Genomic DNA, 72,089 nt, shown 5'->3' with positions numbered 1-72,089 from the left:
CACTTGAGGTTCTTTGTCTCCCTTGTTCTTGCTCGATCTCACGTGTAATAACGCTTCAAAGGTATTAATACTTATTCTTTATGTGTTATGCATTGATCTTGGTTATTAGATGCTTATGAATATGATTCATGAAATTCCGCTTAGAGTATCTAAGTCCCTATAGTCTGCTGGGTTGTAGACAAAGCTTCTACGGCATGCTGCCGTTGATAGCCTTGGTCGAGCCTTCGTGGATGCGTTGCTTCTGCTTAATGGAACGGTTAATTATGACATTTTGAGTAATCCTAGAGAGGTTGATGCCCCTAAACTCATGAAGAAATTGGCAGATATATATTTTATATAGTATTTTACCCCCATCCCTTGGTCATAATTAGTAGTGTTTTTGGCTCTTTAGAGCCACTTTTATTACTAACTGGTGTTTTCTAGTGTTTTCGTAGATTTGGTTGACTTTTACAGGGATTTATGCTTTTGGAGTATTTTCCCGGGATATTTTAGAGCAACTACGGAAGCTAGAAGGACGCGACCACTTTTGGAGCCCAGGATCGGTGAGAGCCAGTGATTAAGGGCTCGGTAATTGGGATCCCAAGGCGTTTGGACCAAGTATTCGAGACCCGAGAGGAAACCCAGATTGGGACGAGAAATCTAGCCCAATCGAAGTCCAAGCCTCAAGAGGAGCAAAGACCCGATCGGGCAACCTCTAGCCCGATCGGGCGCGGCAAACCATAGGGCTGCATGCTAAGGCGCGCCCGATCGTGCGAGCATCTAGCACGATCGGGCGATGCTTCTTGGGAAGAACGCGAAGAAAAAGGCGCGCCCGATCGGGCGGCCCTTCGCCCGATCAGGCGCGCGTTTCTGGAAGACCTGATTTAGTTTAGTTTTAATTCTTGTTTTAGAAAACATTTAAATACGATTTTGTACGGAATTATTAGATTACCTTCTTTCTTAGACTTTCTCTCTCTACTTAGTATTTTTCTCTCTAAAATTCTCTCAAAACTTTTGTTCTTAATTCTTCCTTTAATTCCAGATTTATTTTTGGTAACAATTTCTTCCCCTTTAATTTCAGTTATTTTATTTGCTTCCTTGATTATGCTTTTATTTATTTATTTGATTAGTTTAGTCATGAGGATTTGTGAGTAGTTTAATTTCTAGGGTTTATGGGGATCTAATAAAAATAAGAAGGGGTAATTTATTGTTGTTAATTATCAATGCTAGATTAATTTCCTATTGATTGATTTAATGCTCTGTGACTAGATTAGGCCTATCTTTTATGCATGAGTTTGACAACATTGATTCGAGATTCGACAGATGAGAATAATGTTTAGGTCTAGTTTCAATAGGCAGATTAATTTATAAATGGTTAAGTCGAGATTCGAGAGATGAGATTTAATACTGGTAAATTAATTGTGTGATTGTAATACGTAGCGAAAGCCCTTTACAATCTGGTTAATTGATGCATTGATGATTGACTATTATTGATTATTGGTATTGCATGATAATTTCTTATTGAATTGTTTTAATGTTTTACAATTGCGGCTTGTAAAAGTGTAGCAATATTAAATTGATGAATCGAGCAGATGTTAATTTGATATTAAAGGCTATTTTCAATAAGAACTTAGATCTAGTAAATTGCGAAAGCCTGTTAGATCTATGGTGATTAATAAATTGCGAGAGCCTGTTAATCGTGTTATTTATGCAATGTTAATGATTGATTACTATGTTTTACCCTGGAGTATTATTTATTGGTGAACCTATACCCTAGATCCTTTCATATATTGTTTTCTCTCTATTCTCAATCTTAGTAGTTTAGTTACTTATTCGAATATAAATATTGGTTACTAGATAATTTAGATTATATTAATTAATTAGGAGTAAAAAGACTCGTTTCCCTGTGAAGATCGACCCTACTTCCCTATCTACTTTAGTTAGAGGACTTAGGAATTATTTTTGATTAGGGGATACGACTTTACCCTGTCAAAATTTGGCGTCGTTGCCGGGGAAACGGTTTTATTTTTATTTCTGATTGTTTTTTGTAGTCTAGATTATTTCTCTTTTGTCTCAGAGAGCGTTAGTTCTCTGAGACAAATCTCATATTTGCTTCTAGTTTTTGTTTATGCCCAGGTGTTCCAGATCAGGTTACATCCCATTCGATCCTGAGATCAAACGTTCCTTCCATAGACAGAAAAATCTCTACAAGCAAATCCTGGCGGATTCTGGTGATAAAAACAATAATCACCGCGATCCTCCAACTGATTCCAGCGATTTAGAGGCATCATCAGACGCAGAATCAGAGATGACGGCTCCAAAGAAGCTTAGTGATTATTCACAACCAAAGCTTAAGGATTTTCCACATCTCACCCCTACTCCGGCTCTTGATGGGGTTCAATTTGAAATTAAACCTCAATTTATAACGATGATAGAGAGGAAGCAATTCAGTGGAGCCAAGGGTGAAGACCCGAATCTTCACATTGCCGACTATTGTCAATATTGCAACACCATCAGGCAAGCCGGGGTCACTCAAGACCAAATCAGGGAGATTCTCTTTCCCTTCTCTTTAACTGGAAAGGCTAAATTGTGGTTTAATGGCTTAAATAGAACTACACTTGGTATAACTGACTGGGAAACTCTTGTTTTGAATTTCTATAACAAGTATTACCCTGCAGAGAGAACAGCCGTACTACGGAGTGCGATCTAGAACTTTGCCCAAGAAGCCGATAAATCCTTATATGAGGCTTGGGAGAGGTTCAAAGATTTACAAAGAGATTGCCCCCACCATAATTTAGCGCAATGGCAGTTAATCCAAGCCTTTTATAATGGCCATGGAAATTATTCACGAATAATTTTAGACTCTGCAGCTAGTGGGAGATTTATGAATCTTGATGTTGATGATGCATGTCAGGTTATTGAAGACATGGCGATACACAATTCTCAGTATGGGAACCCTAGAGGATCTGCTAACAAGGGGAAGCATAGTGTCAACTCTGTATCCTTTTTGCAAGCTCAACTAACCTCTATTTGCCAAAAATTAGATAACCTGAGCACTGCTAATGTAGCCAATGTTTCTGCGATTAATAATAATTCTAATGAGGCTTTCTGTGAAAATTGTGGTATTGTAGGTCATTGGGAGTAGGATTGCAGGAGTTCCGTGGAGCAAGTTAATGCCTTCAACCCATACTCCAACACTTACAATCCTGGGTATCGGAATCATCCATACCTTCCCTACCGGAGAACTAATGTTCAAAATCCACCACCACAAGAACCACAGGCGCCACAGCAACAGAAGCAGAAATATTATCATCCCAATGCTAGCCAGAAGAACCAGCCACAACAACCCTCCCCATCTTCTGACCCTTCCTCTGGTGGAAATTAGAGCAATGTTGGCCAATATGCAAAAGCACATGGAGAGCAGAGATGCGACAATTGATCAAATTCTAGCGCATAATAAAATTGTAGATAATCAAATTGCGCAACTCTCCGCTACTCTACAAGCCCGCCAACAGGGAGCCTTGCCGGCACAGCCTACTAGGCCTACGGATCAAGCATTTGCAATTACTATACGGAGTGGTTCAAACTATGAAGGGCCCTCTATGCCCAGAGTTGATGAACCTATTTTATCAAATAATGCTAATCTTGATTCCATTAAACCAAACAATGTAGTTGATAGCCCTGCAGGGCTAAAGGATACAACTAACATATCTAATTCTACATTGCAGGGTACAACTCCAGAGAAGGTAGCTACTCCAGACAAGAATAAGAATGCTCCAAAGCCAATTATCAAACTTCCTTTCCCCAATCGTCAATTGAAGACAAACTTGGATAAGCAGTTTGGTAAGTTCTTGGAAGTGGTTAAAGATTTGAAGGTAACAGTTCCCTTTACTGAATTGATCACACAAATCCCCTCGTATGCAAAATTTATGAAATAAATATTGATGAGAAAAAGGTCTATTAGTGAGGTAGAGACAGTAGCTTTCATTGCAGAGTTTAGTGTCGTACTTCAAAATAAGTCTCCACATAAATTAAAAGATCCGGGTAGTTTTTCCATCCCTTGTCATATTGGCAATCTCTTGATTGATAATGCATTATGTGATTTGGGTGCTAGTGTTAGCGTCATGCCATTATCTGTGTGTTCTAAGTTGAATATGGGTAAATTAAAAGCCACCAATAAAACTCTACAAATGGCCGACCGTTCTTTCAAATACCCCTTAGGTGTTTTACAGGATGTCCCCGTTAGAGTAGGTAAATTTTATATACCTGTAGAATTTGTTGTTCTTGACATGGCTGAGGATATGCAAACCCCAATTATTTTGGGTAGACCATTCCTTAACACTGCAGGAGCAGTCATAGATGTACGAAGTGGTAAGTTAACACTATCAGTAGGGGATGATAAAGTTATTTTTAATTTGAATAATGCCCCTAAAAGCTCCATGACTGAGGAGAAATGTTTCAGTGTTAATGTGGTTGTAAATTATTCTAATAAGCCCCAAGCTCTTGAAAAAGATCCCTTGGAGGCGGTATCTTGTGTTGCATCCTTTTCAGATGAGATAGACAAATGGCAGAAGGAAATCGATGCAATAGAAAGAGCACTCTACAATGTTGGTCTTGGTTTTGAGGATGAAAAGGTGGAACCGTTAAAGCAAGTTGTGCGAATCGAGCCTACGGTAAGTGTTCCGCCAGATCGAGTTGCAAGTGTTGAACGCAATGACAATTTGAAGCAATACTCGATCGAAGAAGGATTTTTAGTGCGTAGCATTGAAGATCCCCAAATCCAAGTCAAAGAGGATCCACCAGATAAGGTGGTTTGGCGTCCCACAAGGTATGTCAGAAAGCTGAATCGCAGCCTGAACACCGCTAGACCGGGTGAGAAACCACCCGATCAAGCGTTAGGCCAAGGGTCCTAGATATTGTACTTGGTAAGAAGGTCGTGCGGGACCTAGATAAACCAGCACTTTGCGGGAGGCAACTCGTATTTCTTGCTTTCTGTACTTTTTTTTTTTCCTTTTCCTTAATTTTTATTTTGAGAGGCGAGGAGAGTGAAATTTTACCGTTTATAAGTGCTTTTGAACAGGTATAGGTTTAAGAGGTCGAAAGACTTAGAAAAATTTGAAGACGAAGAAAAGCTAAGGAAATCTGACCGAGCACGGGCCTGATCGGGCGGAGCTCGCCCGATCGGGCGCGAAAGCAAGGCAAATTCCAGCCTAAATTCAGCCCGATCGGGCGTGGCTGCCCGATCGGGCGCGCAAGGTGAGCTGGATAGTCGAGCGAACTTCGCCCAATCGAGCGAGTCTGCCCGATCGGGCGCGTAAAGAGAGTCAGAAACTCGAGGAATTTCGCCCGATCGGGCGAGGGTGCCCGATCGGGCGCAAATCGAGTGGAGGAAAAGATATGTCGGGCGAGCCATAGTGCGAATTTTTCGTTCGTGTTCGCGCCCGATTGGGCGGAGCTCGCCCGATCGGGCGCGCCACTTAAATTCTGGAATTCAAATGATCCGCCCGATCGGGCGAGGCTCGCCCGATCAGGCGCGCCTATTTTTGGTCGTCCCTTATAATTTTCTTCTTCTTTCTTTCCTCATTTTCTTCTTACTTCATCTTCTCCTCCATTACTTTCTCTCTCTAAAACCTCCATTTTTACACCTTCAAACTCACTTCTTTTTCAATATCTCCTCAAATTCATCCATCAAAACCTCAAAATTTTTACATATTATTAATCCTCACATCTTCCTCCACATTTCCCACCTATTTTCTCCCACTTTCTCTCATACTTCCTTCAAACCCCTAGAGAGAGAAAGCTCCAAGCATCAACTTTTTCCTTATATAATGGCCTCAAAACGTTCAAGGACCCAAAGGGGTGAGATTTCGAGGGCACCACAACCAACAGTCAACCTGGATCTTCAAATTCCGAGATGGGAGGAGGTTGTCATTACCTCGGAGGAGCAACGGGTTAGGATGCTAAACCTCATCGATCGCCAGGTAATCTCTACCCGTTTTATTCATCATCCCACACTAGTTAGGTTAGGCCTAGATAAATATTTGGAAAAATTGTTCAAAGGTATAGGCATGAGTGGTTTCTTTCAAATGTGCCATGATACATATGACTATTTAACATTGGAATTTATTTCAAGTTTTAATGTTATTAAAATGAATGCGCTAATTATTCATGTGCAATTCCGATTATTAAACAACGATGTGAGACTAACTCTTAAAGAATTTGGAAAGTTGTTTGATTTAAAATCTGATAAACCGATTGAACCCTCTCAAGACCACACCGCCGTGGTCTATAAGAGGCTAACAGGGGAGGATTTAGTTAACCTCCAGCATGCCAAAGGGACGTGGATTCAACATCCCGTCCAAAAACTTTGGCAAAGATTTGCCGGCCTCACTATTTTTGGGAGGCATGAACCGGCAAATGTTAGGAGAGATGAATTGGAAAATTTGGCATCCTATGTAATTTGTACCGCCGAAAAACTGAACATACCCCATAGGATAGCCAATCACTTCCAAAGGGCGGCCAACGCGGCCGAGGCTAGTAGGTCTAGGGCACCTATTTATTTTGGGGGGTTAGTGGCCCACATCGCTAGGAAACACCTAGGTTGGAATCCGAATGGGCATAGGAAAGTTGTAGGATCAAACCTCATGGACCTACCCTATTTAGGGAGTTTGAACTGGGTGCAACCTGTAGGGAGTGATACTTGGTGGATAGTCCACCGACAATCGGGTAGGAGGGACCAAGACTTTACCTTACCCAACCCCGCCTTGACCAAATTTGAGAAGGGGAAGCCTTCTTATACTTTCGAGATTAATGGTCAAGGTGATAATCAACCACCTCACCCTTCACCACAACCCCACCAATCCCCCCTAGACCATTCCCCCACTCACCATTCACCACACTACCAACCACCTCCACCCTTCACCTATGGCATACCCACTTCCTCGGTCGACTACAACGTCGACCCCAATGCCCCTTATGACTTTTCGGCTTTTAGGAGCCAATTAGACCGCATCGAGACGGGGCAAGGGAGAGTTGAGGGTATGATGCAAAACCTAGATTCTAGGTTAAGCACCTTAGATGGGCGGGTTGGTTACATAGAGAGGAACCTCGGGAGGGGCCTTTATCCCATGTATGATGATTATGCCCGTCGGGGGGCTATTCCTCCCGATTGGTTCAAATACCCCCAAGGAGGGTATTCTCACCCCGGTGAGAATGGTACTTATATGGACTACTCTTCGGTCCACGGATATGGGGGTGATGCTCCTTTTGGGGGTATGGGTGGGAATGTGGACCCTAACTACTTTGCAGGTGGTTCGGGTTATGGTGGTGCTGGTCCAAGCCAAGGTGGTGCCGGTTCGAGTCATAGAGGAGGACATGAGAGGATGGATGATGATGAGGACTAGCTATGCTGGGCTAGTTTCCGAGCCAATGAGGACATTGTCTGATTCTCGCTTGGGGGAGATTTTGGTTTGGTATATTTCTTTTTCTCTTTTCTTTTATTTTTGGTTAGATTTCTTGCTTTATACGTTAGTTTTATTGCTTTCTTATATATATAAAAATACAAAAAAATTAAAAAAATAAACAATCCAAAAATACGTTCCAATGAATTATAAATTATGCTTCCCTGTGCCCCTTACTTGAGAAAATTGTTTTGATTCTTGGTATTTGATGATAGGCATTGTGGATTAGTTGATCATGATTTGATGTTTGATTGCCCTGAAACCTTTACATGCGTCAATTTTGTCCAACTACTTGTGAATATAGTGCTTGACTAGTTGATTTTGTTAGGAAATGTGTGATAGTTCCATAATTCTATGTATGTCAATGAATTTGAGTATTGATTTGCAACTATGAGTAATGTTTCATGACTTATTATTATGCACATGAGGAGGACGAAGGCGTTCATTCTTTTAGGTAGCCATCAGAGTATTTAGATACATTTGTTCCCTTCTTGTTACCCATGTTGTTGCTTGTGCCCTTTTATTGTTTATATTAGCCACATTACAAGCCTATTTGAGCCCCATTGGTTACTAGTCCCAAGCTTGGCTTGGGGGAGCTATTAGTTGGTGAGGTGAGGGAGTTGTGGTGTGCACATTATTTGCACAATGTGGGAATAAAAGAAGAGTGTTTGTTCTTTGATTTTTGATTGGAAAATATTGATATGTTGTGTTTCAAAGTTGAAATTTCCAATATAAGTTAAAAAGAAAAAAAGAGCAAAAGAAAAAATTAATGCTCAAATGCTCCATTGGAAGGTTGTTCTAAAGAAAAAAAAAAAGAAAAAAACTCAAGTTTGAAGAAAAAAAAAGAAAAAAAGAATGAGTTCAAAGTTTGTTTTTCACTCAAAGTTCTACATTATCATATTTTTATGAGTGATTGTTGTGAGTGTTGGGATTGTTTATGATGATTAAAGTTGTATTTGGTGGTTTTTGTTGGAGTTGGTTATGTTAATGGAGATGTATGATCATCATTATTTTGATCATGGGTTTATTAGGTTTTGGCTCCCTTAATGCATAGCTTTTCTCTCACATGATCCCAAATATATCCTACCTTTACCCTAGCCTTACATTACAAGTTTAAAAGACCTTCCGACCTTGTGCATAGAAGTTATGTAAATGTGAAAGTGTTGTTTATCAATGCAAGTTATGACTTGGCATACTTCGAGTCGACTAGTAGGATGAGCGTTCATTGTTTTATACACGCGAGAGTGTGAGTTGGGAGGGCATTGTTCACATAAAGGGGTTGGATAGAGAGTGATCGAGTACATCTTTTACTCGCCACAAAAATGAGAGTTGAGTGTGTAAGCACTAGTCTTGAATTCTATATGCTCTTGTGGTTTGCTCTATTTGACAATTGTTAGGGAAGAAAGGTAATTGGATGGATTTGATTAATTGACTCTGAAGCATGTTTATTTGATTTACTCTGAATCGTTTGTGCTTGATTTTTACTCTTTGGGGTGAAGCATATTTATTGATTCATTGATGAGATCTTTGCTTAGGGACCAGCAAAGGTTTGGCTTGGGGGAGTTTGATGTGTCTATTTTATATAGTATTTTACCCCCGTCCCTTGGTCATAATTAGTAGTGTTTTTGGCTCTTTAGAGCCACTTTTATTACTAATTGGTGTTTTCTAGTGTTTTCGTAGATTTGGTTGACTTTTGCAGGGATTTATGCTTTTGGAGTATTTTCTCGGGATATTTTAGAGCAACTACGGAAGCTAGAAGGACGCGACCACTTTTGGAGCCCAGGATCGGTGAGAGCCGGTGATTAAGGGCTCGGTAAATTGGGATCCTGAGGCGTTTGGACCAAGTATTCGAGACCCGAGAGGAAACCCAGATTGGGCCGAGAAATCTAGCCCAATCAAAGTCCAAGCCTCAAGAGGAGCAAAGACCCGATCGGGAAACCTCTAGCCCGATCGGGCGCGGCAAACCATAAGGCTGCATGCTAAGGCGCGCCCTATCGTGCGAGCATCTAGCACGATCGGGCGATGCTGCTTGGGAAGAACACGAAGAAAAAGGCGTGCCCGATCGGGCGGCCCTTCGCCCGATCGGGCGCGCGTTTCTGGAAGACCTGATTTAGTTTAGTTTTAATTCTTGTTTTAGAAAACGTTTAAATACGATTTTGTACGGAATTATTAGATTACCTTCTTTCTTAGACTTTCTCTCTCTACTTAGTATTTTTCTCTCTAAAATTCTCTCAAAACTTTTGTTCTTAATTCTTCCTTTAATTCCAGATTTATTTTTGGTAACAATTTCTTCCCCTTTAATTTCAGTTATTTTATTTGCTTCCTTGATTATGCTTTTATTTATTTATTTGATTAGTTTAGTCATGAGGATTTGTGAGTAGTTTAATTTCTAGGGTTTATGGGGATCTAATAAATAATAAGAAGGGGTAATTTATTGTTGTTAATTATCAATGCTAGATTAATTTCCTATTGATTGATTTAATGCTCTGTGACTAGATTAGGCCTATCTTTTATGCATGAGTTTGACAACATTGATTCGAGATTCGACAGATGAGAATAATGTTTAGGTCTAGTTTCAATAGGCAGATTAATTTATAAATGGTTAAGTCGAGATTCGAGAGATGAGATTTAATACCGGTAAATTAATTGTGTGATTGTAATACGTAGCGAAAGCCCTTTACAATCTGGTTAATTGATGCATTGATGATTGACTATTATTGATTATTGGTATTGCATGATAATTTCTTATTGAATTGTTTTAATGTTTTACAATTGCGGCTTGTAAAAGTGTAGCAATATTAAATTGATGAATCGAGCAGATGTTAATTTGATATTAAAGGCTATTTTCAATAAGAACTTAGATCTAGTAAATTGCGAAATCCTGTTAGATCTATGGTGATTAATAAATTGCGAGAGCCTGTTAATCGTGTTATTTATGCAATGTTAATGATTGATTACTATGTTTTACCCTAGAGTATTATTTATTGCTGAACCTATACTCTAGATCCTTTCATATATTGTTTTCTCTCTATTCTCAATCTTAGTAGTTTAGTTACTTATTCGAATATAAATATTGGTTACTAGATAATTTAGATTATATTAATTAATTAGGAGTAAAAAGACTTGTTTCCCTGTGGAGATCGACCCTACTTCCCTATCTACTTTAGTTAGAGGACTTAGGAATTATTTTTGATTAGGGGATACGACTTTACCCAGTCAAAATTTCACAAAGGTTATCACGTCTGAGCATTGTGGAAATCGCAGCCAGGAGATCACACCTCTGCTTGGCTTCGAAAAGTTCCTATTTTAGGGTTGGTTCAGACAATGAATGCAAAGACTTTCCGATGTGTGTTGTGTTACCGCTTGGGTGTTCCTTTATTTGTTGTTTTGATGTCGTGCATTACATGTTCAAGGGTTTTCACTAGGGATATTTTTGGTGATCACACAGTGTCGTGTGTTGGTATGGTTGGTATTAAACATCGACATAATGTTGTTCAGGATACTTTTGTTGATGTTTGTTATTGATCAGGGATTTCAGCTAGAAAGAAAGTTGACATAGGGTTGTTTGGAGGGAATGACGGAACCCTTAAACCTGCAGATGCGTTACATTATTCCTGGGATCGTGGTCGTAATATATGTTTTGATTTGATAAGGTCTTCTCCTTTAAAATATTCGAGGCTGCCTGGCTTTGAGCGTAGGCGCACTGTGGTTGATGCAGCTTATTGGAAGCAAGTCAAGTATGAATTTAGTTGTCGAGTAATTGGATATGGATTCCTTCCCTTCTCCTTTAATGATGATAATAATAATAATAATAATAATAATAATAATAATAATAATAATAATAATAATAATAATAATAATAATAATAATAATAATAATTATTATTATTATTATTATTATTATTATTATTATTATTATTATTATTATTATTATTATTGGGGGCCCAAATTTTATCTCGTGATATTTGTGTTGACTTCACAGGGTCTTTTCTTTTGACACAAACAGGGCTAGCTGACTTTGGTCCTGGACGAGTTGTGGTTGATGCTTGCGGCTCGTCGAAAGTGGGTTAAGTACGAAACTCGTTGTCGGGTGAATGGATATGGTTTCATTCCCTTCTCCTTTTCTTCTTCTTGGGGAATTAGAAAAGAAGACTATTGCGTTGTTGAAACGAGTTCAGATGTTATCGATGACGCAAGACATTGGGGCTCATGCGGCTGCTCATATCTTCACTAGGGTAGGCTTTGGTATAGCTTGAGGAGTGGGAGCCCATATTGTATCTCGTGTTCCCACTAATTTAATGTAGGTTGATTGACTTTTGATATTGAGATAATAATAATAATAATAATAATAATAATAATAATAATAATAATAATAATAATAATAATAATAATAATAATAATAATAGTAATAGTAATAGTAATAGTAATAATAGTAATAATAATAATAATAATAATAATAATAATAATAATAATGAAATCTGCTATGCTTTGTTGAAATCTACTCTACTGAAATCTGAATCTCAAAAGAACAAGACCTTAGTAGTATTATTAATATTATACTACTATTAATTAGTTATTATTAATATTATTATTATTATTATTATTAATCGTAGCTATAATAATAATAATAATAATAACTATACTCTGCTCTGCCCAGAATCTCAAAAGAACAAGACCTTAGTAGTATTATTTAATAGTAAAATAATATCACTGGATATATTAATGAAAAATATAGAGCAGTACCAATTACACTAGAAAGTTGCAATAATACTTGAAAAATTACCAGTGTTACTCAACAAGATCCCAGTGAAACAACAACAATAACAAAACCTTACTCCCTAATTCATTTGGGTTGATTAACATGAATCATAATAAGAAAACGTTTGATTAAAAAAAAGACATGAAAAGATAATTAGTTGAATGAGTTTGATAAAAAGGTGAGTAGAGTTAGAAAAAAAATACTACATTTGTTTCGGATTATTTGCAACAAATTGACATATAATGTGAGTACAGTATAAATTATCTAATCATTTTTTTTCGACAATAGCAAAATCCTAAATTAATTGTAAACTAAAATACACATTAGAACATTAGGGGTAGAACCATATAACTAAATTATCTAATCATTGTAAATAATATAAAGCGGACATAATATTTTTTTGTGAATAATTTAATATAAATACAGTTAATAAGTATTAGTGGACTCCATTACATTAACAAATGCATCATTTTCGGTTGATACATATTATGTAGGTGTAGTTAATTTAGAAGGAGAATCGTCGGATTAAACACCTTAATGTAAAAAATGCCTTATTAAAATAAATTTAACACATATAGGTTTTACAGAAAATAAATAAAATTTGTAAGGCTTTTGAATAATGATTAGTTATATTCCAAAAGGCTTATGAAAAATTTCACTAAAATTCACTAAATTATGACTCATATCCTCAAAAAAAATTATATGACATATTTATAGTACACTGTTAAGATTCTTATTAGATTATCAGCCTGTTCACTTCACCTTATAAAATAATATTAAGGAAAAATAATTTCAGTTTAGTAAAAATAATTTCAACTTAGCAAAAATAGTTCAGTAACATTCAGTAACTACAAAAAGAAAAATAATAAAATATCAGTAAAAATATTTTCAGTTCAGCAAAAATTATTTAAGTATAGTAAAAATAATTTCAGTTTAGTAAAAATAATTTCAATTCAGCAAAATTAATTTTAGTTTAGTAACAATAATTTCATTTCAGTAAGAATAAGGTGAAGTGAATGGGGGCTTAGTTGAACTAAATATGTGCTTATTCATGAAAGTGTAGTTTTGCTCTAATCATATTACCATTGAAAATATAAATAAATAATACATAGTTACATATTAAAGGAATTATGTTTGAGCAATTACTAGACATATAATAAATCAATATTATAGAGATAATTAGTTCATTCTTTTGGGCCACCATTGTTTGTTACTAGATATGATAAATGATCATTGGGTTGGTCAAACAGCCCAAAATCCAATAGAATAGATCCTATGAGGTCACATACAAGGGTATTAGATTGAACAAGTATGAAGTCCATTAATGGGCCTCATGAGGTACTAAGAAGTCATGTGAACAGAAAGGATATAGTAGATTGGATTAAATTAGTAGTCTGGGCTTCACATGGACTCTAGTTATGTATGGGATATATAAATGGAAAAATTGCTTGGAATAATCCCACCTTTGGCACGTCTGTTAAAAATAATCCCACCTTTGATATTAATCCACTAAAAGTTGTCCCAACCGGTCAAATTACTTGTTAGAATAAGTTGCTTGACACGTGTCGGCCTGTGATTTGTCAAAAAATAAAAATAAAATAAAATAAATTTTAAAATAATTTAATTTTTTATAAAAGAAAAATAAATAAAATCAATAATTATATAAAAACCACCACCAGCCCATGCCTTCCCTGCCGCCCCTGACACCCCTATACCGTGGCTCTGGTCGCCCAGACCCCAATACCAGTGCTGGAGTTGGAGGCGCGCTCGAATCCCCTCCCTTGAACCACCTCTCACCCTACTCCTTCCCCTGAACCACCTCCCTCCCTACCCCTTCCCCTAAACCACCCTCGAACCCCTCCCCATCTCCCCTGCTCCTCCAATCCCCTCCTGCCCTGCCCCTCCTGCCCTGCCTGCCTCCCTCCCCATCATCGGCGCGCCAAGAACTCCATCCCCAAAGCCGGAACCGGCGCCGTGCCGAACATCCCCTATTGTTCCTCCTTCCCCCTGAATCACACAACCCCTTTTCCCCGAATAATAAAAACTCCGATTAAGTCTGGGTTTTAATTGAATTGGAGAGGAGAAAAGGGTTGAAGAAGAAAAGGTTTTAGTACCCAGAAGAAAAGAGGATTAAGAAAGGCCATTTGAGAAGATACCCATTTCAATGAGTGAAGATTGGAGATTGAAAAACAGTCGTCATTGAAGCTAAGTGTGTGAGCTCTAAACTGATTGCTTGGAAATTGACATAGAATCTAAGATGGGGATGTTCAATTTTTTTGTTATGGCTCTATTGTGTTCAATTATGAGCTAGGACTTGGTTTCTCTAGGCCCGTAGAGGGAGGTTGTAGGCGTGCCGGCGCCGCCCCCGGGGGCTTGGGAGGTCGGGCTGGTAGGAGAGGGTAACGGGTGGCTGGACTTTTTTTTTGAAAAAAAAAACATTTTATATTATAAATTTAATAGTTTAGACAAATTTTAGGATAACACGTGTACTTTAAACCAAAAAAAAAATTACCTTTTCAACAGGTAACTAGGCACTTGGATCCAATGGGAGTAGATTGGAGGTAAAGGTGAGATTATTAAACAATAATCCAAAGGTGGGATTATTCAGGGCAATTTTTCCTATATAAATAAAGTCCTTGTCTAGCTAGGTTTCAAGAAGAAGTCACAATTAATCATATTGTGGATTGTGAAGTAAGACAACCAAACTCCCTAACCCTAATTTCTCTCTCTCCTCTCTTTCCTTCTCCATATTCGTATGATACAGACGCCGGCAAGGTGGTGGCCGGTGGTGATGTGGTGGTTTGTGGCTCACTCATCCCTCACTCTTCGTAAAAGGTAGAATGTAGATATTAATCACAACTAACTAGCATTAGTGGACGTTTGATAAATTTTTCCCTGTAAACCAAGTAGAGGAATTACGTTTAGGGTTCTAGTTCTCCTATTGATCTTGTTTAATCACACGTGAAATCATGCTTCAAAGGTACAATTAAATGTTCTTTATGTGTTGTGCATAGATCTTGGTTATTAGATGCTTATGAATATGATTCATGTAATTACACTTAGAGTATCTAAAGTCCTACAATTGTATTAGTTAGCCAAATTCATGTACACATATTGATCTTAATTCTTTGCTATCCATAAATTTTAATTCAATTAAAAGGAAGAATAATTTAATTATGGGTCAATTATTATTTTAAATGGTGATTTAACATATGTAATCCTTAAAAGTGCTTAATTTTGCTTAAATTTAGCCTAACAAGGACCGAATTTTATCCCTTTAGGGTTAAAAATTTTAACCCCCTAAACCATAATTTCAAAAGTTTTGAAACCCTAACCCTAATATTTTGATTTTGTGTTCTGGTTTTTGAATTATTTTGATTGTTTTATGTTTCATGAATTAAATTTTATTTATTTCATGTATAAATTATGAATTTTGCGTGATCAATTCTTTAATTTAAATGTTAAATTATATAGGGAATTAATTTCATGAAGAGCCCTGATTTTGAGATTGAATTGATTTAATTTTAAAATTAATTGGACCAATTTAATTTATTTATAACAAGTGTTGTTTGATTAAATTAAAAGTTAAAAAAAATGTTTATAGGGTTGTTTTGGGTGGCTGCCGACGGTGGTGGTCCAAGAGGGGGGGTGGGGGAGAGTAGCAAGTTCGATCAGCAAAGGTAGCAATATATAGCAGCACCGTGCAACAATTGCGCAGCACTACTGCTGTTGTTGTGCGTCGTTGCACAATAGCGTACACCTCACTGTGTACGACCACCATGCTTCGGCTAGCCACACCACGATGGCTAGCGCATTTTTTCCAAAAAAAAATTATTTTATCTAAAATTAAGATTTTTTTTAAAAAATAGATTTTATTTTTGAAAGATAATTGTCAAAATTAAAGTTGTTAATTTTGATAAGATTTGAGAATATTTGATCAGAAGATTCTACATGGATAATAATCGATTAAATAATCATATTATCCCATAATTATTTTAGGATATAATTGAATAAAATTATGTAATTGGCTAAGTAATTAGGTTAGAAGCTCATAAATTACTTAGGATAATCATGGAGAATAAATATGATTTATCTTCCAAGATTAAAATAAGATTTGATTCTATCTCATACCTAAATTAAAATATATGATATTTTAAAATTGGTTATAAATAATATATGATATTATCTAATTACAGTTTTTAAAATATGAGTTATTTAGGTACGATGTTTCCTTAATTTTAAACATTCGATGTTTAGTTTAGGAAATCATGTTAAGTGGAGTTCCCTCTAGGTTTTCTCCTTGGGGGGGGGGGATTTATTTCCTATAGAGTTTCTCCCTTGGGAGGGTTTTTCTAGCCTCTATTGCTAGATTTTCTCTACTTTTTTTTGAAGGTTTTCCTTTAATCTTCTCCTTCTCTCTCTTTCTCTTCCATCTCTTTTTTTCTGGTCTCAATTGGAAATTTGTAGGGGCTTCCACCGGTGTTTTTACCGGTGGTAAGCCTCAAAAAACTTTTTAATTGCTTTGAATAAAGGATCATATCTATATGGTGGTGTTTATTCTATTAGCTTTAATTTATTTGTTTCTTCGTCTGCAAAAGATTGAAGATTTAGAGTTTCACAATCTCTAAAAGTATCTAGAAGGTCATATGAGTTTTTCACCCAAACAACTATTCATCCGTGTATTTCAAGCCGAATTAGTGCTAACTCGCTGATTGTATTGCTTCGGATGAAGATTTTTATAAAGGCGATCGTTGATCGAATCTGCGATGTAACTAGTTCTAAGGTGAATTGTACTTGTGTTGGAATTTTAGTTTTTCTAGGAATTGTTTGTAAGTACCGTTTGACTATCTTTCATTAATGAAATCCTTTTTTCTTGTGAAAAAAAAAACATGTTAAGTGATGTATTATATGGCAATTTCATAATGTATAATATTATTTTTTTTTCTATATATATAGTCTAGTATGACTAAGAGATTCTAAATACGATCTGCACATTGTGATGTATTTTTGTAATCTAAATACGGCCTGCGTACTGTTAAGTATTTTTGTAATTTTATTTTATTTTATTCAAGTAGTAAATAGAATAGAATAGTATTACAAGTTGTAGTTAATCCAATAAGTTAATTGAGTAAAGGCCAAGGAGAAAGATGGATGAGATCCATGAAGGTTCAAGTGGGAGCATTTTGCTTTATTAGTTTTCTCAGGATTAAGGGGCCATACTATGTCATGTTTTATTTATGCATTAGTAGATTATGCATGTTATATTTTATTGATGCTTGTGGTGATGCGCTAAAGTTCACTAAATTAATCAAAACATAATGAATCTAGGACCCGGTAATATTAAGGTTGATTTTCCAATTAAAAACGCAACAATCCTTCGATAATTAATGATAGGTCATGCCAAAGTTGGGTATCATTTTTATATCTTAGGTTACTTGCGGAAAATCAAGTTTTACAATTTTAATTGGTGATACTCAACAAGGTTACCTAAAGAGTTTATAATCTTAAAGCAAAAGGGTAATAATTAAACATGTGATGGTTAATTATTCAATCAAGAGTTACAAGGGTTGTAATCAATAAAGAGTTTACTCACCTTGAAAATAAAATGGGTTGATGGTAGCGCCAATGTCTGGTCAATTGTTATTGAAATAAAGGGTTTTGGAATCACTAAATTCAAATTAGGATCATTTAAGATTGAATAAAGTGTTTTAAAGTTACCTAATTAATTCACTTATGGTGATTTATTTTTATTAAAATAATTATTAAACTTTGCCTTTTTTTTTGTAGATGAACAATTTTAACGACAACACTAACTTGCTAACCAAATTGAAAATAAGGCTAAATCTCAGAAATATCAAGGATTGGAAAATGAGCTAAGAAATGTTCTGAAGAGCCACAAGATCGAAGCTCGATTGTACATTCCTATTGAAAGCAGATTCATAGTGGGTTTAACTCCTGAAAGGTATGCAAAAGTTATTTCAAATGCAGAGAAATTTAGGTTCCTCATGTTAGCCTTTATTCCAACTTGTTGGAAGAGAAGGCTTAAGAATTATTGTAGGGAATATTTCAAGCATTATCCCTAGCTCGAACCCCACTATGATCATACACTTTAGTATGGTGGCGTCCAAAGGGAAAGAAGATAGAGCAAAAGAGTTGCCAACAAGTTTTAGGAACTTGTAAACCGTTCACGAGGTGAAGGTTACACCCCTTAACGATCTAGGAGATCGTCAACTCCAATAGATCTGGAACCATGACTGGTAGCTTGGGGATGAAGGTACAAATCCAAACTAAAAGAGATTGAACCTTCCCTAATAATAGGCCTATACTTTATTCTAATCATATTCATGTGCGCTTTCTGACTAACATGCACTCATTAGGTTTACCCTAAAACTGTTTATCTATGTTGGTTGAATTTAATGCACAAATAAATCTATTATTGGTGATCACTTGAATTATAATCAAATTAACCCTAAACAAGATTATTAATTATCTTATTAAGCGTGATTACAAGTACCAATTCCCTTTAAACATGCATAAAAGGTGTGATCAAGCAATAACAATAAATATCAAGCAGCATAATATTAACAAATTATATAAGTTATGCGTCGATTAACAAATAAATGAAATAATTCGTAAATTAACATAAAACAATTCGTAAATTAACTAATTACGTGAAACAATTCGCTAATTAACAAATTACGTGAAACAATTCGCTAATTAAAAAATTACGTTAAATTATATAATTCAACACAACGATAATCATAATCATAATTATAATAAAAATAATAATGTTAAAGCATAATAATAGCAAGATCCTAGGCATAATACTAACAAGATTAATAACAAACCCTATCATGTCACTAAACATCAAAGATCAAATATACAACCCTTACATGATACTAACATGCATATTAGGAAAGAATATAGGAAGCATCGCAGAAATTATAATTGTCATATTTGATATTAGAAATTATAGTTATTAACCTAAACATGATATTAGTAAGATCAAAACGCCCTAACATGACATTAGGAATTATAATAACAACCTGACATGATTTATATATTATAGTATCAATAAATCAATTATATCACTTACTTGGATGCCTCGTACCTCTTTCTAATAACAAAATACATGCGTTAGTAACTTCAAGGTAAATAATAAACAAAACTATTAAATTAAATAATTGAAATAAATGAAAGAGAGATTTAGGACCAAACCCTCAGAAATTAAAACCTTTCACGTCCAGGGCGAAGGCAACTTCGAACTTGGCAAGGTGCTTCTAGATCTTGTGAATGCGGAATTTTGTATGCAAAAGGGTTGGTTTAGAAAAGAGAGAGAATAAGCCTTAGCTTATAGAGAGGAGAGAATTAGAAAACTAGAAAGTTGATGATTGAAAACAGAATTTAAAGAGGCTATTTATAGAGAAAATCAGCCGGTTGGATAAAAAAACGAATAAGAGTTTCAATGAGAATAAAACATGATTAGCGCCAGACGCTGGACATTAGCGCCAGGCGCTGAAGGTTAGCGCTAGGCGCCAACCCTTAGCGCTAGGTGCTAATGCTTGTCGTCAGGCGCTAATAATTAGTTTCACGCGTTAATTTTATCATATCTTTTGATCCGGAAGTCCAAATAAGTCATATAATATGTCCTTGGAAAGCCCTTGAAGTTTACTTTCCAACCCAATTAGAATCCGATTGAAATCTTTTATAGACAAAAATATATGGCCTAAATAGTGGAAGGGTGTCAGTTTTGCATAGAGTTTCCTATCTCATTCATATCTTTTTCGTTATAGCTCGGATTTAATATTATAGTATATCATTGGAAAGATAATTTCAATATCTATCCAACCATATAAAATTTGGATAAAGATTATAAGGCACAAAAATAAAATCTGAATATATTCCACTTCGTACAAAACAAGGATTCTAAAAAGGAGTAGTTTTATTCAATTTCAAACTCTTTGAAATATAATTATCAATCCTAACTCCATTAGGATTTAAAAGAACTTTCTAGAATATTCTAGAAGACTATAATCAATCCTAATAGTTTTAGGAATGATAATTAATAATAGGCGCTCCTCTAGATCATTGGGCCGTAGGTAAAAACCAAACTGGGCCTAGTTTAGTATTTTGGCCATAACTTCCTCATTATTCATCGGAATTGGGCTTATAATATATCGTTGGAAAGGTCTTTTCAAACCCCATCCAACTAAACTATTATTTGACCCTTATCATAGACCAAAATAAACTGGAATGCACGTTTTCATAAATAAGGTAAGAAAAGAAATATTTTCAAAAACAGAAAAAAGAGATATTTTAATAAAAACATCCTCATCACTAGACTTTTCACAGTTTCGCTTTGTTCGATAATCAAATGACATGAAAGGTATTCATCACTTGGTTTGGTTTTGGGGAGACACATATGGATGTCTACAATTATGAACCAACCATATTGTGCGAATCTCTACATGCTATCCATAGAAGTGGCATTGGTGCATTAGGAAGTGGAGGAGTCATTGACAAGAATGTCAAGGAAATCGTTGAATCAATTCCTGAAGTATATTACTACTGGATTGACATTGTAGGTATGAGACTTACAATATTCTTTGTAAGATAATGGCTAAGAAACTCATACCTAATCAGTCAATTAAGACCCATGTCAAGGAACTAATTGAGTTACTTAATTGGATGGATATCTAAGGGAGACCGGTTGATGATGATTCTGCTCATGACACAATTCTGTTTTCACTCCATGTTAGATTTGATCTCGTCAAGATAATTAATGATGATGAAGGCTCTGTAGTCACGCTTGTTAATTTATTGATCAACCACACAGAGGAATACTTAAAGAAATAAGGTAGCCAATGTTTCTATTGTGGTAGGTGGTCTTACCACTAACCAAAATGTCCTCACAACATGCCTCTTGAAAACAAAAGTTAGGGAGTTATCTAGTATATTTGTTATTGAAATCAACCTTACTCCTTCCACTTGGGTATTCAATACTGATTGTGGTGCTCACATTGTTAATAATATGCAGGGCTGAAGAGAGAGTAGGAAGTTAGCAAAAGGGCGGAGGTAACGTTTTGAGTAGAAAATGGAGAAAAAGTTGCTGCACTTGCTTTTGAAAGATATCACTTAAAGCTTCCATATGGTCTTATTTTGGTGCTTAATTGTTATTATATCCCAACAATTACCAAGTACATTATTTAATTTCCAATGTTAGATACTGGAAATTTTTCTTTAGAAATAAGAGACAAGAGTAGTTTTATTTCTAAAGATAATATGTTATATGTTAATGAAAAATTGATTAATGGTTTGTATGTTATAGACTATACAACCAATGTTTAAAACATCGATTAGAAAAGGTGAAAACAGATTAATCAAACCAAACCTACTTATGGCATTGTAGGTTAGGTCATATAAACCAATCGCACATCCAGAAATTACAAAAGGATGGACTCCTAACCTCATTTAATTATGAATCATTTGAAAATTGTGAGTCATGCTTGTTAGGTAAGATGACCAAATCACTTTTTACAAGATAAGGTTAAAAACTAGTGACCTTTAAGGCCTCATACATACAGATGTATGTGGGCCAATGAGTTCAAAAGCTAGAGGTGGATTTAACTACTTCATTACTTTTACTAATGATTTAAGTATGGCTATATCTACTTAATGAAGCACAAGTCAGACTCCTTTGAAAAGTTCAAGGAATTCCATATGAAGTACAAAACAAGCTTGGGACGACAATTAAATCACTACGATCTTATCGTGGTGGTGAATATTTGACTCAAGAGTTTGATGATCATTTGAGGGATTGTGGAATACTTTCACAATTAACTCCTCTAGGAACACCACAATTAAATGATGTGTTAGAACGGAGGAATCGAACTTTGCTTGACATGGTTCAATCCATGATGAGCTTTACTGATATGCAAATAACGTTTTGGGGATATGCATTAAAAACAGCTGCGAACATACCAAACAGAAGCCCGTCTAAAGCAGTTAAGAAGACACCATATGAGTAATGGCTGGAAAGATTTTAAAATTGTCTTATCTCAATATTTGGGTATGTGAAGCCTATGTAAAAAGTTTACAAGGCCTTAAACTAGGCCCTAAGTCAGACAAATGTTGCTTCCTGGCTTATCCCAAGGAGACAAAAGGATATTACATATACAATCGCGTAGATAACAAAATGTTTGTTGCTCGCGATGGTGTCTTTTTAGTAAGGGAATTTCTTTCTACAAAGCCAAGTGGGGGTAAAGTGGTTCTCAAAAAGATTTGAGACGAGCAAAAAATGTATGTGGATAACACCACATCAAAGGCGAGGGAGCATGAGTCAGCTAAATTGACAAATCATGCGTCAGAGCAAGCTAATTCAACTAGTTACTTGAATCCTTGCAAAAATCTTCAAAGAGTTGAAGAGAATATTTCTATTGTTGTTCCTACCCCAAGTAAGTCTAGGAGAATCAGAAACAAACAATTTGTTGATGTTTGCTAACTGAGGATTCTGAAATCTTCTTATTGGAGAATGAGGAATCCACAACCTACAAGCAAGCCTTGGCAAGCCCCAACTCAAAAAAATGGCTTGAGGCTATGAAATTCAAAATGGAATCCACGCTTGAAAATGATGTTTAGGCCTTACTAGATTTACCTAATGGGGTTAAACTTGTTTGTTGCAAATGGGACTACAAGATCAAGATAGACAAAGATGGAAATGTGTAGTCATTGTTTGAAGTGCGCCTACATTAAGCATGTGTGAATATGCTTGGCACTCATAGGAAGTAGGAATTGACATAATACGATTAGGGACAAATAAATTAGGGAGGCACCAACAAGTTTGTTAGGAACTTGTAAACCGTTCACGGATCATAAAAGGCAACCACAAATAAAGGGACAATGATAGGCAACAACGATTGACCCGTGAAGGTTACACCCCATTCATAATCCATGAGATTTCTAACTCCATATGGTTCAGAACAACGAAAGGAGGATCAGGGATGATGGTACAAAGTGAGTCATGGAGTCACATTTGCCCGTATTGGCCTATACTCGATTCTTATAGTGAAAAGTAATTCCTCAAAGGCATACAAACAAAATATTCAATTCGCTCCAAACTATTATTATGATAAATTGGTTGAATATTAATGCAACATGTATTATTAAAATATTGTGATCACTTGATTTAATAACAAGATTAAAAAGGAACCTAAACCAGTTGTCCAAATTATCTTATTAGGCATGATTTTCAATTACATATTCCCTTTAACATGCAATATGGTGATCATAATAACAATAGAATTAACATTAATATTGGAAGCAATTTAACAATAATCCAACAATATAAAATCGTTAGAAAAATAATAGAATTAAAAAGAACATGATTCCTTACTTTGACTTTGCTTGCTTGCAACTATAAAACAATAAACAAGTTAGTAACTTCAAGGAAATAAATAAAACAATAATTAAAATTAAATTAAATAGAGTTGATTTGGGGCCAAACCCTCAAACAATTCTACCTTTCATGCCATTGTTTAAGGATAGAACCTCGGGTAAAATACTGACTCCTTAGAGTGCTTAAAGGAAGTATATTTGAAGAATAGGATAAGCAAGTGTTTAGGCTAGAGCATAGAAGAGTGAAGAGAGAATTTATTGATGCCCCGAACTTCAAAAATGTGGGGGTATTTATAGGGAAAATGAGTAGAGGGAACACAAGGAACCTTAAAAAGATAAAACCCTAAATTTGGTTGCCGCGACACGGCAAAATATGTTGTCACACTGGACATTATACCGCGTCGCGGGAAATATCTGCCCTAAAAGGTTAAAACTTGTTCATGTTTTACATAGAGAAAACATGGAAGATCCCCGTGTCACGGCATGTGAACCGTGACACGGTAAACTATGTTGCGACGCGGAAAATTCCACCATGGCGCGGCACATGATGTCGTGACACGGTGGACTTTTTTTCATTTTAATGTCCAGATTCATTTTAACCCTAATTACGCTAAACATTTTTAAGTGTCGTTTCGTAATTTCGAGCTATTTATGATTATTATTCATTAATTGGGCTAAATTAATAAAATTGGATTAAAAAAGGTTCGGGCCAAAATAAAAATTGGACTATGCTTTGACTAAACATTAGGAATGATTTGTTGACTATTTTGTAAACTGAGTTTGATCGAATATGGATTTTAAGCGCTCCCGTGATTAAAAACTCAACCCGACCAATAATGGCGGTGAAAGATTGTTCATCATCGGGTTTGGTTTCGGGGAGACATTTATAGGTTCTACAAAATGCCTACATCTAAAAAGCAAGGCTGGTTGCAAACTTGCAACATGGTTTAGAAAAATTCATGGTATTAACTATGATGAAACCTTTTCCCCAATAACAATGCGTTAGTCCATTTGGATTATTCTAGTGATTACTACATTTTTTATTACGAAATTTGGCATATGGATGTCAAAAACTGCCTTCTTGATTGGTTTCTTGACGGAGGACGTGTATATGTCACAACCTGAGGGTTTTGAAGATCCAGATAATCCTGGAAAGGTATGCAAACTTGAGAAATCCATTTATGGATGAAGCAAGCATCAAGGAGTTGGAACATTCATTTTAATGAGGCTATTAAACAGATTGGTTTCCTCAAGAGCGAAGAAGAACCTTTTGTATACAAGAAGTCTAGTGGGAGCATCCCAGTTTTCTTAGTCTTATATGTAGATGACATACTGCTCAAGGGGAAGACATACCAATGCTAGAGTCAATCAAGGAATGGTTGAAGGGTAGTTTATCCATGAAAGACTTGGGTGTGTACATTTTGGGAATCAAGATCCATCGAGACAGGTCTCGAAGGATGATTGGACTAAATCAAGAGACTTATATTGATAAGGATCTTGATAGGTTTGAAATGAAAGAATCCAGAGAGGATTTCTTCCCATGTGTCATGATATTACGTTTAGTAAAACTCAGTTCCCTCAAAATCTAGATGAGTTGAGGCGTATGTCCTTATGCATCTGCAATAAGGTCTATTATGTATAACATGATATGTACAAGGCTAGACGTTGCATATACTCTAAGCATGAATACAAGGTTTCAGGAAAATCCAAGGGAAGCACCTTGGATGGTTGCCAAGAACATCCTTAAGTACTTGAGAAGAGCTAAAGGAATATTCTAGTTTATGGTGGCAAAAATGAGTTGGTTGTAAAGGGATATACGGATGCAAGCTTCCAAAAAGACAGAAATAATTTTCAATCCCAGTCAGATTAAATTTTTTGTCTGAATAGAAGAGCAATGAATTGGAAGAGTTCAAAGCAAATAAATGATAGAATCTGAGTATATATTTGGCAGCGATAAAAGCAGCTAAGGAAGCAGTTTGGATTAAGAAGTTCCTTACTGAGTTGGGCATTATACCTAGTGCTTAAGAAGGAATTGAGTTGTTTTGTGACAATAATGGCACCATTTCTCAATTAAAGGAGCTAAGGTCATATTTCAAATCAAATATGTTGAGAGGAAGTATCACCTCATTCGAGAGGTCTTTGGTAGGCGAGGTGTCAAGATGTGAAAAGTTCATACAGATGAGAATATCGTTGATCTGCTTGCTAAACCCCTTCCACAGCCCAAGCATGGATCTCATGCTAGGGGAACTAGATTGAAGCAAGTGATGTAATTTAAGTTGTATTTGTTTTGAGAAAAATTATTAAATATATAATACATTTGCTTGCAAAATTATGTTTAATCAGAAATTTATTTCTCCTATTTATTTATGTTTTTTCATGTTAAATAAAATGTCCAAACTAATTATAAATTGATGTCATCATCAGTTGGTGACTAGGTGAATGAAACCCCATAGGTGAACTAAATTCATACATTATTTAGTTCCTAGTTTGAAATCGTTAAATTGGACATAAATTTTTTAATAAATGGAGTAGCATGTAAGATTGATTGGTTAGCGTTGTTTCATGGGCTATAGGGGCATAGAGATGCTCGGTCAATCACATGGTTATGCATGAGTGATGTATGATCGAACTATTGACCTACTTTGAAGTTCAAGTATAGAGCTTATGTATATATTAGTGGATTCTTTTGACATGAGTGGAACATTGATTTCATTCTATGATTGATTAAAAGTGGTACACCCAAACGTCATTCCGTAAAAGAGGACTATAAAAGGTGTTTCCTAGTTACTTTAAAAGTTGAATAGGAGCTTTGGTTGCCACAAGATTAGATTGAGCCTACCTATTTAATTAGGGATGTGTCTTGGCCCTTTGAAGAGGGAGAATTAGAAAATGCATGGCCATGCTCAAATGGATTACATAGTAATATTTTGTTTTGTAATTCTAACTCGGTTTTCAAGAAAAGATTTGTAGACTATTATAATCATGAAATGAGATGCAATCATATTATCAAAATTGACACCCATTGAATTAAGGAATTTAAATATTGCACACTTGTCTCAGAGAAGTGGGAGATTGAAGGATTTATGTCTTTTTCAAGTGCAAATACTAAATATATTAAGGATCATTATTATGGAGATAATTAGTTCATTTTTTTGGTTTGTCATTGTCTATTGCTAGATATGATAAATGATCTTTGGGTTAGTCAAACAGTCCAAAGCTCAATAGAATGGATCCTAAGAGGTCACACACAAGGGTATTGGATTGAACAAGTATGAAGCCTATTAATGGGCCCCATGACGAGGTAATGACAAGCCATGAGAGTAGGAAGGCTAGAATAGATTGATTGGATTAGGAGTTTGGGTTTCACATGGACTCTAATTATGTATGGTAGATATAAACAAAGTCCTTGCCCGAGTATCAAGGAAAAGTCACAACTAATCATACACTGAATTGTGAAGCAAGGCAACCAAACTCCCTAACCCTAATCTCTCTCTCTTTCACGCTCGCCCTCTATTGTCTCCTCCTCCCTGTTCGTACAATACGGAGGCCGGTGGCCGGTGGTGATTTTGTGGTTCGTGGCTCACTCATTCCTCACTCTCCGTAGAAGGTTGATTGTAGATCTCAACCACAACTAGCTAGCATTAGTGGAGATTCAAATTGTGCCCGTGGACCAAGTAGAGGAATCACGTTTGGGGTTCTAGTTCTCCTATTGTTCTTCGATCACACGTGGAATCACGCTTTAAAGGTGCAATGATATGTTCTTTATGTATTGTGCATATATATTTTGGTTATTAGATACTTATAAAGTCCTACACATATTAATGCACCTTTATATATGATTAATGTAAAAAAATATGTAGAAAAAATGTATACATTTGTTATATCAATTTTTACTAAATACAGAGTTATTAAATTTTTTATGGTTAATTAATTTTTATTTTTTTGGAAAATAAACATTCTATGTTTAATAGGATAAATGTATGCGCACTCTTATCAAATTTTTAAGTAACAAAGATAATCTGTACTTTTTCTTGAAAAAAATTAAGGAAAATTCTGTTTGGTAACATTTATCTTTTCCTATTTCTCTTTAGTAAAATGCAAAAAAAGTTATTATCTTTGGTTATATTCATAATAACATTAATAATAATTTGATTAAATCTTAACCATGTTTAAGTTTTTTTGTATAAAAAATAACTAAATTTAATTTTAAAATAATTTTATCAGAAATTATTCACCATTTCCAGGCTCTCAACTCCCCGCCAGCTAGCCACCCTCCTTACCCATTAGTCGTCTACCCCTCATTAGCAACACCTTTCCCGCATCCCTTTCATGTCCTTCGACATCAACGTATCCCCTTTCCTCCAGGATCCACCACCGCAATCCCACCACCATATCTCTACCTAGACATCGTCGAACGCAAACTCGAAACCAACCCTTAATTTGCCTAGACATCTTTAAATATATATGTTGTCAACAAAAATTAATATATAATGAATAAAATAATTGCAGGGAATTAAGTACTATATTAAGTAATTTCACGAATCTAATATATTCGTTCGCACCTAACTAAGATCAAGATGCATAACATTAAAGAATCACATAATAATACCTTTGAAGCATGAATTCCACGATGCGATTAGCTATGAAACATGAAGAAATTAGAGCCCCAAGAGTTGCTCCTCTACTCGGCACATGAGTTTCAATTGAATGTCCGCCAAGAATAGATTAAAAATCACCATGATCACCACCTTCCACATCTCGACACCCACCACATCAACCACCACACACGCATGTACGGAGGTCGAGGGAAGTAGAGAGAGAAAGAAGGGTAGACTTTGTGTTTACTAATTAGGGTTTGTTAAATGATTAACCTCAATGTAAACCCTAGACACCTAATCTATCTATAATCATGTGATAATTAGATTAGGAAGCAAGCCCGAATTCCCCTAACCACTCCTTTTTGTCGGCCTGCGAGCTAAAAGGAGGGTTCATCATGGGCCTTTCTCCTTATGATCAATTTCGACCTTATAATGTGACCTTATAGAATATATTCTCATGGGTTTTGAACTATTTTTCTAGCCCAAATATCGTTAATATGTACCTCTATTTTTTATATAACGACGACCCAAAATAACAAATTTAATCATCTCCATAATTCAATCCATTATATACATAGTAATTACACTTGACAAAGACTCATTTCCTTCAATAATATCCTTTTATTGTTACTAAAAATATTGTTTAAAATTAAATTTTGGTGGAAAACTATACCAAGAAGTGATGCGTTTTATTTCGACCTGTGTTTTAGTATTATGTTACAGAATATGATATAATTGTTAACTTTATTAATATTTAGAAAATTAGTTCCTTTTAGTAACTTTGTGAGTGACACTTTATGGTATTCACTGCCAGTGAGTATTACTTTTAGGTATTCTCTATCGGTCTCAAGCCTGGATAAAGGACGAGAGTTGTGGTAGGTTTATGGTGCCCATCTTAAAACTTAGTCACGTCTTATGGGCATGAATCAAAATTTGGATATCGTGGGGGCGTTCTCTACTCAGTGACGTGCTACATGTCACGGGCCTGGGTGTAGTAATAAATATTCAAGAGTTGCTATGGCGTTGCCTAGAAGTGACATGCCATCCTGGCGCCCTGGATTGTGTCAAGTATGCGAGGGTTCCTACATGACGGACGAATGTGGGTACAGAAGTTAGTCCATGGAAATGGTAAAGGTATAGTAAGATGTGGTTTGGGGCTTGGAATATAATGTTGGATATATGATTAGGAGTTGGTTAAATTTGTAAAGGTTATGGAGAGGAGGAGAACTGAGATAATATGCCTACAAGAGACTAACGCATTTCGTTTTATTCTTTTATCCCCTTAATGTTTTCTTTTACTAAAGCTTTCTCAAACCTTTATGTTTTTTTACTTAAAATAAAGTTTTAACCACTCCTTTAAAACTTTCTTTAATTTTATTTTTTGTTCTAATTTAAAACTCCCTTTATTTATTTTGGATGCTCTTTCATTTGCTCATTTACTCACCTTTTTCATACTCTTTCAAAGGATTATCTTATTATGTCTCTTTCTTTATATTGAACAGTTCTTTATGACGATTCATAAGGCTTTGTTATTGTTTTTTTTAAAAAAAATATTTAAAAAATATATTAATAATACACCATACATCAACAAGCTTCCAAAACAAGTAGCAACAAAAAACTGAGCTAAAACAAACTATGCAACACTTGTACTATTCATACATCAATTTCTTGAACCAATCTACATTTCGCTTACTAGTTTTAGCACGCATGACAAAATCAATTCTCCGCATGCTTAATATCAAACAAAATCTACTTGATAACCGTAATACCCCCAAATTACTCTCTACTATTAACAATAAAAATAAAACTTTAGGGAGTAACTTGAGGGTATTACTGCCACGTGATTACGTAACACTTAACAGAGATTTACAGCAGAATAAAGTACTTATCATTTATTATTAATAATAATAGTATCTCAAAACATTTTCTGAATAACAAACTACTTATACTAAGTTCCAATTATTAAATTAAACTAGGGGATTATCGTCCATTGTCCCCAATGTAGTATTTAGTTCACATCGTTCAATCACCATCACCTAACTATTTACCATTAATTAATGATAAGTAGGGCCAAGCTAAAACAAAACAAATACGTTTTAGCCAAGATGCTAAGTACACACAAATGTTAGACATGTAAAATCAATTGAGTTATTCAAACATGCTTTCAAATAATGCAACTTCCATGAACCAAAATTTATTCGATCACTTATTAGTAGAAATTCCCACTTTCGAAAATATGTTCAAGAATCAACTTTCCGAAATCAACTTTCATTTAAAAAGATATTTTTAACCTAAGCGTGCACACCCCCAAACCTAGTAACTCCTTTACATAGTCTATACTTGAAGAAAGACTAGATCATATAAAGTTCATAGTCTTAGCATTCATCTCTGCATAGTGGGAGTAAAAAAAACTGATAAACATCTTTGATAAATCAACCTTCCGATTCTCATGTGTGGGATGATTAAACTGATAACATTTCCTTTTTAAACAGTTTGATAAAAATGTAAGTTTACAAACACGCTTATAAAGCGGGTTTAAATATTTAAGCTCAAACAATCATTTTTATTGAAACATGCTTATAGAATTTATTTTTATAAACATAGTTAAACAACATTCATTGTTTAACCTTCAAACTTAATTCAAACATATTTCATCATTGAAATCATAAACTCATTTGCATATAAAATCACATAGTTAAAGATCTTGCCACGAATCCGTGCCTTGATCGTTTCACACAAATACGGCAATCCTAATTAATAATATAACAACAACAACAACAACAACAACAACAATAATAATAATAATAATAATAATAATATTGGATATGGGTTCATTCCCTTCTCCTTTTCTTCGTTTGGTGAATTAGAGAAGGAGGTTGTTGCGTTGCTTAAGCGAATTCAAAGGTTCTCGACGACGCAAGACATTGGAGCACGTGCTGCAGCTCATATTTTTACTGGGGTACGCTTTGTTATAGCTAGAGGAGTGGAGGCCCAGATTGTATCTCGGTTTCCCACTAATTTATTGTAGGTTGTATGACTTTTTGTTTTTGAGATAATAATAATAATAATAATAATAATAATAATAATAATAATAATAATAATAATAATAATAATAATAATAATAATAATAATTATTATTATTATTATTATTATTATTATTATTATTATTAATAATAATAATAATAATAATAGGAGTTTTTGTAAAAAAAAAACTACTTTTTAAACTCCAGATTTTGCGAAAATCTACCCTAAAAACAAAATGTTGTAATTAACTACCTTATAAAATATAAAACGTTGTAATTGACTACCTTCTACCGGAATGACACATTTGACTTTTATTTTCCGAAGTTGAACATGTCACATGAGGGTCATGTGACCCTTTAATGACTAAATTCCCCTCTTTTCCCTAAATTTTCCTACTTTACACCAATTCAGCTCATATAATTATCAAAGGGGTTGCAAATAAACAATAGAAAATATAAGTAATTGTATTGTTAAGGAAAAGAGTTGGTATAAAGCGGGAAAATTTGGGAGAAAGGGGGGAATTAAGTCATTAAAGAGTCATGTGACCCTCACATGACATGGTCAACACCGGAAATTAAAAATCAAATGTGTTATTCTGGTGAGAGGTAGTCAATTACAACATTTTATACTTTATAAGGTAGTTAATTACAACACTTTATACTTTATAAAGTAGTTAATTACAACATTTTGTTTTTAGGGTAGTGATAGGCGTGTCGCGTACCTAACAAAAATAAACCTAACTATACCACTACTATGTAGACAGGCAAGCAAGGGTCGGATCCCAAGAGACTATGGTTCAACTAATTAATTAAACTCAAGTAACTACTAAGCAAGTAACCAATCAATAGTGAACTAATTTAATTCTAAACAAAATAAACTAGAATAATCAAGATGAAATAAATCAATTAATAAAAAACATCCAGAGTTAAGTATCACTACTAGCATGAATAATGCAAAGATAAATCTCTACCCCAATTAATCAGAATAATAATACTCAAAGGAAGGACGTGCCCATGAAAATACCAATAAACCTCTTCTGAGTATTTATGGCTTCTCTAAAATCTAATCAAACCTATTTCCATGGTATCATGCAATTTAGAGACATTAAATTCAACATCCATACTGTAGGGAATAATTAAAGCCTTAATCCCACTAGCTTGAACCCCAGTGTGATCATACACTAAAGTACGGTGGCGTCCAAAAGGGAAGAAGATAGAGCAAAAGAGTCGCCAACAAGTTTTTTTAGGAACTTGTAAACCGTTCATAGGATGAAGGTTACACCCCTTAACGATCCAAGAGATCGTCAACTCCATAAGGTCTAGAACCAAATAAGGGTTCGGGGATGATGGTACAAATCCAACCTAAAAGAGATTGAATCTGCCCTAATAATAAGCCTCTACTTTATTCTGATCGTATTCATGTGCGCTTCCTGATTAATATGCAATCAATAGGTTAACCCTAAACCTGTTTATCTATGTTGGTTGAATATTAATAATGCACAAATAAATCTATTATTGGTGATCACTTGAATTTATAACCAAATTAACCCTAAACAAGATTATTAATTATCTTATTAAGCGTGATTACAAGTACAAATTCCCTTTAAACATGCAATAAAGGTGATCAAGCAATAACAATAAATATCAAGCAACATAATAAATAATCATAAATAATAATCATCATAATAATAATAATATTAATCATAATAATTATAGCAATAATAAAAATTATGATCATAATCAAAACAAATATAAAATAATCATAAATCATGTTAAAAGCACAATAGAAATAGCAAGATCCTAGGCATGATACTAAAAAGATTAATAACAAACCCTAGCATGTCACTAAGCAATAAAAATCAAAGCTTTAACCCTAACATGATACTAACAATAATAAACATTAGGAAGAACATAGGATGCATCGTAGGAATCATATTTAATATTAAAACTACCCTAGACATGATACTAGGAATATCATAATAACAATGTAAACATGATTTCTACATCATAATATCAATAAAAACCAATAAATTACTTACTTTGATGCCTCGTACCTCTTTCTAATAACAAAATACACGCGTTAGTAACTTAAAGGAAAATAATAATCAAACAATTAAATTAAATAATTGAAAGAAAGATTTGGGACCAAACCCTCAGAAATTAAACCTTTCACGTCTAGGGCGAAGGCAAATTCAAATATGGCTAGGTGTATCTAAATCTTGCGAATGCGGAATTTTGTATGTAAAAAGCCAGGCGCCAATGGCTAGCACCAGCCGCCAATGGCTGGCACCAGGCGCCAGGCCTGGTTCCAGGTGCCAATGCCTGGAGTCAGGCGCCAAGCCTGTTTTTAACGCATTTTTGTTTTTATCATATCTTTTGATCCGGAAGTCTAAATAAGGCATATAATATGTCTTTAGAAAGATCCTAAAGTCTACTTTCTAAACCAATTAGAATTAGATTAAAATATTTTTTAGATAAAACGATATGGCCAAAATAGTGGAAAGGTGTTAGTTTTGGATAAAGTTTCATGTCTCATTCATATCTTTTTCGTTATAACTCGGATTTAATATTATAATATATCATTGGAAAGATAATTTCAAGATATATCCAACCATGTAAAATTTGGATAAATATTATGAGGCACGAAAATAAAATCTGAATATATTCCACTTCGTACAAAACAAGGATTCTTAAAAGGAGTAGTTTTATTCAATTTCAAACTCTTTAAAACATAATTATCAATCCTAACTCCATTAGGATTTAAAAGAACCTCCTAGAGTATTCTAAAAGACTATAATCAATCCTAATAGCTTTAGGAATAATAATTAATAATAGGCCCTCCTCTAGATCATTGGGCCGCATATAAAAAACCAAATCGGGCCCAGTTTAGTATTTTGGCCATAACTTCCTCGGTATTCATCGGAATTGGGCTTATAATATATCGTTGGAAAGGTCTTTTCAAACCCCATCCAATTACACCATTATTGGATCCTTATCATGGACCAACCAAACTGGATTGACTATTTTTTTAAAATAAGTTTTCAAAAACAGAGAGAACAGAAAAGAAATTAAAACTATCCGCAACGCTAGACTTTCCACACTTTCACTTCATTCGATTATGATTCGACGTGAAAGGTACTCATCACTGGGTTTGGTTTTGGGGAGACACAAATGGGTGTCTACAGAAGCCCCCACTTTGACTGAGTTTGGATAAACGCAAGTTTCGAAAACAAAAGTCAAAGTATCGATAGGGACGGAGAATGATTCAGAACGTTCTGCGATCCTAAATCATTCTTGTAACGCCGATACCTGCAAACTAACGTTAGTTTAACAGATAAAAGAGTTCAGAAACGCGTATCTTGCACCGTCGAGCACACGTCTCTGAAAGTAACCGATTGTTTTGATGACCTCCTGCAAGCTAGAGAATGCCATCCCGCTTGAAAACCGCTACGCCCATAACTGCTTCCAATATAGAATATTGCTTCACCTGAAACGATCCTCCTCCGCATTGATAATATTCCACATCCAAGGAAATACTATCGAAGATTATTTCTCTTGAAACAATCCTCAGTTGTTTGTGACAACTCTCCACAATCTAGGGAACACCACCTTGCTGTTTCGATGTTCCCTCGTCTCTGAACAAAGAGCTTCTTTTTTATATGTTCAATTTCCACTGTGATAGTCTTCGAAAAGATCACTGCTTTTTAATTTTTAATGCTGCTATGCCAGTACGTCAGCGCTTTGCTGCTTGTGAACCAATATGTTGGTGCTTTTGTTGTGATGACAATCCTCTTTTCTTTGGGAATAGTTTCCAACACAACTCTTGTATGATGTATGACAATCCGATTTAGGGAAAGTTGTCAATGCTTCGTAACAATCCATCCTTGGAAATGTTGCCACGATGAAGCGACAATTCGTACCTCGGAAAATTTGCCAAAATCCAATCTTTGGAAAAGTTGCCAATGCTTCGTAACAATCTTTCATAAGAACTTTGCTACGATCGACAATCCACATCTTGGAATATAACTCTTGAAAGCAATCCACCTTGGAAATTTGCCAACGCTATGCGACAATCCTTTTAGGAAAATATTGCCACAATTGACAATCCGCGTCTTGGAACATTTGCAAAAAAGAGTCGACTGACAATCCACTTCGGGAAAATTTGCCACTTGCTGAAATGAATGACAATCCACGTTGAGGAACTTATGCTGAAATTTATGATGAGTAGAGACCTATGACAATCCTTTGGGAAATTTTTCCATAGGGAACTAGGTGTATGACAATCTATTCTCGGAAAACTTGCCAGCAATCTATGAATGTATGACAATCCGAACTTGGAAAAACTTGCCAAACAAAGAAGGAGCACGACAATCCACGCTTGGAAACTTTGCCAGAGATTACAATCCGATCTTGGAAAAATTGTCGTTGCAGAAGATGCAGGACAATCCATTTTTGGAAATATAGTCAGTTGGGGAAAAATTTGTCGTTTTAATAAGAATGCTCGACAATCCATATTTGGAAATATTTTCGTTTAAGTGCTTGCTTTTGGACCGATTGTAATGAGCCAGTGTTTTAGGCGCTTAAGCTAAGTGAGACGATCTTTTGTCAGGTCAATCACTTACTACAATTGTAATCGAGCCGACTACTAATCATTTCAAATTGCTTATAGGGGCTAACTGGCGTACCAAGGAACCCGAAATTGTTGCATGAGGTCGAAATCACCTTTCTGAGAGGCTTCGAGCTCTGTCGTTGCTGAGATATTTCTGGCGCCAGGAATTGGAGTAGGGTCCTCCCTATTCTGCTACACCTGTATTTATTTTGACTATAGAACTTTGCCAATTTTTTAACCATGTTAGGGGTTGACCTAAGGTTTAATGTTGCTTGACTTATCGACTTGACACGACTCAAGGTATAAACTTGACTCTCTGTGATTGACTGACTCGAGGTTGACTCGACTCGATGTGACTTGTGTGTGCGTTGTGTTGACTCAATGTGACTCAAAAATGCAAAAAAGAAAAAAAATTCCGTCATTTTTGTGGAGGGTACCGACTTTCTCCCAAAAAAGAAAGACGCGAAAAAGAATCGAAGTTTTGAAGGTGCATGTTAAATGAGCTTAGTCAAATGTTGTTTGATACTATCTCTCAAGGTGCAAGGATTAATCCATCCTATGCTTTCTCAATTGTTGACTCAATGATGAAAGTATTTAGGTAGCTTAGGCACGGAGGCTAAGCACTTCATACTTCTATGTAATGACAATTATGATTGATGAGTGATGTTGATATGACAAAGCATGCTTCAACGTTGTGATTTCATGACAAAGGGTTCCTAGGGGAAGTATTTGGTCATGTATCTGTGCGGTGTGGGAAAGTGACACTAAATTAGGCCGCAAGGGCTAAGTGTGTGGAAAGATATTATTTGTTAAAAGAGTCAAATGGTGGTGACTCTTAGGCTAGGTAATCTAATGATGTAGGGATCAAGCCCCCAAGTCTAGCTCTAAATGAATAGGGATGAGCATAGGAAATCCCTTGATATGATCATGGTGTAAGTGTATGAATGTGAATATGAATGCATGTTTATTACGGCCGCACCTCGATGTGAGGTTGCCTACGTATCCGTTAGGAATCAGGCCGAACGTAGCTCTAGTCGAACCTCGCACAAGTGTGTATACCTCAAAAAGGTCTTTTTAAGGGTTGTAACGTGGTTAGGCTAAAGGTTTAAAGAAGAAGGGGATAAAGGCTCGAGACCCTAGATAAGCCCCCAAGGTGTGCAACCTTGCTTCTGAATCTTTTTATTTTTGTGCTTGAGTTTCTACTCTTTTTTTAGCTCTCTTTTATCTTTTGCTTTAGCATCTATTTTATTTTTATAAGTGTGGGAAATCCCGATCATGCGGTCTATCACTCACTTGGCATTCATGTTTCTCAGGCACGGTACCGAGCACTCGATAAGAGACGCAATATGAGACGTGCTCATATCAAAGACATTGGAACACTTGCCCTTTTGTACACTTTTATTTATTTTTTACTTATTTTTTTTGCTATTTTAATCTTTTGAATTCACTCAAGCCTTTGAGATTGCATAAGTTCACACCATCCCATCCCAAGGTTAGGTAGATGTAGGTTGAAAAAGAGAGGTCTATCGTTAGACGAGGCTCAAAGTGGTTTATGAAGAAAGGATTGTATATTTGAAAGGTGAAAGGAGATATGATGTGGCTACAAAGGGGTGCCTTAAATCATTGGTATACCTTATGCTTAATTCGACATGGTTTTTTTTTTTTTTTAAATGGTGCAATGCAATGCGATGATCATATGCAAGGAAATAAATGCTCATTTTATTAAAAGGGAAAAATAAATAGAGAATCTACAAAAGTAATCTTAAGGGAAAAGAAAGGTGCCTATGCTAGACTTATTGGGGAGAGGGTAAAATAAAAAGAAATAGAAAAAAGAGGTCACGAAATCTTGTCGTTGAAGCTCGCCTCTGTCTTGTGTTGTTTGCTCCGACATCATCCAGTCTTCTCGCTAGCTAGAGGCGATGGGATCTTATTTGCCTCTATGAGATCTTGAACGAGGTTTTGAAACCTGTAGCATTCATCAGTAGTATGACCGCGCCCTCGATGGTACTTGCAATAGGAGTTTGGATTCCATCTCGAAGATCGATTTTCTGGTGTTGGATCCTCGGTAGGGCCAATAGGTTTGATTAATCCTCGATCATAGATCGAAAGCAGCATCGTACGTCATTCCAATGGGTGTGAACTCTCGCCTGGTTTCCTTTTAGATCTTTGATTGTCCATGGCTAAGACATCATTATGGTCAAAGGTACTAACATTATTACTAGAGTGGGCGTTTTCGGAAGAAGAAGGATTTTCGTTCTTCTTTCCTTTCCAGCCACCGTGGTTACTATTGTTAGTAGCTTTTTGCTTTGCGAGGTCGTCTTCGATTTCAATTCCGATGTCATAAACGGCCTTGAAAGTATTCGAGTTGTGTTGATATTTTAAGTGCTTTGAATACTTTTCTTGAAGATTCTTGATAAACATCCTCACAGACTCCTTTTCGGTGGGGACCTCAATCATCTTGGAGGAAGTTTCCCTCCACTTATTAAAGAAAGAAGTAAAACCTTCATTCTCTTTTTGTCTTAGCATCTCAAGTTGTCTATGGTCGGTTTCAACTTGAATATTGCACTTGTACCTATCAACGAAAGCGTTTACTATCGATTCCCAGGTAGAGGTTTTCTCCTTGTCAAGGGAGAAGAACCATTGTTGGCAAAAGGTTTCAAGAGATAGTGGGAACAGAGAGGGGAAAACCTTCTTATCGATACCCTTAATGTTCATTATAGTTTCAAAAGCTCTTAGATGAAAGTAAGGGTTATCTGTTGCCTTGAATTTAGGGATGTCAGTGGCGTTGAACTTATGTGGAAGAAGTTCCATGTCCAGTGAGACCCCTTGTGAACTCATGCCCTGAAATTTATAGTCACTAGGTAGCTTGCTTAGACTCTCTTGCATGAGATCCATCTGTTGTTGCTTCAAGGGATCATCGACCTTAAGTGTGAGGAGCTTCAGTGTTTCATTCATGTTAACCAATTGGTTCCTAAGCTCATTGACTTCTTCTTGAGTTTCCATTATCTTTTTAGCCTTCCTCTTTTGACGAATTGGTTTATCAAAAAGTGAGACTTGAACAAAGAGGTCGTCCTTGATTAATCGCCCTTCTCTCCTCGACCAAGTACTGTGGAAAAGGAAATTGGGGATATTTATTGTTAATTATTTGACTCAAACTTTATTCAACATGCAATGGATGGAGGATGTGAAGAAAGATTGGAATAGAATGTGAAAAAAGAAAAATATGATGGAGGTGGAGGGATATGAAGAATTAGGAATAGAATGTACCCCCCAACTCAAATGACGGAAAAAAACCGACTCATGCATGAACCTAAGACATGGTCATGGTGATGTGTATTCAAAGTGTGTGCTAAGACTAGTGATTGTAGGTGACATGTTAAGACTCTTGTCATGACCATGTGGCTAGACTATGTGACTAGACTCAAGCAAAGACTAAGTTAAGACTTCACGTATATGCATTAAACTGGACAGACTGTGGTATTTTAGTCATAACTTTTAATCTTTGACTCTGATTGGGATGAAACCAACGCCAAATTTAAGAAAAAACTCGGGGCTACAGATCCATAGGTTTTACGACTCGTATTTCTTCCTACAACTCCGGCTATGACCAAAACAAGTTGACATTTGTGCAGTATACGGGAATAAAAATCCGGGTTGACTTAAAGGAACTATGACTCGATTTTAGGTATATTTATTAGCTCAAATTAATTAATTAAACAAAGTCCTTTAGTCATTAATCAGTTTATTTAGTCTTAACACAAGTCAAACAAACGGTTAGGAAAAATACATAGAGTATGCACAACCAATAATGCACAATTAGTCAAGTAGGCACAATATGATGCAATGAGTTTGCAACCTAACCATGGCTCTAGTTCTCTAAAGTTCGGGATATGGTTTAGTCAATAGAGGGTCCATGGTTAATTGTCCGAATGCACCGCGCGGAAGCCTAACCGTGAAGGGTTGTCGCGAGTGGATAGGACACCGCGAGTTTAGAAAAACTCGCTTCCATGGTTTGGTGAATTCAACATCTCGGATGTACCCTTTGTTGCACGGAGCGTTCAATCGGGTAGATGGAGCATGAATTCCCAGAGGGTTATGTCCATATGTAGAAAACATATGGGTTTCAGAAAAGTGAGGAAAAAATTCAATCAGGAAGTAGGATCGAGCAAACAATACGAAAAGCCGGTCGAAATTAGAACGCATATTTCTGGCTCGGTATTGGGGGAAATTGGCGCCAGCAAACAGAGACTGGCGCCAGCTTTTAACTGTAGCGCCTGGCGCCAATACTGGTGTCTGGCGCTACAACTAAAATGATGGCGCCAAGCTCTGGCCCCTGACGCTACTTCCCACATGCCTCAGCAGCTTTCTGTGCTCGATAAAATTTTCCAGTTTCGCGCGGTGTTATTTCTGTCCTAGTTGTGAAAGATATTTCTCAAATTTCCTACGTGTAAAATCCTATGTTTTTAACTCATTACGGATGGTCTTTCCAATGAGATCTTTTTTATGCATATGACAATAATGTTAATCAAAATTACGCACATGAAATACTTAGAACTTTTGGAGTCTCATCCACTCATTCTAAATCATTGCCGAAACAAATTCAAGAATTAAAATAGAAATCCTCCCCAGTGGAGTCGCCAAAAAATTGTAGGGAATAATTCATGCCTTAATTCCACTAGCTTAAACCCCACTGTGATCATACACTAAAGTACCGGTCCAAAAGGGAAGAAGATAGAGAAAAAGAGTCGCCAACAAGTTTTTTTAGGAACTTGTAAACCGTTCATAGGATGAAGGTTACACCCCTTAACGATCCAAGAGATCGTCAACTCCATAAGGTCTAGAACCAAATAAGGGTTCGGGGATGATGGTACAAATCCAACCTAAAAGAGATTGAATCTGCCCTAATAATAAGCCTCTACTTTATTCTGATCGTATTCATGTGCACTTCCTGATTAACATGCAATCAATAGGTTAACCCTAAACCTGTTTATCTATGTTGGTTGAATATTAATAATGCACAAATAAATCTATTATTGGCGATCACTTGAATTTATAACCAAATTAACCCTAAACAAGATTATTAATTATCTTATTAAGCGTGATTACAAGTACAAATTCCCTTTAAACATGCAATAAAGGTGATCAAGCAATAACAAAAAATATCAAGCAACATAATAAATAATCATAAATAATAATCATCATAATAATAATAATATTAATCATAATAATTATAGCAATCAGCCAAAAAGATAAAATTAACAAAATAGAGTCTGGCGCACGCAAAACGAGGTTGGCGCCAGGCATTGGCCATTGGCGCCAGGCGCCAATGGCTAGCACCAGGCGCCAGGTCTGGTTCCAGGCGCCAATGCCTGGAGTCAAGCGCTTAGCTTGTTTTTAACGCGTTTTTGTTTTTATCATATCTTTTGATCCAGAAGTCTAAATAAGGCATATAATATGTCGTTGGAAAGATCTTAAAGTCTACTTTCCAAAACAATTAAAATCAGATTAAAATATTTTTTAGATAAAAATATATGGCCAAAATAGTGGAAAGATGTTAGTTTTGGATAAAGTTTCATGTCTCATTCATATCTTTTTCGTTATAACTCGGATTTAATATTATAATATATCATTGGAAAGATAATTTCAAGATATATCTAACCATGTAAAATTTGGATAAATATTATGAGGCACGAAAATAAAATCTGAATACATTCCACTTCGTACAAAACAAGGATTCTTAAAAGGAGTAGTTTTATTCAATTTCAAACTCTTTAAAACATAATTATCAATCCTAACTCTATTAGGATTTAAAAGAACCTCCTAGAGTATTCTAAAAGACTATAATCAATCCTAATAGATTTATGAATAATAATTAATAATAGGCCCTCCTCTAAATCATTGGGCCGCATATAAAAAACCAAATCGGGCCCAGTTTAGTATTTTGGCCATAACTTCCTCGTTATTCATCGGAATTGGGCTTATAATATATCGTTGGAAAGGTCTTTTCAAACCCCATCCAATTACACCATTATTGGATCCTTATCATGGACCAACCAAACTGTATTGACTATTTTTTAAAAATAAGTTTTCAAAAACAGAGAGAAAAGAAAAGAAATTAAAACTATCCGCAACGCTAGACTTTCCACACTTTCACTTCATTCAATTATGATTCGACGCGAAAGGTACTCATCACTGGTTTTGGTTTTGGGGAGACACAAATGGGTGTCTACACATACAATCCTAGCAATCCATCCTACCTATTTCCATGGAGAATTTCATGCCCTTGTTGAATTTAATCAAACCATCTAATCTCAACTTCCATTGATAAATAAGATACTTGGTTCAATCAATATCAAATTACGTCTAACCTAACATTGATAAATTAGCACAATTCAATAAGCAAAGCAATTAATCTAATTAAATAATGAATTGGGGGAAATCATGCATTACTCATAACTAGGGTTCAACCTAACCCTAGAATATAAATCTACTCACTCGTGATTAAATTAACAAAATAATCAAAAGACATACTAATATAGGAAAGAAGAAATACTTGAATTAATGGAATTGAAGATGAAATCTTGAACAAAGTAAATGTAAAATTGAAGGGAATTGTAGAATTCTTCAACTCAATTGAACGAATCCAAAAACAAGACCTCTAATATGCCTAGCCAAAGCCTATTTATATCCCTAGGAATAAGTAAAGAAGTTTCCTAAAATAGGTCTTCCAAAACGCCTCAAACTTGGCTTTGATGCTTCGTCAGGTGATAGCCACGGGTTACCCAAAGCTGCTGGGACTTTGCCATGGCCAACCCGTGGTGTATACTGATCTTGGTAGTCTTCTCTTGGGCATAAAAGGAGGAGCCACGACCAGGCCAAAGCTTAATGCAACAAGCCACGACCAGGCCAAGGCTAGGCAATTTCTACACAATACTCCTTCAAAAGCAACTTCAAGCTTGGAATGTGACCATATGATGTTGGGCTCGTAATCTCCTACACGCTCCTAGCTCACTTAGCTTGCAAAGGTGCTTTTTTACGCGTAAATCCTACAAAATAAAGAAAGAGAGCACGAGGAGAGCAACGTCGAAATATAAAGAAATATAGATCTAAAAGATTAAATATATAGAGAAAATATGATAGAAACACTCAAATATAACATATAACAATGAGTATATAAATGTGTTATCAAATTCCATCCCACACACGTCAAACAGCTCGACCTCGAGTATGTTATTGAGTGGCATCTCGTGCTTCCTTGAAATATTACCAGTCCGTTGACAACGATCACAAACCCTTACATATGAGTACACGTCCTTGAACAAAGTGGGCCAGTAGAAACCACATTGTAAAATCTTCGCGGCTGTTTTTGTAGGAACTGCATGTCCACCACAAGGTAAGTCATGGCAATGAGAAATAATTTTGTTTACCTCACCTTCCGGAACACATCTTCTTATCATTGCATCCGCACATAGCTCATAGAGGAATGGATCGTCCCAAAAATGTCGCCTTGCCTCATAAAAGAATTTCTTCTTTTGTTGAGATGAGTAACCATGGGGCAATGTACCTGCGGAAAAATAATTAGCTAAGTCAGCATACCAAGGTGATTCAATTTGAGAAAGTGCTAATAAATGTTCATCAGGGAAAGAATCATCAATGGGGAGGTCATCTCCATCCCCCTTATCGAGAAGGAGGCGAGAAAGGTGGTCTGCTACGACATTCTCAGTCCCTTTCGTGTCCCTTATCTCGATGCCATAATCTTGCAACAAAAGGACCCATCGAATCAACCGCGGCTTGGCGTGACTCTTAGTCATCAAATATTTTAATGCAGCGTGATCTGTGTGAATTATCACCTTCGAACCAACAAGGTATGAGTGAAACTTCTCTATTGCATAAATTACTGCTAGCATCTCTTTTTCAGTTGTGGCATAATTCATTTGAGCAGAATCAAGTGTTTTACTAGAGTAATAAATAGCGTGAAGTTTTCTATCCTTCCGTTGCCCCAAGACGGCCCCTATTGCATAGTCACTAGCATCACACATAATCTCAAATGGTAGGGTCCAATCCGAGGGTTGCATAATGGGAGAGGAGATCAATGCTTCCTTCAACCTGTTAAAAGCCTCAAGACAAGCATCAGTAAATACAAATGTGGCATCCTTGGCCAAAAGCTCAGTTAGAGGTCTAGCGATTTTCGATAAATCTTTAATAAATCGCCTATAAAATCCTACATGATCAAGAAAACTCCGAACTCCTTTTACAGAATTCGGAGGGGGTAGGCGCTCAATGACCTCTATCTTTGCTTTATCGACCTCAATACCCTTATGTGATAAAACATGGCCTAGAACAACTCCTTGTTGTACCATAAAATGACATTTTTCTCAGTTTAAAATTAAATTGACTTCCTTACATCTATGGAGCACCTTTTCCAAATTTTCAAGACATACATCAAAAGATGTTCCATGGACAGAAAAGTCATCCATAAATACTTCCATTGAATTTTCAATAAGACCTGAGAAAATTGCCATCATACAACGTTGGAACGTGGCTGGAGCATTACATAAGACAAATGGCATTCTTCGATAGGCGAAGGTGCCATAGAGACATGTGAAAGTGGTCTTTTCCTGATCACATGGACGAATGGGAATTTGAAAGAAACCAGAATATCCGTCCAAGTAGTAGAAAAAGGAATGCTTAGCCAAACGTTCAAGCATCTAATCAATAAAGGGGAGGGGAAAATGGTCCTTACGGGTGGCCTTATTCAACCTCCTATAATCAATACACATTCGTCAACCTGTAATAGTTCTGGTAGTGATTGGCTCACCCTTGTCATTCTTGACAACGGTCATACCCCCTTTTTTGGAACTACTTGTACAGGGCTAACCCATTTACTATCTGACATAGGGTAGATTATTCCTGCAGCAAGCAATTTAAGAACCTCTTTTTTAACTACCTCCATCATATTTGGATTAAGTTGTCTTTGAGATTCTATGGAGGAGGTATGATCGTCCTCAAGAATTATCTTATACATACAAAATGAAGGATTAATACCCTTAATATCATCAATGGTGTACCCAATAACACTTTTATATTTTCTCAAAACAATGAGCAGTTGCTCTAAATTCGTGTCATTAAGCTCAACATTAACAATAACAGGATATGTATTATTAGGACCAAGATATGCATATTTAAGAGTAGAGGGAAGGGGTTTCAACTCTACCTCGGGAGGCGTAGTACTCTCCCCGACACTTGATACACTAAGGACTTCTTTCAGTAGAGCAGTGGTTGGATTTGCTTTTCCTTCCTTAAGTAGCCGCGTGTACTCCCTTGTTTCCCAATCTTCCTCATTGATGCTTCCCACCAACACCGTTTCCAGTGCATCATCTGTCTTGATCAAGGGAAGTTGCTCACGTTCTAAGTCATCAAGGACATCCACTTGGCAGATAGTTTCTCCCACGGAAGGAGTTCCCATAGCATTCAAGAGTGAATACTCCATTTTCTCGTCTCCCACCTCGAAAGTGATTCTTCCATTCTTCATATCAATGATTGCACCAGCAGTGGCTAAAAATGGTCTACCAAATATAATAGGGACATGTGCATCCTCCTCCATTTCCATCACAACAAAATTGCATAGGATAAAGAATTTTCCCACGCGAAGAGGAACATTTTCAAGTATACCCAAGGGAAACTTCACCGACCTATCCACAAGTTGTAGAGACATGCACGTAGGCTTTAATTCACCCATTTGAAGTTTCTTGCAAATAGAGAGCGGCATGAGACTCACACTTGCACCAAGATCACATAATGCCTTGTTGATCTCAATATCCCCAAGCTTCACTGGAATTGAGTAGCTACCCGGATCACCTAATTTCTTAGGAAGTGTATTTTGCAAAATAGCACTACACTCTGCATTCAACACAACAGTAGCATTCTCCTCTAGCTTCTTCTTGTTAGAGAGCATATCCTTCAAAAATTTTGCATAAGATGGCATCTCGGATATTGTATCTAAGAATGGAATGTTGATGTGAAGCTTCTTCAAAATATCAAGAAATTTTCCATACTTCTTCTCTAACTTAGCTTGAGCCAACCTTTGCGGGAAAGGAACTTGCGGCACATATGGAATAAGTGGTGGTGGAGTTGATGCCTTTGGCTCATCCTCAATCGCAGTACCATCGACCACCTTCTCTTTTGAGACTACCTCATCAACAACCTCCCTTGATGGCTCCCTCGTAGGAGGATCTTCCAACTACTTTCCACTCCTCAAAATCACAGCATTCATATGCCCCTTCGGTGGTTGCTCTGTTTGACCCGAAAAAGCGCCCAGAGTCTTCAAAGATTGGCCAACTTGATGAGAAAGTTGACTTATTTGGTTTTCCATGAGCTTGTTCTGAGCTTGTAGTTGTTGGATGTTGTTGTTCGTTGTGGTAACGAAGTTCTCAAGCATTAACTCAAGGTTGGATTTTTGTGGAGGTGGTTGCATAGGTTTTTGGACTAGAGGTGGTCTTGCTTGGAAGCCAGGTGGTGCATTATAATTGTTATTTTGAGGTGGTGGTGGAGGTGGATTTTGTTGAGCTTGGGTATTCTTGTAAGAGAAATTTGGATGATGTTTCCAACCTTCATTATATGTGTTTGAATGAGGATCATATGGCCTTTTGGGATTTAAAGTGTAGAATGCATTGGCTTCCTCAATCGTCATCTCATGTGAATTTTGTGGACAAGCAGGGGCAATGTAACCTTGTACATTACAAATTTGACAAGTTTCAGCAGATGAGCCAGAAGATGTTGCTTGGAACTTGTCAAACTTGCTTGTCAATGCCTCCATAGAGCTAGTTAAAAGGGTTAGAGCATCAACATCATGCATACCTCCCTTTTTAACATTACGTTGTCCTCCTGGATGGTAATTATCATTTGCCGCCATCTTCTTAATTAGCTCCTTTGCCTCAGTTGGGTTCTTAGTCAGAAGAGAACCCCCAGATGCAGCATCAATATAGATTCGGAACTCATGAGTTTAACCATTGTAAAAGGTTTGGATCAACATCCATTCAGGAATACCATGGTGAGGGCATTGTCTCTGCAATCGCTTGAACCTCCTCCATGCTTCATATAAGGACTCATCATCTGACTGCCCGAAAGAAGATAGCTCATTTCTCAACCTTGTAGTCTTTTCCTGTCCCAAGAACTTGACTAGAAAATCTTTCACCAGTTTGTCCCATGTGTCAAAAGAGTTAGTACCTTCATCTCTCAACCGTTCCTTCGCTCTATCCCGTAATGAGAAAGGGAAAAGGCAAAGTCTAATAGCATCATCTGTAACACCATTTAGTTTCATAGTATCGCACTTCTCCAAGAAACTATCAATGTGACTAACAGGGCATTCGTGAGGTGTGCCTGCAAATGAATCATTAGAGATGAATTGAATGAACTGTGGCTTCAATTCAAAGTTCTGAGCAGTAACGGGTGGTCTGACAATGCTGGAGAGGAGTCCCGTTGTGGTATCAAGAATTCCATATTCGAAAAGAGACTTTCTTCCTGGATCTACCATGTTTCTAAGGTTTTGATTTCTCCTTCTTCTACCTCTTTGTCTCCTTGCAGTTGCTTCAATTTCAGAATCAAGTGGAATTAAATCGTCCGGCCCTAAACGTCGAGTTTGCATGCAACAAAGAACTAAAAGAAAAGAAATTAAGAACACAAGAGACAATAGCCGAAGCAACAGATAAAAGCTTAGTAAAAACGAATCACAAATAACTAGTATAAAACCGTTAGTCCCCGGCAACGGCGCCAGGTAGTTTTTCGCAAAATTCAAAGTATAAAAGGTAGTTTTTCACAAAATATCCATAATAATAATAATAATAATAATAATAATAATAATAATCATCATCATCATTATAAAAATCATCATAACAATAATAATCATAACAAAAATAATAATAACAATAATAATAATAACAATAATAACAATAACAATAATAACAATAACAATAACAATAATAACAATAACAATAATAACAATAATAATAATAACATAAGAACAATAATAATAATAATAATAATAATAATAATAATAATAATAATAATAATAATAATAATAATAATAATAATAATAATAATAATAATAATAATAATAAGAAGAAGAAGAAGAAGAAGAAGAATAAAAATAAGAATAATAATAACAAAAATAACAATAACAAAAAAAATAATAATAATAACAATAACAATAATAACAATAACAATAACGATAACAATAACAATAATAACAATAACAATCATAATAATTATTGTTATTTTTATTAGGAAAAATTGACGGGAAAAATCTCAACTTTGTTCGATTCGCTTAAAACAATCCAACCTTTCGATTATTTTTTAATAATCCGAACTTTGATATGAATTTGCTTTTAATAGTCCCAGATGACCGGTAACCTGTTGAGTAGATAATTTTGTTTTTTTATAGATTTAATTTACACACGTCACCACGTGATTGGTCAATTTTTTTTATATAATTATTTTAATGTTTGTAAAGAAACATGATTATTTTTCACTAATCAACCCTTAATTATTTATTCAATAAAATTAACAATTAATTATATCTTATAAAAAAATTATGTACTACACTTAATTAACTCTCTTAAAAAAAATTAACACTTAATCACTTAATTTAAAATTAAATAATTAAAAAATACAAAAGTTTGATGTTGTAAAGTACAAACCAGAAACCACGCCAGCCACCATTTCACCAACACCAACTAGTCAGCGACCCAGCCACCTCCACCCTACCTCCAGGTCACCAACACCTACCCGTCCACCTCCACCACCACCACCCTACCTCCCCAACCCAATACCCAATCCTACCACAACCACCGTAACCCAAGAGGCATCCAAGAACAGTGGCTAAAGCATAATCAACGGCGCGGTCGGAAGGCAGAGAACAAGCTGCCATGGAAGAAATTGATGTCGGGCGGCGCTTGGAGGGAACTGAGGGAGTGGAGAAGGGCAGCGGCGGCTGACTTGATAGTGGGTCGTTGGTTTTAAAGGATTATGTGAGGGTTGGTGGTTCAGAGGGTGGGATGGTGCGTCGTCGCGGGAGGAGAGGTTTTGGGCGTCGCCGGAGTTGGAGGCAGGGGGTCGGGCTAGCTGTGATTGGCGGAGATGGTGGTTGGGGCTGCTGGGGTGGTTTTTTTTTAATTATTTAATATATTTTTTTTATCATATTTAATACTCTTTTTTTTTTTAATTTTTTCTAAAAGAAATTAAATTTATTTTTAATTTTTATTTTTTGACCAATTAGGTGCCGACACGTGTCATTAAACTTGTTATAACAAGTTAAGTGACCGGTTGGGACCATTAGAAGCAAAGTGATATTAAAGTTCGGATTATTAAAAAATAATCGAAAGTTGGGATTATTTTGAGCGAATCGGCCAAAGTTGGGATTATTCCCGTCAATTTTTCCTTATTATTATTGTTATTATTTTTATGAATATTACCTTGATCGTTGCACACAAGTACGGAACTCCTAATTCATAATAATGATAACAATAACAACAATAATATAAATAATAACAATGATAACAACAACAACAATAATAAAAATAATAATAACCCGATCCTACAAAGCCAATAAATTTACAAGAAATCAGTGGGGAGCTGAGATACAATCTGGGCTCCCACTCCTCTAGCTATAGTGAACCCGATCCTACTAAAGATGTGAGCAGCTGCACGAGCACATATATCCTAAGTCCTTGCAAACACCTGAACCCGCTTCAGCAACGAAACAACATCATTTTCTAATTCCCCCAAAGAAGAAAAGGAGAAAGGAAGAAAACAATAATCAATAGCCCTACAACGCACCCTATACTTGTCCTATTTCCGTTGTGCAACAACTGACACAACACGACTAGGAAAAAATTCAGACAACCCTGATTATGTCAAAGGAGAAGATCCCGTCAAGTCAACACACACATCAAGGCCCCTATCCCAAGATTAAAGCAACATATCTGCAGGTCGTAGAGCCTCATCGTTGCCTCTAATCAACCCAACGTTAACCTCCTTTTTCACAGAAATCCTTGACCAAAAACAAATATCAACAAGGGTGTCACGAACAACATTATGCCGATGTTTAATACCCACCATCCTAGCACAGGACAGTGCATGATCTCCCCCAATCTGTACAAAGATTAAAACGGTAAGCCTTACTATTCATTGTCTGACCTAACCCCCATATTGGAACCGGCCGCAACAAGGCACAAGAGTGATCCCCCTGCTGGGATTTCCATTTATTATTATATCTTAAAAATATATAAAGTTATACAACCTATAGAAAATAAGTGGGAAGCCGAGATACAATCTAGGGCCCCAGTCCTCTAGCTATAGAATAGCTTATCCTAGTAAAAATGTGAGCTTAACAAACCCCAATGTCCTGAGTTGTCTTGAACTTCTGAACCCGCTTCTACAACACAACATCCTCCTTGTCTTATTCTCCAAGTGAAGAAAAGAAGAAGGAAATGAATCCATATCCAATTGTGCGATAACTAGAATCATATTCGACCCACTTTCAATTAGCTACATCAACCACATCTCCTCCAAGAACAAAGTCAGATAGCCCAGATTGTGTCAAACGAGAAGACCCTGTCGAATCAACACAGACATCATGATCACAATCTCAGGAATAAAGTAATACATCTGCGGTCTAAGGGCACCGTGATTCCCTCTAGACAACCTAATGTTAATCTCCTTTCTCGCTGAAATCCCAAACCTATAGAAAACATCAACAAGCGTATCCCGGACAACATTATGCCGATGTTTGATACCCACAATACCAGTACATGACACCGTGTGATCACCAAAAATATCCCCTATAAAAACCCTTGAACAAGCAGACCACGGCGTCGAGACATTAAACAATGGAACACCCAACCGGTAGCACAACACACATCGGTAAATCTTTGTGTTCATCGTCTGACCTAACCTTGAAATAGGAACCGTCTGAAGCCAAGCAGGGGTGTGATCTCCCTGCTGCGATTTCCACAATGCTAATTGTCGAGGAGATAAAGAAAAAGCGAATTATTATTATTATTATTATTATTATTATTATTATTATTATTATTATTATTATTATTTATTATAATTATTATTATTATTATTTATTATTGTTGTTATTATTATTATTATTATTATTATTATTATTATTAGGCAAATTTGTCAACAAAAACCTTTTAAAAGCACCCTTTTGTCAAAAAATAACCTTTTACAAGTTTTTTAGTTAAAAAAAACCACAACCTCAATTTTTTTGCAAGGAGAAACCTGTTTCACTAATTGTCCTCTAATTCACTTAATTAGTCTCTTATTTTGTTTTCTTTCTTTTAATCACTCTCTAACCCACCTATTTTTGAGTAATGATTAAATTAAATTAAAAAAAAAACCTACCACCTCCCAACCACTAGCCAACCACCACCTCCCAACCACTAGCCAACCATCCCCACCCCTATTGGACCCGCCACCAGATCCCCCACCACCAGCGATCTACCTCCACCATCGGTCGACCATCCCTTTTTTCCTTATCCCTGGCAGCGACCACCACAAGTAAGCAATTTTCAATTTTTGGCTCTAAATTGCTCAAATCAAGTCCAAATCAATTGAAATTTGCTTCCAAATTATCCTACCATCATATACATATATAATCAAAGCCAAAATAAACATCAATTGCAAGCAAGATGCACAAATTTAGAAACCCCCAAATCGATTTTTCTAGGGTTTATGGACAAATTAAAATTGCAAAGTTCAAGCACATTATAAGATAAAATCAAAGCAAAAATGAATTGATTGTGTGCGAAAACTTGATTTGAAGCTTCCAAAAAGATCCTAGCAAATTTGGGTTGTGTGTTTGAGAGTGTTTGAGGGAGAAATGAAAGGTACATCTTCGAAGGGAGGGGCCGGGGAGGTGGAGGGTTGTAGCAGGCCGGTGGTAAGGGGGGTCGACCGAAGGTTGAGGTGGGTCGCCGGGGATGAGAGGTTGTAGGTGGCGTGGGGGAGGAGGGCTGCTGCAGTGGGAGGAGGAAAGGGAAGAGGGTGGTGGTTTTTGTTCTTTTTTTATTTTTATAAATTAATTTAGTTATAAAATTATTAAGTGAGTACTAAAAGGATAATTAGAATAAATTAGAAATTAATTACGTGGATTAGAGACACTTGGTTGTCATCAACAAAAAAAATTCATATTCGGGTTTTCTTTTGCCAAAATGTTAAAATTCGGGTTTCCTTTAGCTAAAAAGCTTTTAAAAGGTTTTTTTTCGCAAAATGGTGTATCTAAAAGGTTTTTTTTTGACAAATTTGCCGTATTATTATTATTATTATTATTATTATTATTATTATTATTATTATTATTATTATTGCTGATTAGGGGATTTTTCCCCACCAATCACCATCTGACAAGTGGACCAATCAGGTTCCGCCATGTGTCCGTCACATGGGCCAATAGGAGCCTGCCACGTGTCAAGCAATGATCCGTCCACTATGGACCAATTACGACACGACACGTGTCCTTCCCATGACACTTGGGATAACCGGTCACCTAGGCCCAACTTCCGAGGGAAGCCCAATCAGCCTAAGGTTAACCTAAACCTAGATTAGCACGTTTCCCGAGGTTATAAATACCTCCCTTAATCCTCATTAAGGGGGATTACGCAAAAAAAACGCAGATTACACACATTAAACTCTCTCACCTAGAGAGACCCAATCACTTTAATTTCCGCACTAATTACTCCTTAATCAAGTACTAACTTGACCGTCGGAGGCGGATCTCCAATCATCCGGAGCATCCGTTTGTTTTGCAGGTACAGGCGCCCGGTTCCAGTCTCGGAATTGTAACTCTCCCGCAGGACATCAGAAAACCCCGAAACATCTTGGCGCCGTCTGTGGGGAGAGTACTTCTGAGATGGCATCCACGTTTGTACCGGCTCCTGAAGAGAGGCGTCCCCTAGACGACCCTCAAGTTCAGTCGGACCACGATACTGAGAATGAATTTAAAGTTGAAGCTCACACAGCTTCAGACGGGACCCTAAGGGCCCGACGTACCCGTCATACCGAAAGGAGGGAACGGGAACATCTTCAAACTGGAAGCGAGCCAGCAGGCGCACCGCCTGTTCGGCAGCAGCCGACTGATGGGTCTGCTCCCATCACAAGGAACGAACTCATGACCTTCATGAGGGACTTCAAGGGAGAAATTCAAGAGTTGATCAACAAGAAGCCGCCTGCTCTGGAAAAGGAGCAGTCGGCTAAGAAACCCTCCACTTCACGGAAGAGGAAGCTAGTTCAAGGGCGAGAGGCGACCCCTCATCCTAAATCTAGGAAGTGGGAGCCACCTGCCCTTGATTTCTCAAAATACCGTTTTCCTACTCCAGGAAATAGGAAACCTGTTCATCATATTTAGGCGGACGGGTCGAGAAAAACATACACAGACGCTCGGCTACTGCTAGAGCAGAAGAAGAGTGACCGATTGTCAGAGTCGGCCTCTACTTCAAACTTCAAAGACAGTCTGCGAAATACCTCGATGAGGCATACTCAGTCGCATCATGAGAGTCAGTCAGGCGGCACCTCCCGTCAGTCCGCCTATCATAGCGACCAGGCGGTACCAAACTTACCGTTTGTACCGCAACAACAGTATTTTTTACAGCCACCTCCGTTTGGTGGACATGCAGCAAAAAATGTCCAACCTATGGACTGGCAGCTACGGTTGCTTAGACTTGGTGAACAGCCGTCGGCCTTCTCCAAGGAAATTACTGAAGCCGCTCAGCCGGCCAAAGTGACAAATGTATTAGTAGGCGCCTATGACGGCACTACTAACCCAGAAGACCATCTTATGGCATTCACCAACCTGATGTACCTTCAAGGGTTGGATGATCCCACTTGGTGCAAGTGTTTCCCAGCGACTCTCAAAGGAATCGCACAACAATGGTTCGGCAACCTGCCGACTGGTTGTGTAAATAACTTCAAGACGCTTGCTTACTTATTCACCTCCAACTTCGCCATGAACATCCCTGCGAAGAAGACGACCCTTGATTTAGGAACAATTCAGCAGGGCGAGAAGGAGGGGCTTCGTTCTTACATCAGGCGGTTTAAACTGATGAGAATACAGATTCAAGGGTTACCGGATGAAGTAGCCTATACTGACTTTTTCAGAGGTCTCAAAGACGGGTCGACCTTCAAATTTGATTTGGTCAGAAAGAGGGTGGCGACTCTTCAAGAGGCCTTGATTGAAGCGGAAGCCTATATACAGGCGACTGATCTTTGTAGTACGGTAAAACAGTCAGACGGGAGAAGGTCCAACAAAAGAGAAGGACAACAGAAACAGTCGTCAAACAAAGACGAGAAGAGAAAAGAGGTCTGGGCGGCTGATTCCTCTAAACAGCCGGCCCAGAAGAAGAAAAAAGAATTCAAACCATACTCCCCAAAGTATGCGTTTAACAAGGATAGCCAATTTATCCTAAAGGAAATCAAGGGACGGATCTCAATTGAGAAGCCGGTCCCCATGAAGGGTTCTGCAAACAACCGGAACCAAGAAAAATTCTGTGATTATCATGAAGATGTTGGTCATCACACCAATGAATGCATTAGTCTCATGCGGTATCTGGACCGCCTGGCTGAGCAAGGTGATCTTGACACTTATGTCAAGAAATCTACGGGGAACACTTCCTCGAAAAAGCAGTCGGCCAAAAAGAATCAACAGGCCGACAGCAACGATACAGATGATGCAGTCGTCTACACCATTGCAGGCGGCTTCTCAGGAGGCGGCCCCACTATTAGGGGCAACAAAGACAATATCAGACGGTTAGATGTAAATTCCGTTCACCAAGAACGGCCCTCCAAATATTCATTTCCTGAGATTGTCATCACTGAAGAAGATCTAGGAGGGGTAAAAGGGCCGCATGACGACCCTATCGTTATTGAATGTAAAGTGGCCAACCAGAGAGTTGGCCGAATCCTCATAGATACCGGAAGCTCCTCAGATCTCATCAGTAGCAAATGTCTGTCGAAACTAAAATATCAGACTAATTGCATACATCCGGCATCCCACCCTTTAGTAGGGTTTGGAGGAGGAGTCGTCCATCCAGTGGGACGAGTGGATTTACCCATCCGCCTGGGTGAAAAAGGGGAAGGACGACACATGGTAGTCCGGTTCCCGGTAGTAGAAGAACTCTCGGCCTACAACATGATTCTGGGACGACCAACCCTGAATAATTCCAAGGCGGTTATAATCCCATCTCTTATGTTGCTCAAGTTTGAGAGGGATAATGGAACAGTCGGGTCCCTAAGGGGAAATCAGAGGATGGCCCGAGAGTGCTATCTCTCGGATGTTAAGCCCACTGTTATGGCCACTATGTCGAGCGGTGGAAAAATAGACCTTGACAATGTTAAGGAGAGTGCGCCTGTTCAAGAAGCAGGTGTCAAGAAGAGAAAGGCATCCCACACAGGGGCCGCAAGAAAAGACAGAAAATAGCAATCGTTGGCAGAGGAGCGGTCGGATGAATTCCGCCCTCAGCCAGCTGGTGAGCATACGGACCTGATGTTAGATGACTCGCGTCCTGACAGAACAATCAAGGTTGGGACGACTGCTCTAAGGGACCTGGGAGACGACTTTCACAAACTATTGAAAGAATACAAGGACATCTTTGCATTCTAAGTCCATGAAATGCCAGGCATTAGTCCTGATCTGGCGGTACATAAACTGGCCGTGGATCCGAAAAAGAAGCCGGTACGGCAAAAGAAGCGGAACCATGGCGAAGAAAGAAGTCAGGCGGCAGCCGCCGAAGTTAAAAAATTACTTGATGCAGGGTTCATTCGGCAATGTTACTTCCCAGACTGGGTTGCAAATGTGGTGCTTGTTAAAAAGCCGAATGGCACCTGGCGAATGTGTGTAGACTACACAAACTTAAACAAGGCGTGCCCCAAAGACAGTTACCCTCTGCCTAAAATTGATAACCTGGTCGACTCAACAGCCGGCCATGCTTTGATGAGCTTTATGGACGCCTACTCTGGTTTCCATCAAATTCCTTTATGGGAGAAAGATCAGGAGAAGACGGCCTTCGTCACTGATCAGGGGTTATACTGTTACACGGTCATGCCGTTTGGTCTTAAGAATGCCCCGGCCACTTTCCAGCGAATGATAAACACTGTGTTCTTTGATCAGATTGGGAGAAATGTCGAGGCATATATTGATGATATGATTGTCAAGTCTAAACTTCAGAAAGATCATCTGTTGGACCTCTGAGAAACTTTCGCCACACTCAGGCGGCACCATGTCATGCTCAATCCCAAGAAATGTGTCTTTGGAGTTGAGTCTGGGAAATTTCTCGGATTCCTTATCAATCAGAGAGGAATAGAGGCGAACCCTGAGAAGGTGCAGGCGATCATCGACATGCAGTCGCCTCGTACCGTCCGAGAGGTTCAGAAGTTAACAGGTTGTCTGGCGGCTTTGGGAAGATTTCTAAGCCGATCAGGCGACAAATGCCTATACTTTTTCCAGGCAATTAAGAAAAAGGCAAGGTTTGAATGGGGGCCGGATGCTGAGGCGGCCTTCCAGAAATTGAAAGTTCACTTGCATTCCTTGTCGAGACTGGTCAGCCCTTTGCCCAGAGAAGTACTCTACATGTACCTGGCCGTCTCTGATCATGCGTTAAGCGCTGTTCTCCTTGCTGAAAGAGACGGCTGTCAGCTCCCGGTCTACTTTGTCAATCATGTACTGAAAAATGCCGAGTTGAGGTATCCCTTAGTGGAGAAATTTGGTCTTGCACTCTTCATGGCTGTTAAAAAATTGAAGCCCTACTTTTTGGCACATGCAGTCGCCGTGTATACAGACCAACCTATCAAGCGGCCACTGACCATCATGGAGTCGTCAGGCCGAATGATTAAATGGGCCATAGAAATACAGAGCCTCGAAGTTACCTTCGAGCCTAGAAAAGCAGTGAAGGGGCAAGCCTTTGCTGACTTTATTGTTGAGATGACTCGTCCTCCTGACTCTCAAGTTACAGACCAAGTCTGGAGGGTATATGTGGACGGAAGCTCTACTTCAAATGGTTGTGGAGCAGGTGTCATATGTCAGTCGCCAGAGGGCGACAGGTACGAGTATGCTCTACGCTTCAGTTTTCAGGCCTCAAACAATGAGGCAGAATATGAAGCTTTACTAGCCGGAATCCGCATGTGCAAGGCGGCAGGGGCAAGAAAGATAGACGCCTGTTCCGATTCACAATTGATAGTGAGTCAGTACAATGGCGAATACGAAGCAACCCATCTGGCCATGATCAAGTATTTACAGGCGGTCCGACAAGCAGTCGGCTCCCTTGAGGATTTCCATCTGACCCAAGTACCGAGATCAGAAAACAATCAGGCGGATGCACTGTCAAAATTAGCATCATCCGCCTCCTGCGATACTCCTCGAACTGTTTTTTGGGAAGTAATGGAGAAGAGAAGCATCGAGGAAGACCCTATTGGAATCCTAGACAGAAGCTCAACCTGGATGGATCCAATCAGGGCATATCTGACAAACGGTACCCTGCCGGATGATCATCAACAGGCGGCAGCACTGAAAAAACGAGCAACTAGTTTTGAAATAATAAAGGGAGAACTTCACAAAAGGGGGTACCTTCAACCCTTCTTAAAGTGTGTTACTCCAGAAAAGGGACGAGAGATACTAGACGATCTTCACTCTGGTTACTGTGCTTCCCATATAGGCGGTAGGACGCTTGCTCAACGGGCAAGGCGGCAGGGCTACTTTTGGCCTACTTTAGAAGCAGATGCAATGGAGATGGTGAAAAAATGTGACAAGTGCCAAAGGTTTGGCAAGCTAATTCACCGTCCGGCTACTGACCTCACTACCATTCATAGCCCACTACCGTTTGCTAAGTGGGGCATGGATATTCTGGGTCCATATACGCCTGCTACAGGCGGAAGGAGGTGCATACTTGTTGCCGTCGACTACTTCACTAAATGGGTAGAGGCGGAGGCTGTAAAGGGAATCAAGACGAAGGATGTAATTTCATTCATTTGGAAAAATGTCATCACTCGGTTCGGGGTTCCCATGTCTATGGTTTTTGATAATGGTCCCCAATTTGAGACGCCTGTTCTCAAAAGCTGGTTGGGTGACCAAGGAATTGCACACTACTTTGCATCTGTCGGCCGTCCACAAGCAAACGGCCAGGTAGAAGCCTTTAATAAAATCATCTCAGACGGTCTCAAGAAAAAGGTTGAACGAGCAGGCGGCCTATGGGCGGATGAATTACCACATGTTCTCTGGGCCATTAGGACGACTGAAAAAGGGGCGACTGGAGAAACTCTATTCCTCCTAACTTATGGTGCGGAAGCTGTTCTTCCAATAGAACACTACGAGCCGATTCTTCGAGTAATGCTATATGACGAAGAGGCAAACTGGGAAGCCATGCGCCTGGCATTAGACTCACTTCCTGAAAGGAGGGGCAATGCTGTCTTGCGCCATGAAATTTACCGCCTGAGAATGACTAGATCATACAACAAAAAAGTACACAGGCGTCCACTCAAAGTGGGGGACTTTGTACTTAGAAAAATGGAAGCAGTTGGAAGGGCTAATGAGTCTGGCAAACTAACTCCCAACTGGGAAGGACCCTACCGAATCTGTGAAGAGGTCAGGGACGGTACCTACCGTCTGGGAACACCAGACGGAAAACCGTTGCCTCGAACTTGGAATGTAGATAATCTTAAGAAATATTTCTTTTGAATGATGTAAATAGTCAAGGGCTACTTAATAAAAGTTTGCATACTTAATATTCAAATTTTGTACTAAGAGGGGCACGCCTACTAACAAACGGTCGGCTACTCTCCATACTCAGTTTTTATTCTTACTTAAGAGGGGCATGCCGTCTGTACCTTTACAGTCGGCTACTCTCCATTGAGTATTTTACTCTATCTTCAGAGGGGCATGCCGCCTGTACCTTTACAGTCGGCTACTCTCCATTGAATATTTTACTCTATCACAATAGGGGCATGCCGTCTGGATATATAGTCGGCTACTCTCCATAGAAGAGGGCCGACTGGTTCCAAAGCACACAGCCACCCCCCTTATACTTAGCTAAAAATGATCAGGGCCTAGTCGACCCTGTGCCTAAACAGGCGGCTACCCTCCTTTTACTTAGCACCTACGTTCACTAAGAACTAACCAAGGCCACAGGCCGAATGATCAGACCAGGCGCCAAGCCAACTGATCCAATCTTCAAAACTAATACGACCTGTCCCAACATCATAGCAGGCGTCCGGCGGCATCCCTCCGGATGAAATTCGTCGCAGAGAGCAGCTCCCTTTTGGGTGGAACATTGCTCTATAAACTAATTACACGGCACCTATACGACTGACCCCAAGGGCAACCACGTAGCCGTTTTTGAGACAAGGATAACTCTATCACTAACCAAACCAGTGGTAGCAGTTGGCATCTGAGTCAGATGACCGCCTGTATTACTTGGGATAAATGCAGGGGGTACCTCTTGAGTTAATAGCCAACAAACATTGGCGAATCAAAAGGTTCAGTCGGCCTCTGCCGCCTGGTACCTTTACTACTCAAGCAGGAGTGACGGCGACTGAGTAACACCAAAGTTAACTCATAGTCACTCTCTCAAACTTAGTATGGAGCCTAAAAGGTATGAGTCGTCCGCCTGTTTTTAGCAAACAGGGGCTCTCAACCACTACTCCTGCTACGTTAACAACCTATGAGTTAAAAGCCAACAAACATTGGCGAATAAAGGGGGACAACCGGTACCCACCGCTTGATACCTCTACTACTCAGTTACTTGGCGACTAGGTAACAATCATGTTTACTTGGTCACTCCCTAAAAATTTTAGTTTGAAACTAAAAAGGTGTTCATACAGTCGGCCTAGAAGGCCTAAAGTCTCTAGCCTAAAAGCATGACAAGTAGGAAACAATTTCCCTACTTGGTTAATTTTACAAATGACAGGACCGCCTGCCTAAAGGGGATCCAGTCTTTAAAATGGTTCGAATACCGATTGGATAAATGGCCGACTGATTGTCTAGCCTGGAAACAGACAACCAGTCGTCCAGGGGCATAGGCGGCGTGACTAACTATCCGTACCTGTCTGCAACTATCGGCCATGTAAAACAGTCGGTATAGTGTACAATTGGATATCAGAATAATTCCATACTTGAACAAATTTAAAGCAGAACAAAAAAAAAATTCATTAAAAAGAAGCCGGTCATTAAAGACCGGCAAAATATTCAGAGCCCCGGCCCCCTGGCCGGGTAAATACAAACAAACGGCACGCAGGCCGTGGAAAGAAGACATAAAGCTTAAGAAGGGGGCAGATCTTCAATATTAGCAGCTGCCGCCTGGTCAGCACTCTTCCTGCTGGACTCGGCTTCAGCTGCATCCTTCTTTGATGCATTACCCCCAAGCGGCACAAGCGCCACTACCGGCTGCTCCTCCTCCTCCAACGCCTCTTCCTCAGCAGCCGCCAGGATCTCTTGATTATATCTATCAGAACACTGGCGGTACGTTTTTTCCCATGAGGCAAAGTCGGCATTGGGGAAGAGGCGGCCCCAAGTCATGCGCTGGATTTGAGCAGAGTCTTCCATCATCTCCCGGACCAGCTCTTTCTTTTCTTGCTCGGCCTTTTCCGAGAGCTCCTGAGTAAGACTCTTCTCCTGGGTCACCAGGCGCACCTTTACGCTCGCCAAGGATTTCTCCAAGGTTTCGTATGAGGACATCTTTTGGCGAAGAGGTCTCAGCTCGGCCTTGAGGTTGTTGATGGTCGCCTCCAGCTTGCTATTCCTCTTCTAGGCCGCCTCTAACTGAGCCCGGATAGCGGCGGTAGCCTGCGCCTGATAATAAAGAATATCAATGGTCAGAACTTCATTTTGGGCAATTTGAAACATTGCCTTATCACAGTCAGAGGCGGCCATAGCTTTTGCAGCCTTTACCTCTTTGTTCTTCCGGTCAAGCGACTTGCGAAGGTCGTTCACTCGGAGCAAGGCCTAAGTAAAAAGGGGAACAGGCGTCAGTTTCCAAACAAAAAAGAAAACAGGCGTCCTGGAATTCAAATACTCAAAAATATGCTAAGTATACCTCAGCAAGGACCCCTGCAATCCCGTCTAGGTCAAGGGTGCCGACACCCCTGACCGCCTCCCTTTCAGCTGGAGGAACGGCCTTGATCATAGACTTGGCCACCTCGACCAAGTCAGGCTCCTGAGGGCCGGCTGCATCAAGCATAAACAAACGGATTAGACCTAGTAAAGAAGGGAGCAAGTCTAAAATTTACAAGAATAATTTCATACTTCTAGGTGGCCCAGCTGGAGTTTTAGAAGAAGTGGCCGGCTGCTTCTCAGCCGCCACATGTTTCCTGGCAGAACCAAGAGAGCTCGCAACAGTCGTCCTCCGGGCCTTGGGGTCCGGCTGTTGGGAAGAAGAAGCTCTTGGATCGCCCGTCTAAAAAAGAAGAAAAGAGTCAGTATATGCATAAACACAACTCCAAAAGAGGGTGAAAGGTTCGAAGCCCACCAGGGGTGCCCCCTTGTTGGGGGAGTCGGTTGAAGACTGTTGCATGATGGAGGCCCGCAACATGGCCGCCGCAGTCTTGGAGGCGGTAATTTTGCTCATGGCGTCCGCTGCAAAAACAAATAGCAAAGTTAATAAGTCATAACACGAAATGCATGGAACAACAGAGTATTCGACAGGCCGGCTACCTCTTGAGCACCGACTGCTGAGGCCACAGGCGGCCAAAAAGTACTCGTCGTAGAGCCATTTGAAGCTCGGGACGCAGTGCAGGGGTACTTGCTCTCGTACCCCTGAAGTAGAGTTCACCTTCGACTCTACTTTGAAGAGTCCTTTATCTAGGATCTCTTTTTTAGCCTTGGGGGGAACAGGCGGCATGCTGCGGCCGCCTGCAAGAAGGGGCGGATTCCTGTTCCACCTGTTGAAGCGCTTGTTCAGCTCTATGTCTGAACTCTCAATAATAAGGAAGGTGCTCCGCCATACCTTCCATTTGTTTGCTTTACCTCTCGTCATGAGGTAGCCCCTGTGGCTCGTCAATTGATACCAGCCGGTATCGCCTGCCTTAGGGGTCCGGCTGAGGTAGTTCATGTGGGCGAAAGCCTCGAAGTTCGGCTCCACCCCGTGCAGTTCGCACCCGGCCACATAGCCGAGTACGTTGACCCAGGAGTTCGGGGCTAACTGCCATAACCCCAACTCATACCCATCCAAGATCCGCTGAACAGCCGGATGTAGTGGGAAGCGCAGCTCAGCCTTGATGGCCGCCTCGTAGCAGCCAAAGCAGGCGCCATCATAACTGGTACCAGCCGGCCAGACGACTGTGTCTTCTGGATCCGGCACGAACACTAAAAATCCGGGGCCCATTGTGTGGTTTGCGATAAATCTCTCCACTTTCTCTTGCATGGCCGTGATCCGGCCCCGAGGTACCGTGCAGTAGTAGGGGGTATTTTTCTCTCGGTGAGAGGCGGATGGCTCCGCCCAATCGTCCCCCTTCTCAACTGCGTGAGAAAGCCTCGCCTCTTGTAGGTGACTGTTTTTCTCTTCTGTGTCCAGAGAAGCATGGCCAGAAGAGCTAGACTCGGAATCATCCTCTGACGAGTCCGAAGAGGACGACACCTCCCCTCTCCCGGAGGGGCCCGCCTCCTCTCCTTTAAAAGGAGCAGGAGAGAATGTACAATTGTCAACTGTAAAATGGGAAGGGGTCACTTTGACTCCTCCCTCAGAACTGCCGGCTTTCAAGCCGCTTTGTTTCACTTCCACATCTAGCGCCTGGTCAGATGTTTCACTAATCGGCACCCTGTGGGAGGAGCCGTCTGAGTTTGAGATCCTGGCAGTCTTTTTTGTTCTGGCCATCATGCTCTGCATAGACACAGATACAGTCGGACTTTGTATAAAGGGCAAAGATGGGTCCAGAAAAGGGCAGGCGGCACTCCTAGTCCTAGATTCAGCCGTCCCCGGTGACCGGCTGATCACTAACCTAGGTCGTGTCGTGTGCTTCCGTGGTTCCATTTCAAAAAAGAATAAAGTAAAGAGAAAATTAAGAGTAAGAGAACCGACGGTTACCTGAACGAGTGACGATTGATGAAGTTCTGAAAATCCTTTGCAGTCGGCTTGTCAGAGCAGGCGGTAGGCAGAAAGGGTCCAAAATGTCAGAGCAAGTTCAGGGGTCCGAATGTTCTCTCAAAGTTTTCAAGTGTGAAAATGACCGAAGTCAACACTCATTTATATAGGCGAAGTGAGAAGGCGAAGGGTCACTTCCAGAATTCAAAATTTTGGCGGGAGAATCTCTCAGCCTCTCGCCGAGTGACACTTGTAACAGGCCGTCGCCTGTTACAGGGCGATACCTGTCACAGGTAACACGTGACCAGTCACGTGCCACCTGTGAGGGGCAAATGATTAGGGGATTTTTCCCCACCAATCACCATCTGACAAGTGGACCAATCAGGTTCCGCCATGTGTCCGTCACATGGGCTAATAGGAGCCTGCCACGTGTCAAGCAATGATCCGTCCACTATGGACCAATTACGACACGACACGTGTCCTTCCCATGACACTTGGGATAACCGGTCACCTAGGCCCAACTTCCGAGGGAAGCCCAATCAGCCTAAGGTTAACCTAAACCTAGATTGTCACGTTTCCCGAGGTTATAAATACCTCCCTTAATCCTCATTAAGGGGGATTACGCAAAAAAAACGCAGATTACACACATTAAACTCTCTCACCTAGAGAGACCCAATCACTTTAATTTCCGCACTAATTACTCCTTAATCAAGTACTAACTTGACCGTCGGAGGCGGATCTCCAATCATCCGGAGCATCCGTTTGTTTTGCAGGTACAGGCGCCCGGTTCCAGTCTCGGAATTGTAACTCTCCCGCAGGACATCAGAAAACCCCGAAACAATTGCTATTATTATTATTATTATTATTATTATTATTATTATTATTATTATTATTATTATTATATCTCAAAAACAAATAAAGTTATTATTATTTTTTCTATTATTATTATTGTTTAATATTATCAAATATTAATTATTATTTAATATTATTGTAAATATTAGTTATTATTATTAAATATTAATTATCAATATTATTAAATATAAATAATTTTTTTTTTGACGAGAACAAAAGAATCTCATTAATGAAATATAGTCAAATGACACTTACAAACAATTCCTAGGAAATCAACAATTCCAACAAAAGTACAAATCACCCTATAACTAGTTACATCGCAGATTCGAACAACGATCGCCTTAATAAAAAAACTTCATCGAAGCAATACAATATGTTAGTTAGCACTAATTCGGCTTGAGATCCACTGATGAATAGTTGTTTAAAAAAAACTCATATGACCTTCTAGATAATTTCGGAAACGATGAAACCTTAAATATTCAATGTTTAGCACACAAATAAACAAAAAAAAAAGCCTAATTGAAATATTAATTATTATTATTATTTATAAGAGAGCAAAGCATAATAAATTTAAGTTGAGCGAAAGCAAATTTCAACAGAGCATAATAGGGCTTAACAAATAGAGTAGCTCAAAAGATTAAGACCTACATTTTCCAAAATTTTCAAAAATGTGACGGTAGAAATTTGCTAATTACTCTCGGGTAGTCGATTGAACGGCCTCACAAAAGCTCAATAGTCGTTATGAAGGAGAACGTTACTAGCAGTAAAACAAATACGGAGTTCCATATGAATTACTCCGTATTTTCGTTGATTTTATCATTTTATACAGAATCCCCTTATTTTTCACTTTAAAAACAAGAGGAGTGAGGCAAAGACCGACAAACTCTTAAAGACTACACTTAATTCATCATTATTCCTGTGGTAATCACCATACAAAGCTGTACGCTAATCCCAATGTTGTGTTAATGTCGCGTTAATTTCTTTTCTCCGTTTTCGATTTTCTAACTATTTTTTTTTATTTGAAACAATTTTAGGCAGTGATTCATTGTCGCCAGCTATTGCGGCATAGGATCAGCTATTCCTAATTTCCATGCTTGCCTCTTGAGTTTAAACTTCAAAGTCAAACTTCTTCTTTATCCTTTTGTTGACATAATTTTGATTTTCAGAATACCCCGTACTCTTTATGTTTTTCAAAGATTATTTTCATGACTAAGGTGTTGTTTGATTTACATACAAAATTATGGGAATTGAAAATTTCTAAGAATTGCAAAATGAGTAAGTTGTTTGGTTGAATAAAATTTGGTGAAATGGGGGAAGTAGAACTTTCTAGGAATTTCCAATTCCCACAAAATGTAGGAATTTACTTACCTAGTCCCCCTTATGTAAGTTAAAATTCCTATGGGAATTAACTTCCCTCATTACTAACCAAACAACTTTGAGAAATTCCCATGAATTTGATTATGGAATTTATTTCCCATATATTAGAAGTTCATGGGAATTTTCACTTCCTATATTAACCAAACGACCCCTAAAATTTTGAGATAAAAAACAGTTTTTTGGTTCCAAAAGTGTCATCTCCTGGTGTGTCCTTAGTATTTTATTTATTTTTTATTTTTTAAGAAACAAATCTTATACAAATATAGCTCTCTAAATTTATACAATATAATTACTTAAAATAAAAAAAAATAAAAAATTTGACATATCTTTAACACAAAATATTTTTATAGCTATAAAAAAGACATTCTTAACATAAGTTTGATAACTTTTTACACATTTTATACCTGTAATTCCTTATTTTGATCAAAATTTGTCAACTATATTTTTAGATTTTATTTTGTATGATTATAAATTATAACGATAGTTTAAAAATGATTATTGAAAATTTACGTGCAAGGCACGGGAACTAACCTAGTTTTATATGATAATTTTACTACTCATAATTTTATAGGTTCCCTATTTTTTTGACAAAAAGACTTGCGTGGACCTGGTCCACAATAATATTATTGTGGACCCGATATTTATACACACACAACTGACGTTATATTGAACATAGTGACCCTTATTTTTAACACAGTAACCTTTATTAAAACTTGTATAACATTTAATATTATTGTGAACTTGAATACAACGTTATAACCCTAATTTTAACATAGTGACTATTATTTTTCATATTGACTAGTATATAATATATTTCATTAAAAAATTTAACCTCTTATAGCTTATATATTACCAAAATAACTTTTATTTCAACATAGTGACCTTATTTTTATTATAGTGACTTTTTTTTATTAATAAAATAATAATAGTTTCTCTAATATTAGCGGTCCAGTGGTGAGTGGTCCACAATAAATTAGTGTGAACCAGGTTCATTTAAGAATTTGTATTTTTTTGACGAAGTGTGTTTCTATTTGAGATTTTTTTAAATTTTTTTTTTAAATTGACAATGTACTTTTAAGGTAAAGTTATCCATTTAGCAAAAGATTGAAGGTAATTGAGCTATGATTATTTTCCTTCCCTTCCCTTTAGGAGCTTGTTCACTTCAACTTAATTTCAGTTCACTTTAGTTTAGCTCCAATCATTTCAATTCAGTTCAGTTCATCTTCAATAAATTTAATTCAGTTCAGTTCAGTTCATTTCAGCTCCTAATTTCCCACTCTTTTAAAATATTCATTTTAGCTCTATTCAGTTTAGTTCAACTTCAACCAGTTTAGTTCAGTTCATTTTTGTAAATGTGAACAGTTCTCTAGGCCTTTATCACACCTTTTTAATATTTGTGTCAAAATCAAATGTATTGACAATGGAGTAATATAAAAAATATATAAATAAATAATAATAAATTAAATATAATTGAAAAGAACAATATCATACTCATTTTATTATAAATAGATGTGTGTCAAAATCAAATGTATCAGTTTACGAATTTTATTATAATAAAACATAATAATAATAAAAAAATAATAATCTTCTATAACTAATACTAAAAGAACAACTGCTTACATCATTCATTTATCCAAATTGTACACATGTCAACTTCTCCTTCAAAATTTTCCTACCTTAACTTTTTTTTCTCTTTCACATTTTTTTTTTATAAAAAAAATAAATATTGACTACAAAATATTTTAATACATAATATTGTACATTACTCTTCACAATTTTTTACTTACCCTTTTGATAGCTGTTTACCTAATATCCTATGATTTTTGTAGGGAGTATTATTTAAATAGCTCTCTTTTTTCTTATAATATTCGTGCATCGCACGGAGCTAATCTAGTAAATAATAATAATAATAATAATAAAAACCTCTCAACCACACATAAATTTACCACTAATGTATTCTATAAATGACACTCCTTCTATCTCGAAACAATTTTAATTTTTCATACTTCAAATGTAGTAGGGCTTTCTGCTTTCAATCCAAAAACTGGATAAAAAGATAAGGGTTACGGTAGGCGAGTAATAGCTAGTATAAAACTTTGTCACGTCGCTTAACATGAGCGACAATGATCGAGAGTAGTATTCGGATGAGTGACCTTCTAAAATATTTGTATCTTGATTTAGATAGACAACCCAAGTTATTAGATTAAGGCGTTCAAGCAATCAAACAAAGCATTATTTAGATCTATTACAGTTCAGGTCAGTATTAGTAATAGGCTTTGCATTAAATTAATGTTTTTATTTTATTTTATTTTATAATTTTAATTTTAAAAAATGGAGAGTTGAGAGAGTGATGGTAACGTAATAGACCAAGAGGATGAAGTACCCCACGTGTGAAGATTGTTGGAATAAGATGTAGATTGTTGTGTTGTTTGTAATACTCCGTAGTCCGTAGAGAAGTAGACAATTGAATAGAATTGACAAATGTTTGCGTCTGGTAATTGAAGTTGCAGGTGCGCTGCTGACTTTTAATAATTATTTTTATGGTTGGCGAATTTGACCTTCGAGCAAACCAACAGCACAACCTTACCGCATCTCATGCCTTATCATCCGCTTTTGGTCAATTTCCAACATATCTCACTATCGCTCACTGGAATGCGCTAACTAAATCGCTATCTTTCCATTTTTTTTAATACTACCTTAATTGCTACTACTCCGTATTAAATACTCCCTCCGTTCCCTAATATAATGCCTTTTTTGAGCATTTTTTTCTCACATAATAAAGAGAAAGATACATTATATTAAGGGACGGAGAAAGTATTTTTAAAGGCTTATATATACAATATATTATTTCGAATAAATAAAAAAGCTTCAAATTAACTCGTTGATAAGGGGGCTCATTTAGGGGTGGAGATAATGGAAATCCCTCAAATGTGTCCCATCTCCCATGAGGCTTAATCTTTATCCCTCGGGGATACGAGGTGGAAGTAATGTCACTACTCCATCATCTCAATCTTAATTCATATTTCTTTGTTTAGTCATCTTATTAACGTGAGACAATTTTATACACCTGGGTGATTGGTGCATATAATGTTATTTTCTACTCGTTCCATATTTCCTTGTTTAGTCATCTTGTTTAACACAATTTTATATACACTTGGGTAAAAGGTGTGCATAACGTTATATCTACTCATTTAATATTTTATTTGCTTATTTTAAAATATAACAATGAAAAAAAAAAAAAAAACTCAAATGAATAAAAAAACAGTATGAGATAGTAAGAGACTAAACAGTGAGACTTCAAATGCAAATACTAGTATATGCATCTACTAGATTATGTTAAGTTACAAGATTCTATTGCCAATTACCCCGTAGAATCAATCTCTCAAGACTTCAAATGAATGAAAAAAAAAAAAAAAAACCGAAGAGAGTGACAAAGCTACGTACACTACTCTCTTTCTTAAACAGTGAGACTTGATCAAATGGAGATATATGCATCTTGTGGGATCAAATCTCACTACGAGGCTAACCATAGCAAGATTAGGGCCTATTCTGTATAGTTAATTTCAGTTCAGTTCAGAACCTAATTTCTTATCTCATAAACTATTCATTTCAGTTCGATTCGGCCCCAATCAATTCAGTTCAATTGTTTTTAATAATTCGGAACAGGGCGTAAAAGTGTGTGAATAATGTAAAAGCTAATCAATTACATGTTTTTATTTTATTTTTATTTTTATTTTTTTATTTTTTTATTTGAAGGAATCAATTACATGTATTTAGCAACACTAATAATTAAATTACCGGTGGAATCATAAATTCATGTATTTAAAAGAAAATGAACTAATTTAGCAAAGATTTAAACTTCAATAAGAGAGTTCACTAATGAAATTCTTACAATTAAGGTGCGGAATGGGCTCCTTGCCATTTCAGGGTCACTAACCCAGAAATGGATAGGAGCCGTTTCCTTTACAAAACGACTTGCAGATTCGATATCTTGTACGCCTTGAAGTAAAATACATAACTGATAATTTATAAGTATCCCCAAAGAAAATTTAAAAAAAACGCGAGATTAATTCGTAACCACAAGTCCACAAATGCTTCTGTCAGAACATCACAGAGCTTGTTTCCAAAATGTTGACAGTAAGCTAAGTGGTGATTTAGCCGCGACAATAAGCTAGGCTATGATGTCTAGAGAGCACATTGTTCGGCTTCTAGGACCTTTCCTTGCCAAACATGTTGCGCGATCTTCTTATACAAGCCATCACAAGAACCGAGGGCCGAAAGGCTGAGAGTTCTGCCAACATCCTCAGAATCCATGAAAACTTTGCAGGGAAATCCTTCACCAGAGGACTTGTTCAATGATGTATCGTTACAATCATCAGATGAGTTTCCCATCCTGTCTGCATTGCTGTCTGATGCAGTTCTTGCTGAATCACTGGAAGAGCTTTCGGAGATTTGCTGCTTAGTTAGAATGGGCTTTCCAAACAGCATAAACTTCGGTGTTGGCATATCGTTCTCCTTAGGACTCTCTTGGAGAGTTGCCATTGTAAGGAATGATGATAAGTTTTCCCTGACTATCGGCTTTTTTGCTGAGAAGCCACCGTGGTGATATTTCAGCTCTGGTCCATTGGAAAGAAGACTAGAGTAATTTACTTTGTTTATATGATCTGACAAAAATTGTCTGAAATGGGCATGCCTGGCTCCCTGTACACCTGCAGGGACCTCTGCTAAACCAAATAACGAGCCGTTAGGTCCATAGGCTCTGCTAGGAAATGCTGGCATGTGAAGTTGGTCAGCGAAAGGGATTTCAGGGACTTGATGAAGCCTTAGCTTCTTTCTAGGAGGCGAAAATGGAGACATATGGATCTGTGGCATGTTTGTCACTGATTCAACCGACCATGGGTTCACTCGCTTGACATTTTGGAGTAGATCAGGTTCGTCCCAAGCAACCTGAAAAGCCATAATTTACCAAGACGTTAGATGTATGAGCAAGAAATATAATATCTCAACATTACAACGACTCATCCAAAGAACAAGACTATGCTGACACTGCAGAGTTTCAATTTCTTGTTCGAGATTTCAGACATCTATTATTAAAGACGTAACCAAACTAGATTACAAAATAAGTGATTTGATTTAATTTCTACAATAATGAACAAGTTCAGTTTATCTTCTGTAAACCCCATCACATTGAATCTTCATTTCAATCAACTAACTCAGCTCAGCAGCTTAATCTTATTGTTCAAAGCCTAAATTTTTTACTTGAATATCATATTTTAATAGTAGACATACTATAATTGACAAATTTATGAAAAAAACTTGGGAGTGCAGAGAATCATGAAATAAACAAGTACCTGAAGAAGGCGCCAAGGTGAATTAGGCCAATGGATAGGATCAACAACTTGAACAGAAGAAATAGTCCCCATAAACCAGCTGATTCGAGAAGAATCCTCAGTCTCGAATGCCATCTTAAATCTTATTCCTGCACACCACTGCACTTGCATCGCCGCCCTTACAGCTCCAGTCTTGACAAAGAATTCAGGTGTACTTGCTCTAGGATAGTAAACTACTTCAAATGCCTTACCACTAGCAGCAAGATTCGCAGCTTCAACCACAGATTCCGCTCTCAATTTCTCATTGTTACCACTGTTAGACCCAATACCCTCAAAGTTTCGAGCCAATCTATTCTCATCACTCCTAAGAAAAGCACCAAATCCTCCTCCATAGGAAGATCCACCACAATGTAAGATCTCCCTCTTAGGCCTCCGAATCCCTACAAACAAATCGCCATTATCCGCCCTAAGGAATACAATCGAATCCCCAGCAACAAGCTTCTTCTGATTAACAAAATTACTCCAACCAGTTGTTAAAAGATGCCTTCTAGGCGTCCCCCTGTAAATATGCCGAAATTTCCAGGTCACCCCATGAACATCCTTAGCAAGGATAGTCTGAACTGGGGGTTCTGCTGAATAATCCAGCCTAGGAAAAATAGTTTCAGCACAGTATCGTGGTACCGAAAATCCCCCTCCATTATTAGCATCAGATTGTGTCAATGTTTTTGCAAAAGATGCAGGTTTTTCTGACCCTTCCATATCATAATTACTCCCAATAAACCCATCTTCATCATCAAAATCATTTCCTCTTAAAGGTGCTAATCTAATCTTTGCATAAACTTCATCATTTTCTTGATTAGCTAAGTACTTAATCCCAGAAATTCTACATGGAATTAATGGGGGTATTTTTGGGTAATTTTTTAGATCAATACTATTAACTTGAGCATGTTCTATGTGACCTTGTGGGAAATAAATTACTCTGGAATTTATTTCTGGCATTTGGACCATACCTCCTGCACAAGAATGCCATAACTGACGATCTAAACAACTTTCTACCTCTTTCATGGATTCTTTGCTGGGATTCATCACATTAATCATCACATGCCAAGTATACAACCTACCCTTTCTTTGATTTTTTTTTTTTTTTCCCTTTAACAAACCCTGTAATCAAAAATAAAAATTAGTACAAAATTAAATAAATTTGGATTTTTTTTAAAAATAGGTTCATTATCAAACACACGACATAATTATTTTTTATTTTTTTTTTTTTATTTCTCATTTGTTCATCTGGACTACCCAAATGAACAAATAAGCAAAAATAAAATGAATCTTGGTTGTATGGTACACCGACTGTACAATAAAAGCTACCAAAGATATTTAGCCAATAAAATCAAGGAAATAGACAAAAGTACTGTACCTCTGTCTCAAGATCTTCAAAAGTGGTAGATAAAAGGGGAAAATAAAATCTTGGATAAAAGAGAAAAAGAAGGGGTAGGAATTTAAGAGAATCTAATTTATGCAAAATCTTTCTGATTTATGAAGTAGAAGAAGCAATAATATTTAGGAAGGAAGAATGAATCTCTGTTTTGTAAAGAAAGTGAGGACAGAGTTTAACTGCAAAAAAGTGGAGATTTTAGTTGGGGAATGCCG

The 72,089-nt window shown here is 37.6% G+C and overlaps 2 protein-coding genes across 2 annotated transcripts in view; both read right to left on the bottom strand.

Annotated features, from left to right (window-relative positions):
• Positions 1-44,196: 44,196 nt before the first annotated feature.
• Positions 44,197-46,733, bottom strand: LOC110739029. Its single transcript, XM_021919483.1, has 3 exons — positions 46,161-46,733; positions 45,036-46,061; positions 44,197-44,439 (listed from the first exon to the last, which is right to left on the bottom strand). The coding sequence occupies exons 1-3, from the start codon at positions 46,731-46,733 to the stop codon at positions 44,197-44,199; spliced, it is 1,842 nt and encodes a 613-aa protein (XP_021775175.1).
• Positions 46,734-68,950: 22,217 nt separating this feature from the next.
• LOC110738978 (auxin response factor 18-like) overlaps positions 68,951-72,089 on the bottom strand; it is a 3,312-nt gene continuing 173 nt past the window's right edge. The window contains exons 1-3 of the mRNA XM_021919419.1: positions 71,857-72,089; positions 70,461-71,600; positions 68,951-70,056 (exon numbers count right to left, since the gene is read on the bottom strand). The exon at positions 71,857-72,089 is cut by the window's right edge and continues 173 nt beyond it. Of these exons, the coding sequence (XP_021775111.1) occupies positions 69,295-70,056; positions 70,461-71,537 (1,839 nt within the window). The 5' untranslated portion in view covers positions 71,538-71,600; positions 71,857-72,089 and the 3' untranslated portion in view covers positions 68,951-69,294. The remainder of the gene's footprint in view (positions 70,057-70,460; positions 71,601-71,856) is intronic.

The sequence above is a fragment of the Chenopodium quinoa genome, unplaced genomic scaffold (genome assembly GCF_001683475.1).
Source record: "Chenopodium quinoa cultivar QQ74 unplaced genomic scaffold, ASM168347v1, whole genome shotgun sequence".
In the NCBI taxonomy this organism is placed as follows: Eukaryota; Viridiplantae; Streptophyta; class Magnoliopsida; order Caryophyllales; family Amaranthaceae; genus Chenopodium; species Chenopodium quinoa.
This window is presented reverse-complemented; position numbering and strand designations above follow the sequence as displayed.

Coding starts and splice junctions, on each gene's coding strand:
- LOC110739029 (XM_021919483.1), bottom strand. CDS start 46,733: ATGGCGGCAAATGATAATTACCATCCAGGAGGACAACGTAATGTTAAA. Junction 46,062..46,160: donor TAAGTCAACTTTCTCATCAA/GTTGGCCAATCT, acceptor AGTGGAAAGTAG/TTGGAAGATCCTCCTACGAG. Junction 44,440..45,035: donor AGAGTACTACGCCTCCCGAG/GTAGAGTTGAAA, acceptor CCATGTGATCAG/GAAAAGACCACTTTCACATG.